Here is a 72,089-nt window from a genome sequence, read left to right on the forward strand (position 1 = left end):
TTCCTTCTTTCATCGTTAAAGTCCTTGTTAAACCATGTTCTTGAAGGGATATTCCTGGGTTTTTTTCATTTTATGGGGGCGAGTTGATTTAAGATGGAGGACATTGTTGTGTTGTAATGTGCTGTGAGTTCAGCGATAGAGAGGCCGTCCGGGGAGATGGGAAGGAGGGAGGAGATTTTTTCTTCTAGATCAGCGGTGCTGATCCGCCATAGATTCCCGGACCACTTGGGGGGTTCTCTAATGGGGGACTGGTGAGCGAACGGGTGCGTTAGGTGGAAAAGAATTAGGTGGTGATCTGACCAGTCAACTGGAACGATGTGGTCAATAGTGACTGAGTCCTGTTGGGGGACGATGGCGTCCAAGATTGCACCTTTGTTATGAGTTTCTTCTGAGCAGTGTTGGGTAAGCTTGTTGGAGTGAAGTAGGTCATTTAGTATTTGTAATGGAGCACTGTTATCATCATTCCAGCATAGATTGAGGTCACCTAAGATTAAATTGTTAGTGCTTCGGAGGGAGCAGTGAGCTATCAGGTCTGATAGGTGCTCCGTGAAGGAGGTAGTGTTGCCTGGTGGATGATACAGGAGGTTACAGTGAAGTACCGTGTTTTTGGCGGTACTAATGTTGGTGGATAGACATTCAAACGAGTTGTATTTAAAGGACTCTATTTCCGAAATCAATAAGTTGTTTTTATGGATAATAGTCACGCCACCGCCAATTTGGTCCTTCCTATCCTTGTTTATGCTAGAGTAACCTGGGGGTACAAGTAAGTCCAGAATGGGGGTCGAGCAGTCTTTTAGCCAGGTTTGGGTGATGAAGGCTAAGTCTATGTTATGGCTGAGGATCGTTTCAGCCAGCTCTGTGGCATGTTTCACGGCGGATCTGCAATTGATGAGCATACAGTTTGTGTTGGGTCTTCCTATATTCGGTTCGATGGGGATGTTGATGAGGGAGTGTGGTGGTCTGGGGGGTTTCGGGAGGATTTGGTCGTTTCTGAAGCCGGTGATTACCTGTTTTGTAGAGTGATCGTCGCTAGGAATGGGGTGTACGAGAGTTGGTCTGGGGTGGAAAGGGGGGAATTGATCGATTGTGGATCGGGCGATTACTTGGGTAGTAGATTGTTCGGGACTAGAGGTGGTGTATGAGGAGGCCAGCTTGAGCGCTTCTTCTGGGGACATGGCTTCGTTTGTTCTGCTAGGCCTCGAGGACTGGTGAGGGGGGGACAGGGTGAGAGGTCGTTGTGTGGGCGAGTTGTGTGGGTGGGTAGAGTGGGATGAAGAACAGTGGGCGAGGGGAGGTGGTTAAGGGGAGGATTATGGAGTGTCGCGAGGTTGGAGAGGATGAGATTCAGTCCCTGTATTATGAAGGCGATTTGATTTTCGATACGGTCAAGCAAACAAACCGTCATATCCTGTGAGGGAGGGGATTGCTTCTGGATGGGAACAGTGCGGCTAGTTGTCACGTGGGGGGGTGTTAACTTCTGGAGTTTATTATGTCGCTGGATGAGGGGCTAGAGTGGGTTGTATGGTGTGGAGGGTTAGGGTGAGGTCGACCTTTGGGGTGTGAGACGGTTAGAGACTGAAAAAAAATGTAAACAAAGTTTATATCATTACAAAATAAATTAAAACTGTATTAACTCCAAACTATCCAATGTAACCAAACTAAACAATATTTATGTAACTTACTTCAAGTATTTCTACTCCAAATGTAACCACTTTAGAAATAGTGTTGGACTTTGGAATAAATTCCTAAAGTACATACTTGGGTCCTGATTATGATGTAGGTCGGAAACTGAACCTCCCGACTCCTTGTCGAAATCCATTCCTACCGACTCGCCCTCTGAGGTTCCAACAGACCGATTATGACACTTTCGAACAATGTTCGGAAAGTCTCCCATTGACCTCAATGGGAGCCTGTGTTCTGACCGACAACACAGGCTCCCATCCAAAAAGGGGTGTTTTCGGAAAACCTTGCACTCTGTGGCGGGCACCCCACGGTGCCTGTCCCACTGTGCATGGTTCTACAGGGAGGGTCCCTTGGTTACCCGCGCAACCCCCAAACGGAGGCCTCGGGATGAAGGGAGGACTGCTAGTTGGTTTCCAGCAGCCTTTTCGTGTCGGACGGTCATAGTCGGAAAGCCTGTCCAAATCCTACATTGTAATATGTTGGTCGGAAACGCGATCGGAAGTATTGTAAGATTTGGCTTCGACCAACTCAAAGTTTCCAAATGCCGGTCAGAACCGATTCAGAATGACCGAACGGTTCCCTTTCCATTGTAATCAGTCAGCAGGAAATGTTTCCGACTTGGTCGGAAACATAGGTTCTGACATGGTTTAGGAAAACCGAATGCCATTCGTAGCCTTTTCGACCGACATCGTAATCAGGCCCTTGGAGTGGGATTCGGGTCAGCCCCTTACTCATGATTGGACGGTTTGCTTGTTTATTACAGATCCCAGCTTCTGATTTGTTGGCTTTCCTTCCTATCCTTGTGCTTGTCCTACCCAGCAGAGCCTTTTGGATTCACCTTCTTTAGATTTGCCACACACACAAGAACTGCCGAGGATCAGCACTCAGCCTTATAATCACCCCTTGACCATCACATCAAGTGAAATACATTGGATCACTGAATCCAAATAGTCGAGAGCTGATAACCAGGCAATTTGTTAGTAGTGTCTTGATAAACGAGCAGCACTCATTGCATCATTGATTTTTTTATTCCTTACTATTTTCCTGTTCGGAGAATAGAAGCCCTCCTCAAAACAAAAGAAAAATTCTGACTTTGCTGAAGGAACAGCATTGTTATGTATAACAAAACGTAAGTGTTCTAAAAGTTTTGAACCCTAATAAGTCGACATATGTAATTGTACAGGTTGCATAACTTGCTTTGTTCAGTTGTGCATTAGAGGTAAAAAGAAAGAATAATCAACTAAATAATTATTAAACACTCATCAGGAGTCTAAGTGGATGTTTAATGACTTTTGTAAGTACTTCAGCATACCTCAGAACAACCTATGAGTGTGCAGAAGAGGAACTGCTGGAAAGGGGTCCTCCTCTTAGTGGATCCCTGCTTTAAGATTGCCGCATTACAGTGATCCCCAAGCATGGTTCAACCGACTACACAGGAGGGAAGAGAGAAGCGGCCCTCCAAGCCTGGGCAAGTAGCCCCCCCCCCCGAAAAGAGCAACAGTCTTTGTGCTCCCCTGGGCTGGTGTGATTGGGGGATTTACCCACCAATTGCCCACCTACGAGGGCAGTAAATCCAGTAGAACTCAGGGACAGGGAAATTCAAAAAGGAAGAGATGGCTCTGGTACACCTTGGCACCGGGCCTATCCCCAACCTAAAATGTGCTAAAGAGTCTTTCTGCCCTCATTGGGGCAGATTGGGAGAGGTTGTCCCAAATCTGCCTCCCACTTGGGGGATGAAAAGTCCACTACATACCTGGGAAAAGAAAAAGAAAAAGGTAAGGGTGGGATCGGCTCATCTTGGGGGCAGATGCCCACTAGACACCGGGGAAAAAAAGAAGGGGTGGGCCAACCCCCTGGTTTCGGGCAATGAACTAGCCTGAAGAGGGCTCCAACAATCTTTCTTGAGAATCGGGGATTTACACATAATCCTCTCCTTGCTCCAGGAGGGCCAGAAAGTCCACAGGACACCAAACAAAAAAGTCCCCAAAAAAAGGCAGCCTACCCACATATCGGGCCCTGACCCCACCACGTAATGGCTTCAGCAGTCTTTCTTCACACCTCTTATATCTGGATGTGGAAAAAAGGCCACTAGATATTACAGAATAATTGTCTAAGAAAGAGGGGTAGTGATTGCACGGGCCATGCCCTGACCCCATAATGGCCCCAATAGTAATTCTGCCTACCCACAGAGGCAGATTGGGCAGTTTTCCATTTATCTGCACCCAGTGGTGCAGAAACCCCCACTCTACACAGACGTTTAAAAAAACTGGAAGGGTATGGTCCTGCCTACATTGCCCAATGTCTCCCTCCCCTTAGAAGCCCCAACAGTGTGTCTACCCCCCTGAATACTAGAGCATCCCCATTCTCATGGCAAGCAAGAGTAAATCTGGATTATTTTAGCTGTGGTTTTAACATATGGACAGCAAACAGGGACTAAATCACAATTTTCTCTCACCATGTCCTATGAATGGTTGCAGTACCTTATCAAATGTTTGGCTGGGCCAAACCTGTATTGGAAAGTGCATTTGCTTGGGTGATTACAGACAAGAGGTTCCCCTCCAAGGGAGGCTCACCAGATGTGTGTCACTAGGAAACACTGCTCCTTGTACTGGCTATCCGTTTACCAATTATTATTCCATTGCAAAGCCAGTTTGATCAATTGATGTGAACAGAGATTTCATATCCCAGAATATGTTAAAACCAACTCCTGGAGTAGTCTATCGCACTGTAAAATGGAATTATGTGGCAATCTGCTTAATTGGATCAGCACGCTGGTTTCCCCTGGTCCATAGCCCAGTTGTTATGAATGTGAGGGGTATTCACATTGTTTGAACATGGGATGCTAAAGGAGTTGCAAGGTAGTCACTGTCTAAGGCAATGGGCCTAGTTTGCTAAACCTGTGTTAGAAGGGGGCATATGATTTGATGTCACTCAGACAGCATGGCCCCAGTCCTGGGTTTTCACTTAACACACCAATGCATTTTGGGAGTTATAACCTTGGTTTACAATATAACCAACTGCGGTACAGCACCAGGAATATTAGTTTTTCTAAGAGTCAGAAGGTTCAGGGGAATAATAGATTGCTGCCTGCTGATGTGAAGCCATATAGGCACCATATCTATGAGGTAACTATTATCATTACGCATAAACAATATCTATAGTAGAAGGCTGTGGGGGCTTATATTGATGAGGAGGGGTGGCCTCAAGATAGCCCATGTTAGGTGAGACATGTCCAGTATCAAACAGATAAGTCAAGATTAGCTCTTGACAGTCTATATTTATGAAGAGAACAATTAAATGTGTGTCAAAAAGAAACTTAGAGTCATGAGGCCACGTTGTGCCCAGCCCATTGTTTTCATTTTATACATTTATTCTAGGTCTTGTAGTCTTGGCACACTTCATACCAAATCATTGGTTCACTCCGGATCTGTAAAAGGATGTTTCTTGAATGAAACTGTTATATCCTTGTAAAATGGATGTTCAAGTTCCCAGGACCCATGCATGAGCAACTCGTCCAGTCCAGGTTTCTGACATGAATTCTGGGACTTGTAGCTTTATTTTTTCCGATTATTTAATCATAAATACAAGCCCCAGAGTACAAATCACAATATTGGACTGAACGAGCAAGTAATGCATGGACCAATGGATAAGAGCTCTATATGAGTCTTGAAGTCCTGCCCTCTTCGCCAGAGACATATGATACTTGGTGGGGGGTGGGGGTGCAGCAGTAGAATTGAAAAAGGACTGCGAAGGTAGAGTATGGACAAAGAGTTCATTTTTGTCTGTGTTAGATGATATCAGTAGTTACTGCAATCCTTATTGTTGTGCAGTCTGGGACTTACCTTTTTGGTTGCCCTTTAAATAGCACAGGTCTAAAGGTGACAGAATGTAAAACCAGGATTCAATACGTTACTCATGGTAGAGCTGGTTAAATGTGCAGCTTTTAATTGAGTGAATGAGGGGACAGTTACAGCTCAGGTGAAATTCTGCTCCCCATGTGCCATTATGGCTCTGTATCTTGTTACATTTCACAGGTGTATCGAGTAAGGGTATGTTTTTTCACACTCTGATTGATCAATTTGGCAGCACCTTCTACCTTTGACCACTCCGCTGAGCCTGGCAGACTGCAATAAAAAATAATGGGTGATATATCATGCTCTGCCGGCATAATTGGAGGAATTTTGGCCACTCTGTGTTACACTAGTAACACAGAGTTCCAGCTAAATTCTGGCAACCCCTGTGGTTCGAAACAGTATTGGCATGATTAACAAAGGCAGACTTACACTTTTGTGTAAGTTTACTCTTTTTAGGTATTCACAAACTACAATTTAATAGTAACTTTACGACGGTGGGGACTACGCATTTGAAGTGTTAGAACTCTGCACCAAAAAAGATAGGACAGGCCTATCTTTAATGTGCCGAAATCTTTGCTCCAGCTGAGGAGTCTCCACAGTCATAGATTTAATATTAACTTGTAATTTGTGAATACCAACATAATCGCTAATTTACAAACAAATGTTTGTTTACCTTTGTGAATCAGCCCCTAAGTTGACCTCTATCATTTGGCTGAGAAGCATGAACCATACTTAAGGTCTGATATAACTTATGTATTTGGTACCTGTTAACCTTATTGTTAAGTATGGCTGTCACAGAGAGCCTCTATAATTTATTTCAGTTTCTGAAAGTCATAACGCCTTCCTATGATATCACAACAGTTGATAACACAGGCCAGGTGGCAGAGCTCTCTTAGATCATGTCAGCGCAGCTATGCTTGTCTACTTGGTCTGAAAGCAAAAAGGACAGCTGCAGCAAGGGGAAGGAAATTGCAAAAAACATAGTTGATGGACAGAATGTAGAACAATGTCAAACATTCACCCCAGTACAAGGATCTGGGCCTAAATCCATCGTTTTTTTGCACTCCACACCACCCTGGGTTAGACACTGGCTATATGCAAATCAGCTCTGACCCTGTGCCTCATGGGAACAGTCCAGTCCGAACTACCAAGCCATGTCTTTCCCAGACCGGAATCAAGTATCCAAGGACCGGTTTCTGGCTATCAGCCTTCATCAGCCTGGATAGCTTGACTCCAGTGGTGTGGAGAGCCTGGGACTCACGTCTGAGCATACCCAGCCCACTCGGGGTGAAAATTGCAAAAAACACAGTTGATGGACAGAATGTAGAACAATGTCATACATTCACCCCAGTACAAGGATCTGGGCCTAAATCCATCGTTTTTTTGCACTCCACACCACCCTGGGTTAGACACTGGCTATATGCAACTGTGTTTTCTGCAATTTTCACCCCGAGTGGGCTGGGTATGCTCAGACGTGAGTCCCAGGCTCTCCACACCACTGGAGTCAAGCTATCCAGGCTGATAAAGGCTGATAGCCAGAAACCGGTCCTTGGATGCTTGATTCCGGTCTGGGAAAGACATGGCTTGGTAGTTCGGACTGGACTGTTCCCATGAGGCACAGGGTCAGAGCTGATTTGCATATAGCCAGTGTCTAACCCAGGGTGGTGTGGAGTGCAAAAAAATGATGGATTTAGGCCCAGATCCTTGTACTGGGGTGAATGTATGACATTGTTCTACATTCTGTCCATCAACTGTGTTTTTTGCAATTTTCACCCCGAGTGGCCTGGGTATGCTCAGACGTGAGTCCCAGGCTCTCCACACCACTGGAGTCAAGCTATCCAGGCTGATGAAGGCTGATAGCCAGAAACCGGTCCTTGGATGCTTGATTCCGGTCTGGGAAAGACATGGCTTGGTAGTTCGGACTTGACTGTTCCCATGAGGCACAGGGTCAGAGTTGATTTGCATATAGCCAGTGTCTAACCCAGGGTGGTGTGGAGTGCAAAAAAACGATGGATTTAGGCCCAGATCCTTGTACTGGGGTGAATGTATGACATTGTTCTACATTCTGTCCATCAACTGTGTTTTTTGCAATTTTCACCCCGAGTGTGCTGGGTATGCTCAGACGTGAGTCCCAGGCTCTCCACACCACTGGAGTCAAGCTATCCAGGCTGATGAAGGCTGATAGCCAGAAACCGGTCCTTGGATGCTTGATTCCGGTCTGGGAAAGACATGGCTTGGTAGTTCGGACTGGACTGCTCCCATGAGGCACAGAGTCAGAGCTGATTTGCATATAGCCAGTGTCTAACCCAGGGTGGTGTGGACTGCAAAAAAACGATGGATTTAGGCCCAGATCCTTGTACTGGGGTGAATGTATGACATTGTTCTACATTCTGTCCATCAACTGTGTTTTTTGCAAGGGGAAGGAAGGCAGGGAAGGTAGTGGATTTTGGTTATGGATAGCAGGTAAGATATTTATCTTTCACATTTGCATCAGGGAGGAGAGGGCATGTTCTGTATAGCTCTCCCTTTATCCTCTGCCCCTGTGCAGTAGTTTATGGCAGAGGCAGATGAATTTGGGGGCCATACATAACAATAAATTATAGATGGGTAAAATGCGAATTACAGGGATGATTTTCACCTCACTGTTCGAAGTGACATCATTGACAACCCGAGCTTCACTCTTGTTGCCTATTTGACGTCACTCAGAACTCCTTGGTGAAAAACATCCCCGTAATTCATAGTTTCACATCCATAAGTCTATGTCTCCTGGCTATTAGTTGATTTTTGAATGAATAAATCTCCAACATCTTTAATGCTAGTCTTTTGCAATCTAGCTAATTTAAGAGATCAAGTCTATACAAAAGTTGACATTGTCCCGGGTGTTTCATGCATGGATCTTTGTGGTGATAAGCATCCTAAAGGAGGCACTCTGGTGCACTACTTTACAAACTCGTGCTAGACACTGAACGAATTTTGGATTTTTTTGCTCTGCATAGAAAATGTGCAGTTTGAGCTCCCAATCTCTCTTCTCATACTTTTGTCTTGGGGATTACTGTGAATGTATATAATCCCCTGTGAATATTTCCTAGTGCCAGTTGGCACAGTGTATGTTGTGTGATTATGATCTAATGTGTTTTGGATAATACAAAGGCTATTTTTTATATAACATTGTGTGGAGTTTCTTTTGTGGTGTGCCTAGTGTGTTGTTGCTGTGTGTTGCGCAAACGCTTTACACATTGTCTCTGGGATAAGCCTGACTGCTCGTGCCAAGCTCCCAAGGGGGTGAGCAGGGGTTATCTTCAGCGTATAACTCCCTTGCCCTGACTAGAGTGGTGGTTTGAGCCTGGCTAAGGCGCATGCCCTAGCCAACCAGAAATCCCATTTTTAACACCCTGCCTCAGCTCACACATACAGAACTTCACAGTAACCTATAGTGCCCCCAGACATACTAGGATCAGAGCTGGAAAGAAGGGCATTTTAAACATTTCTGTAAGGGGGAAAAACCTGGCGTTTCTTCCACTACAAAGCTATGTATATATATATATATATATATATATATATATATATATATATATATATATATATATATATATATATATATATATATATATATATATATATATATATATATTCACTGAAAAAACCATAGGTTATAGACCATATATAGTTAGGAATTAGCATTTAAAAAACCTTATTTTACTCACACAAAACCATTGAAATTCCATATATAGTTAGTTGCACTAACTATATATCGCGCACCCGCAATCCACTGCTGATCATGTCACATATTACATCATTCATGACATGGTCAGTGACATCACTGATGACATCACTTCGTATTATACCTTTTACCCTTCATGTAATTGGTCTGCTTTATTTCACTTGCCTTTTAATGATTCTAAAACAGTCACTATTATTAAAAACTTTACCAATGTATATACTACTACCATGTTTTCTTTTAAAAACCTTTATTGTGAAAATTTCATTATACAAATACGAGCCTATAACCACGTGGGCCTGCCACAGAGCAAACTGTAATCGTATATGATGAATAGACATTTACACTGTAGAGGAATGTAACGGGCGGGCCATTAGGTTGCAAGAACTAAGGTGTCTAACAGTTACGGAATCGGTGGACGTACATTTTATAATTAAAATACGACAGGGCCAGTTACAATAAAATTATCTAGATATACATTTGCGGGCAAGTACCATGGGTGACGTTAATTCGAACTTTCAACAGTACAGTAATCAATAACAGATCAGAACTTAATATCAATAGGGATGTCGAAATAGTCAATCAATTCTCGTCCCCGCCCGCCATGTGCTTCAAAACTGCATACGTATCTCGTGATTTCAAGGTTCTGCAACCAGTACACAACAAGGAGTTACGAGTCCCATTTATTCCGGCGCCATTTTGGGCGAGGACGGGCAGGTCCAGGATATAGTCAAAATGTCTCTACCAACCATCGACTATGATGATGTTCATATGCTGTATTTATTAGAGTAACACTCATCTGTCCACATGAAATTAATTTGCCACAATCTAAACATGTCATTTTAATCTTTCCAAAGTTCTTCTAAATATTTGGGACCGTTTCCCTTGCCTCTGAAGCTCTCAGTGCCACTTCTTTGATGAATGTACTAGCAGGTCAGGGGTTCTCCTCCAAATCTCTCTTTTATGCAGCACTATAATTAATTGGTGCCACCTCTCCATATGACGATGCATGGTATAGTTACCACAACTATATTTTTTTTCGGTTCCTCTGGAGAGTTCATCGTGGCAGATGAAGCGTGTAACGTACCGGGCATTTACCTTTTTTTGCATGTACAGGAAAGGAAAAAAAAATCGAGCGTCCGAGTTCTAAGGTGTCCCAGGGCCATTTTAGTGGACCAGGCCCAAATCCAAAGAACAGGCCGCCATTTTGAGAGTCCTCTTGCAGCCGCCTGTCGCTGTAGCATCAAGAGCAGCCGAAACTCAGCTGAATGGCAACTGAAACGGTAAAGGGGCGCCCCACTACAGCAGACGAGCCTCCACCTAGGAAGGCCCATTCACGCCGGCTCCCCCCCCCTTCGGGCACCCCACGCCGTTATTCGGAGCAGTATTGTAGGATGGCCACACCAGTGCGGCAACTTGCTAGACATCACCTCGGTGGTAACCGAATCTCAACGCCTTGTGGTGTCTTCTATTCAAAAAACATTGTTATGCTGCCTTCGACCTATTCGCCGCAAGTGCGCACACAACTCAACTGCATAGCTTGCTAGACACCACCTCGGTGCCATCCGGATCTTGGAATGTCAGCACCTTTTGGTGTCTTCTCTTCAGAAAATATTGTTGCGCTGCCTTTGGCCCCATTCGCACATCAGTCCGCTACTGACGCCATCTCACAGGCTAATGGGGCGCCCCACGCCGACTTTCAGCATTGTAGAATGACCACACCAGTACAGCAACTTGCTAGACATCACCTCGGTGCCATCCGGATCTCGGCGCCCCACTGCAGATGAAGTGCCTCTCAACTATGAAACCACCACGGTGACATCCGGATCTTGGCGCGTTGTGCTGCCTTCGGCCTATTCGCACATCGGTCCGCTACTGACGCCATCTCACAGGCTAATGGGGCGGCCCACGCCGAGTTTCAGCATTGTAGGATGACCACACCAGTACAGCAACTTGCTAGACATCACCTCGGTGCCATCCGAATCTTGGCATCTCAACGCCTAGTGGTATCTTCCATACAAAAAATATTGTTACGCTGCCTTTGGCCCCATTCGCACATCAGTCCGCAACTTAGACATCACCTCGGTGCCATCCGGATCTTGGCATCTCAGCGCCTTGTGGTGTCAGTCAGAAAATATTGTTGCGCTGCCTTTGGCCCCATTCGCACATCGGTCCGCTACTGACGCCATCTCACAGGCCAACGGGGCGCCCCACTCCGACTTTCAACATTGTAGGATGGCCACAGAAGTGCGACAACTTACTAGACACCACCTCGGTGCCATCCGGATCTTGGCGCGTTGTGCTGCCTTCGGCCTATTCGCACATCGGTCCGCTACTGACGCCATCTCACAGGCCAACGGGGCGCCCCACGCCGACTTTCAGCATTGTAGGATGGCCACACCAGTGCTGCAACTTGCTGGACACCACCTCGGTGTCATCCGGATCTTGGCGCGTTGTATTGCCTTCGGCCTATTCGCACATTGGTCCGCTACTGACGCCGCCTCACGTGCCAACGTATTTTCTCCGCATTTTATACCCTATGCCGCATAACAGGTCATGTGACTTGTTTATAAAACTTTTCATTGGTTCATTTTACTTTTGGTTTCCTAATGATGGAAGGCTTGATCATATGACCTAAAAACAACACTTTTCATTGGATGAAAACTTTTTTTTTTTTTCCAAACGATGAAAGCCCCACCTTGTTTCTGGATGTTTCAGACTAAACTGGCGTCAGCATGAGAGCACCACCATCTCGTAGCTCCGTCGTGGTCATTCCGCGAGCAATCATGGCAGCCGCTCCCCACCAGAAGCCTGCAGGAGTCGGGGCCCCCAAAACTTTTGATGAATTCTCAAGGCGGAGGGGACGCTTTCGAGAATGGGGTCCAAGACCTAGCAGACAAGCGTCCGATTTCCAAGGTGTCCCAGGGCCATTTCAGTGGACCAGGCCCAAAAAGGAAAGAGCCTGCCGCCATTTTGAGAGTCCTGTGACAGCCGCCTATCGCTGCACCGCAAGAGTGGGCGCAACTCAGCTGAATTGCGGCTTTTGACACAGTGGACCAAAAACGGACGGAATGGCAACTGAAACGGTAAAGGGGCGCCCCACTACAACAGATGACACTCCACCTGGAGAGGCCCGTTCACGCCGCCTCCCCCGGGGCGCCCCACGCCGTTATTCGGAGCAGCATTGTAGGATACCAAAACCAGTGCGGCAACTTACTGGACATCACCTTGGTGCCATCGTTCTGCTGCCTTGGAACTATTCGCACAACAGTTTGCTACTGATGACCCACCCCCCGCGACGCCCCACGCCGTTATTTGCTGGGTGGCAACTTACTAGACATCACTTTCGTGTCATCTAGATTTCGGCGCGTTCTGCTGCCTTGGAACTATTCGCACAACAGTTTGCTACTGATGACCCACCCCCCGCGACGCCCCACGCCGGAAATCTGGACGTTGTGCTGCGTTGGGACTATTCGCACAGCCGACCGCTACTTCGTTGTTTTTCCCTAAAAATGTTTATATGTTATTACTATTTTTGTTTTCTTGTATATATTTATAAATTATTAAAGTTTTATAATCTTACTACTTTGTCGGAGTGCTATATATTTTTAATGTGACACATAATTGTAAAAACTTTGATGTACAAAGAGTCATCCCTGGAATCTTCCGCTTCACGCTCGGTCCCCTCCCCAATCACAATACAGGATGGTTTTCAGATAATAGCAACGCTTCTGCTGTGACGGATCTCATCGAGTGTGGGCCTTGATCTACTATAACTCCTTTGAAGAGGGGTGATTCTTTACAGCTGTGGCCATAAACTACATCTGCAGGGCTAGCTGATAGCCTAGGACCGGCCTGGACAATCGGACACAGAGGAAAAGGAGTGTCAGAGGGTGCGGTAGTGAATAGGGCGAAAGCGAGGTGTCGGGCGGGCACAGGGTGTGATTCTCAGGGAAGAGCAGCGCAGATGGGGGGAGGTTTATTACCCATGCATAAGACAGAGAGCGGGGGTGACCACTGCCTGGGTGAGATGCTTGCGAGGGTGGGGAGCCATGCTAAGGATCGACAGCGTGCACAGAGTGGGTCTGGTCAAGGCATCTAAAATGGCTGCCGTGCACGACAAAAGTGTGGCATTTGAAAAAAGACAAGATGGCGCAGACAATGTTTTTCAACACTTCCTGATTTCCTTCGAATCGAACGTTAACAGACATTGGGGCATATTACCAAAGTTAAGCGATATTTATCCCTAACGATGCATTGCAAAGATTTTTTTACCGTCAGAAATTATCGCAGATAAACCTTGCTATTATCAAGGTTTATCGCAAATACGATAAAAAACGACCGCAATGCATTAATATCGCTGAAAACTCAGCGATATTCATGCATTACCGAGCTAATGCTCTTAGCCATGTTATCCACCTCCCATTGGATAACATGGCTAAGAACTGCTCAGGGCAGCTGTTACTTTTTGGAGATATTCGCGCTTATCTCGAATATTTCCAAAAGTTGATAATAGGAGATAGCGATGTTAGCGACTGTTTCCAGTCGCTAACATCTTGGCATGCCCACTTTGCATGTCATTAGTGATAAATATCACTCACATGCAAAGTGGGGCCCAAGATGGTCGCTATCTCCTACTAGCCGTCGCTAACTGGTGTTAGCAACAGCTAGGTAATACAGATATAATTTTATCTCCGCGAAGCGGAGCGCTGTTACAGATATATATCTTGTTTTTGAACGTTAATTTCTCAAAATGCACTGAAGCACATATATTGAGACCTAGCAAAGAAACATCAGGCTACCAGTCCCTAATATTTTACCAAGTTTCGTGCAAATCCATTCAGCCGTTCGATTATTATTATTATTTTTTTTTTTTGCCCCGCGGGGCCCTTTTAAAACCTCCACATCAAACCTAGGGGGTCAGCGAGGATCTACTATGCCCCCTTATGGTCATTTGCCCCTTCGCTTTGGCCTCCTCTTGTCTCTCGATCCTTCCGAGAGACAAGATGGCGGCCGCTACGTACTGTTTGGAATGTTTACAGACACCGGAGAGCCAATCAGCTTCGCTTCGCAAAGCTCCGTAACGCGAAAAGTACGCGAAGCGGTGCGCTGTTACAGATATATATCTTTTTTTGAACGTTAATTTCTCAAAATCCACTGAAGCACATATATTGAGACCTAGCAAAGGCACATCGGGCTACCAGTCCCTACAATTTTGCCAAGTTTCGTGCAAATCCATTCAGCCGTTCGATTATTATTATTATTTTTTTTTTTTGCCCCGCGGGGCCCTTTTAAAACCTCCACATCAAACCTAGGGGGTCAGCGAGGATCTACTATTCCCCCTTATGGTCATTTGCCCCTTCGCTTTGGCCTCCTCTTGTCTCTCGATCCTACCGAGAGACAAGATGGCGGCCGCTACGGACTGTTTGGAATGTTGACAGACGCCGGCGAACCAATCAGCTTCGCATCACAAAGCTCCGTTGCGCGAAAAGTACGCGTCCTGGAGCGCTGCCCGGTCCGCTGTTACAGATATATATCTTTTTTTAAACGTTAATTTCTCAAAATCCACTGTAGCACATATATTGAGACCTACAAAAGGCACATCGGGATACCAGTCCCTACAATTTTGCCAAGTTTCGTGCAAATCCATTCAGCCGTTCGGGCTAAAAGTGAGGCCAACCGCCCTATGGAAAACTCAATGTTAAAAACACGTTTTGGGACCCCCCTTTTTTCTCGACCCCCCCTGGACGAACCCCCCCCCCAATTTTTAGGGGCTGCTCAGAAACAAAATGTGCCATTTTCCTGAAAATTTCAGCCAATTCCGTCCACAAACGCCAAAGTTATTAGACATAGAATTTTCAAAAAACCCATAGAGAAAAAATCCTAACTATATATACCTACTGGCGACCGCCAGTAGGTAATATATATATATATATATATATATATATATATATATATATATATATATATATATATATATATATATGTATATATATATATATATATATATATATATATATATATATATATATATATATATATATATATATATATATATGTATATATATATATATATATATATATATATATATATATATATATATATATGAGCACAGATTCACTTTTAGTTCAATTCTGCACATGCAGAAGGACTCTCAGGGGACTGCCCTGCTGTCTGTGGCCTGCTGTGTACTCCATAGGACTGCCCTGTTACACCAAGACGACTGCCCTGCTGCCTGGAACATACCCTGTGCCTTTAAAGGAATGTTGCAAAGAGGGCCCCATTTATTGAGTGCTCTAAAATAGTTGGCCAAATATTGTTATATTAGTTAAGCTATTAAGGTGGCCATCTATTTGGAGGATATAGTAATATATGTTTTGAGGACATCGTTTAGGATTTACACCAATAGAAAATATTTATTTTCATTGATTTTAATAAATATAGTTGTATGGCAGAAGCTCAAACCAGACCCATTACACATCCTTATAAAAAAGGCATTTATTTGACAGAATGCATTAGACATTGTTGTATCTGTAAAATATTTGAGCAGTGGTAGTGGAAGGCAATAAAGTTAAGCTTAGCATTACTGAAATGTTTTTACAAATGACTAAAACATTCACAGGGTTCATGCCTGTTTGAGAAATCCTGACATTCTTTATTTTTTTTCTTAATGTTTGCTGATCACCAGCTGTCAAATTGTTCTGGGTGTGGCTGATTGAAATATGTATTCTCTATTCTTCAGAGCTAAGACCCAGATTGACTAAAATGTAATGGTGCGTGACCGGGAGAGAGCCGGAATGCACACTATTTACTAAGATATGACTCATGCCTCCTCTCTACTAACACCAACAGAGGCACCTCTGCACCATGTTGCAAGGGTGCCTGCATTACAGGCAGAATTGTTTTTGTGCAGAAAGACACACCTTCCTGCACAAAAACAATCCTCAGAGATATTTTCCTCTGTCTATGTATGCTGCAGGATGCAGCACATGTAGGAAGAGATAATACTGAGGAGAAATAAACATATTTCTACTTGTTACACCTCTGTTGGGAAGGCATACCATTTTGACTCATTCCCAGACTTATTATTCTTAGTAAATATAGTAATGTGCCAAAAATCCATGGGTGGGTGCATGGGAATGCCCACACTCCACCCATGGAATGCATTCCCAATGCAGAGCAGCACACGGCAGCGACTTGCGCTGTCTGGAGTTACTCTATATATATTAAGCCACAATAAACCATGCAAGGTGGATTTGCATGGTTTTGTAATTCTGACTTAAGGGCTTGCATTGCTTTGCGTCACCTTGTGTGATGCACGAGCAAGGCATGCCATTTGTGAATCTGGGCCTTGTTAATATTTCATGGCACCCAAAAACACAATTTCATGAAAATAGTTACCTTTCTGTATACAGAATGACCAATAGTCTAGTTATTCTACTAGTTATGTGTGAATAGTATTCGACTAACATGCTCAACTTATCTCTGTGAAGGATTCAGACACTGTTTCTCATCTGCATCAGGGTTACATTTCAATTTTTTCAAACGTTTATCAATTCTAGGTGGCCCATGCTGACACATTGCACTGTTAATATTTATAGAATGGAAACACAATTAAAGGGAAGCATTTTAAGTATGGGCTTTGTTGAAATTAAAACTAGGAATGAGTTATGTAATGGAGTTTCGCCAGCTCATATGAAAGGATCATCAAAAGTGGCTGTAGAGGAGAGGTACCAGGGAGGTTTTCCATATTGTGATGGGAATAAACATTTGCCTGCTGGCTAGTAAGATCATTACTCTGCTTCATTTGAGGACCAGTCTTGAGGCTGAACTCCACTGCTTTTGCTTCAATATGAAAACAGGTTGCATGATTTTGGCAGACAATAGAGCAGCTTGGATGGGACACGACACAACGGAAAGAAGAATGTCCTCTTTATAAAAATGGGATTATTATGTTATACATGTGTCTGTCATTGTGCTTTGTGGGAAAGAAGGACTAAGTACTACAGACAGTAATGACCTTTCTCATCTCCACTCAAACAAGCATCATTTAAATAGATCTGTAAACTCTTTAATAAGATTAGCACTTTTTGTACTTATTTATTTATTTCAATTTATATCGCGCATTATCACCCCAGGGTCTCTAAGCGCTTGTACAAAAAGAAACCAGTCCCACTAACGACAGATATCAAGACTTACAACACACCCCATGCTTCCCGGAAAAGTATTGTTTTTAACATTCGGCGGAAGAGCAAAAGATTGGGCTCCTTCCGAAGGTTAATTGGAAGCTTATTCCATGCTGTAGGAAGCAGAGTGGAAAAAGCACGTCCACCAACTGTGGACAGGCGGAAACGTGGGTTGACCGGAAGAGTGGCTTCAGAGGATCGTAATGCCCTGCCCGGGATGTATCCAGCCAGTCTGGTTTTAATATAGCTGGGCGCATTACCGTAGAGTGCCTTGTGTGAAATACACAGACCTTTGAACAGTGTCCTCTGTCTGACAGGGAGCCAATGTAACTGATGCAGGAGAGGCTAAGCACGCGTTGTCCTAGGCTTCTTAAAAATCAATCTCGCTGCATCGTTCATGACCGTCTGCAACCGTGTCAATAATCGCTGGGGAAGCCCTATGTATAGCGCATTGCCGTAGTCCAGACGTCCTAAAATCATGGCAGACACAGCGCTTCTTAAGGTGGAGAAAGACAGCAAATGAGAGATCTTGCGAATCTGTCTCAGAAGACCGACGCATGTTCCTACCACTACAGACACCTGTTTACTCATGGACAGCATGTTGTCGAGGTGGATTCCCAGGCTCTTCACCGCAGTTGCTGGTTCCGGTGTCTTGCCCAACTCCCTGGGCCAAAAACCGTCATTCCACGGGCTGCCCTGGATGGCTATGGGCAGCACCTCGGTGCTGCCAGCTACTTGAATCTGCCTGTTTTATAAGGTAATTACTATTTATGTGGCATTTACAGTGTATGAATTTAGCCAAAAGGCATAGGAGAACTATATGTCCCAACTTACTTGATGGCTAAAATTACATTCTTAAAGCTGTCAATCCGTCTAAAATGTCCTCTCTTAAAATAGTCTGTGCCAAGGTCCCTTGACACAATTTACATCAAAGAGCTAAATTCAGATTTTTTCATTACATGGTTTCTAATACTTTGCACCTGGATTTTAAGAAAGTTGTGCTGTTTGTGAAAGTCTTCTGTTTACACTTTAATAAGCATTTAAAGCGAATTGCATTGGTATAGTCTTTAATAAGATTGCTAAGAACGTACATTGTTCATTCAAACTGGCTAGGTTGTTTTAAATGTTTAGCACTTATTTGTAACTCTATATCACATCTTTTCAGTCCTTCTTCCTTGTTAACTAAAGGGTTCTGTAATATATATGCCATAATAGTATTGCCGTTAAAGGAACTGTACAGATTTTTATATTTAATGAAAGCAAAGTGTTCCCTAACAGCTTGAAAAATATTATTAAACCTGCTTGGATTATTGAAATCAGTGACAACATTGTCTCCCTCCCCACTTTTATTAGCATTTAGCAAATTCTCACATTGCTTTTCTTATATGAGCATGCTAGTGAATAACTAATCTTCTATGTAAGGCCATTCTCCCATCCTTTTCATGTCACAATTGTTTCAATGTCATCATGTACCATTCCACAAATTACATTTGTCACACTCCTTTCTAAGAGCAGGATAGTCTCCAAGATTAAGGCTGCTTCAACCTGTGCTCCTTCTTTGTCTTATACTCGCTTCTCGTCTTTCTTTTGTGAGCAGCTTTTTTCTTGCTTAGGGGGTTTATTAATATCTGTCATATTACGAGAAGCATCCACTACAACACAGTCAATAAAACGCAATACCTTTACAACGCAATTGTTATGACGCAACTGCCTTTACATCGCATGCCATTACAACACATGCATTACAATGCATGTCACTACAATACATGCCAATACAACGCATACCGTTACAATGCATGCCATTACAATGCATTTAGATGTAAGTAATGGAGATTTTTAGTTTTAAGCTGAGTATGGGTTTTGGGGTACATGGGAATAGTAATCTTTACTCCTACACTATCCAACATTTTCACTACTGTTGCACTCACTGGAGTGGGAATAGTAATTGTTACCCCTACACTATCCAACACGTACCCTACTGTTGCACCCACTGGAGTGGGAATAGTCATTTTTACTCCTACACTATCCAACACTTACCCTACTGTTGGCCTAAAAGTATTATGCATTGTAATGGTATGTGTTGTAATGGTATGCGTTGTAATGATATGCATTGTAATGGTAGTTTTAAAAAATGCATTGTAATGCCATGGGTTGTAAAATCATGCTATGTAATGGTAGTTGCGATGTAAAAACTGCATTGTAAAAGCATGCGTTGTAAATGTTTGCGTTGTAACATCATATATTCTCGTATTACTGATCACTCCTTTTGAAGCATTTTTATTGCTAACAATTTTTAGCTTTTGGAATTCTCCTTTTGAAACACTTGGTCAAACTTTCTGGCAAATTGGGCTTATCCTTATCTCAAAGTTTGTCGTGTTTGTGATTAACATTGCTCCACAAGCACATTTTGACAGTGCTACAGGTATACAATTGTCTTATATGCTTCATTAGGTAGATGTTACTGAACGTCTCCTTTGATTAAATGTGAGCCTACTCGTTATGCATGAACGTCTGCACCAGAGGAACATGTGGACTTGCAGTAGACAAATATGGAAACAGGCCTGGGAGCTCACATTTACCCTTTTGTGGCTATACCAGATAATTTTATGTTAAGAACAAAATACATGTCAATCAAATGTAGGGACTATAACAATGTTACCAGTATTTTGCTATGCAGTTTTATTGAGCTAAAACGTGAATTTATCTCATGGACCCTGGACAGTTCAAACAAATGTATTATTTAAAATGCATGTATTTCAAAGCCTGAGATAAAAACTTGCTATAAGAAATGAATTGACCACTTTTTTCACATCGCAATAAAAAATGAAACTTTTTTTTTTAGCTTTCCCTATGTACTGTTTCTATCTGTCTTCAAAATTAAGACTCAGCTGGAAAAAAATATTCCTCTTGTTCCATCCTGTGGGATATCATAGTAATAGGTGCATTGGCTGTATGTTGAGCAGTGATTATAACGATGTATGTCATTTTTCGATGCTCACTATACTCTTTCAAAATGTGTATGCACTGAACAATCATTGATTCACTTTTGTATTATCTGATTTCCTAAGATATTTTGTTGTTTTAAAGTATATTTATATGTTTTTATGCATATTTCCTCATGTAAAGATAGTAACACACATATCTGCCCTGTGATTTTTTTTCTATTAAAGTGTATATGAATAAGGATTTTTGAAAAGTTAGGAAATGTTATCTCCACGTCTGTCTAAACATCACACTATCTTTGTTTGTAAACAAGACTGCGCAGTCATTGGTATTAATATTCTTTAACTATCACAGCTTCTTTTTACTTTCTAGTGGACGATTTGTTGTTTTCAAAGGTATTAGCTAGTCAGTGGGAGGCCAATGCTTCTTCTATACCTGGAGGATTGGTCTTCAGAACTACTGGCCACTTGTTTTTCCCTCCTCATCCTTGGTTACAGTGATTGCTTCTGGTCTATCTTTCGGTTTTACTATACAGTCTTTTAAGAAATGGCTAGCCCTTCTGAAAAAAAGACATCATAAGGATCTGGTTGAGATCTACCCTCTGGTGGTTAGATTGGGTACATTAATATTTTTTTAAAGTTCATTTGACTTTTCAGAATTAATTTTAAGTTTTCAGGACACATATGATAATGAAACCTTTAGCCAATGCTTTAAATGTATCCCAAAGAAGTTGTGGAGATACAACTGGAGTATCACTAAAGAGAAATAATTCATGATCAAACAATTCAAAACTGTGGATAAAATGAATATATAGGACAAGAGAATTATTAAACCTTCATCGTTTAATGCCTTTAGTGATGGGGAGAAAATCTAAATCCATAATAAGTGGTGCATGAGAAGAGATGAAGATTGAGCCAATTTCTGAATTCAAGAGGTGTGGAGATGATGATTTTGAGACAAATAGGTGATGCATCCTGAGTTTAGAAGTGTGTACTGGATAACAGAAAATATATTCCCTCAAAGTTGGATTACAGAGCCTCCATGCATCAACCAAAGATCTATGGTCAATGGCCGACTTATATTGTTTATGTATAATAGAAGGTACAAAAGTAACCTTTGAATCACTGGCAATGAAAGGGGCCAAAATCAGATTACAATCACCTTCCTAAATGAGGAAGTCATGGCCAAAAATGTTTATCAGTGTGTGTGAGAACATACATATTAAAAGGAAAAACAGGAATGTTGTTAGTGAGGAGCTTTACAAGTATCCTTCTCCCCTCATCGCCACACTCTTGAGTAGTTAATTGAACATTCAGAGTTATCTTACATATTAAAAAGACTCCATTTGTATTAATACATCCTGGAGAAGAAAAGGCCTTGCCTATCCAACTTCATACAAGTTTGTTAACTTCAGATTGTATGAGGAGCATTCTTGCAACAATGCCACATCACAATTTAACTTACTTAAATGCGATAATTTTTTTGCTGTTTAATGGCTAAACCTAGACCTTTAACATTCCAAGAAATGATTCTTAAAGCCATGAATAAGTATTCACAATAAAGTTGATAAAACATATTCTTAACCTAATTATGATAATAAAACATCTGACTAAACATACCATAGTAGATCAGAAATTGTGTACAAGACTATAAGACACAAAAGGATGTATTTTATAACAATAGTAAATTAAACACTGTATATTTAGAATATTGGAAGAAACCATGCACACAATGATTTTCAATATTACGAAATATTGGAAGAAAAACAGAAAGAAGAAGAGCTAAGTAGAAACACAAAAATAAATGTACTACTATAATGGAATAAAAACATAAACACCTGGAGAAACAAGACATATCTATTAACAGACAAAATTCAGGGGTAATGGATCCAAAGGAGAATATGACACTTTCGGGGTGCACAATGGGTCTGAGAAGGGGAAACAAAGGACGATAAAAACAGCAGCACAACACAGAACATACCTAAGGGGAGAGAAAGAAAATAATGAAATTACTGTTGTATCATACAATACCTACAGAACATGCTACATGGGCAACAAGAATGAACAATAAGTATACATGAAAGGCATTACAACATTGTAATAAGGATTAAAGAGAACAATCATGAAGTTGAAAGACTTGATGTAATCATGTGAACTTTTCTGCAAGAATCCAAGAATTTCTATAATAAGCCAGAGTCCTCATCAGTGGCGGTTTTGTTCTTATATGTGACTTTGAACAAGCACAAATGGATAAAACTAAATCTGGGATCCATAGTTCCAAGCATAAGCTGCATTGCAAGAAATCTATTCTTTCATTTTGCAGTAGATTTAGCTCGAGCTTGAAAAAAATACAGATTATTACCAGACCAAGATATCAGACCTTTAAGTTTAGCCGCTCTGAGAGCTTGGAGTAGGCCTGTACATTCTAAAAAGAGGAGAATAACACCTTTAGGTCTTTGTGTGCAAGTTTCTCTAGGAGGGTGACCAAGGCGATGCGCTCATTGAATGTTTAATTTTGTACTATCTGGCATATCTTGTGCAATTTTGAAAACATTTAATAGAATTAGAACCTTCTGCACCTCTACCAAGCCATGAATGTGATGATAATTTCAGCAGGTACGATATTTAAGTTCTTCAGCATGTTTTTTAACATGTGCTACTTCAGCTTGAAAATTCGTTTTTTGTAAGTTATCAACTCATTGTTCCGCCTCTGTGACTCTTTTGTACATCAAAGTCCATTTATCATTAAGTCGCTAAAGTTTTTGATTTGTGTCCTACATGTAAGGTTTAGGAGCCCTAATTTCTTCCAGATGAAGCGCTCCATGGATATTGGTGAGAGCAACTTTCCTGAAGAAGATGGATCTTTTTTAACCCTTTTGTGAGTAACAACAGAGGAAGATGAACCATTTTTCAAAGCAAATTTGGTGGATGACATATTTGTAGACAAGAGATTAACACCCATTGATTCCTGAAGGGCTTGACTATTGTTTTCCATGTTATCTTAGACTTGTATTGAGGATGATGAAATCTAGATATCAAACCAGATTCGAACATAGGTGTTGCTTTGAGTCTTCAGTGCAATCCATAAGAGAGTAATGTAGCAAGGTAAGAGGGCGTCTCAGAAAAATTGTGACAATAAATGCCAAATAAATCATGAAAGGACTGTCGAGTTCGATTCATAGAAATCTCCCACAGAAATTATGGGAGAGGGGGCAATGCTGTGTTCAGAATGTCAGAAAAACTAAGGGGCCGATTAGGATGGCGGACGGATCGCCACCGCCATGCAGGCGATGGCGATCCATCCGCCATCCATGCCCGTCCGCTCTCAATTTCCCCCCCCCGCCATATTACAATGGCGGGGGGACCGCGCCGGTCAGGAACACCGTCTGCCGCTTTTCCGCCACGGTCGGCTTGCGCGTTGGCGGAAAAGCTCTAATATGGTGGCGGTGTCTATCAGACACCGCCAGCCATATTAGGATGGGCTGTGGGGTATGCCTTTCCTGGCGGCAATGCCGCCACGGAAAGGCATACGGTCTTTGCTTTGGGGGCCCGTTGCGGACCCCCAGGGTGAAGGGGGTGGGGGGTGCACATGGGGTGTACCGCGCGGTGCCTGTCATGTTGTGCTTTGAAACGCACAGCATGCCTTTTTAGCATTGCGGCGGGCGGTGCTTTTAGCACCGTCTGTCGTAATGTTAAAAATGCGGGATGCACCCGCCACTGTGACGGGTGCATCCTAATTGAGGGCATGGTTCCTCCACCCTTGTGGCAGACAGTACCTGCCCCAGACAGGATGGCGGACCAACTTTGTCCGTCCGCCATCCTAATCAACCCCCATGTTTGTAGCAAACACTACAATGCATTCTGTGCAAGCCTACTAGGTGCAGCAATTCTCTTCCTCAGCATTGCTGTCACCAAGCATGTCTTTAAAACCACGTCATTTAAAGCGATGTTTCATAGCACTTAGAAGAAATGCTGGGCTATATTCATGTGGATAAACTTATTGATATGCAGAAAATCGTGAATTCTGAGCAGGCGGGACACTGTTCTCTCCGACCACATTGTTTAGAAAATGGCGGGTGCTGCACTCTTCAGCTGCATCATTGCTGTCATGCAGGAAAACCAAAACAGGCACGACAAACCGAGCAAAGAAAATGAATTAAAAATATACAGCAAGCTGTCCCATGACTTTAACTGTAGTTTCCATTGGATGAGCTTAAAGATACCAACATTGAGGCCGCCTCACCCCTCAGCCGCCGCAGAGCTCTATCAGCGAGCGGTCATCTTCTTTGGTGCCTGGCCCCGCCCCCCCTGAAATATGAAAGTAGAGCATTGTGCATTGAAAAGTGCTATTATAGACTTTTAGAAACAGTATGCAAGGTGAAGTATGTCACCATAGAGCTCACCAGACTGGTGAGTCTTCGAGGAATGCCAAGAATGTCTGATTCTTTGTTGGCTCAAAGTATTCATAGGGAGGGAAAGGGTAACAATACACATGGGAGTGAATTAGAACATCAGATAATCTTTGCTCTTTCCTTCCAGAGTTTCTCATCATCCATAAATCTCTACCCATTTCTATCCATTGACACAGAGGGAATGGAGTGGTAAGAACTGTTGATTAATAAAGTCAAAAGTAAGGGAGGTTAGAGTCAGGGAACTAATACATGAACATTCTAACATTCCTGATTGAATCCTTTATGGCTCATCCAGCACTTGTTCCTCGAATGAGCTGATGCCCTTGATAATGCATACAACTAAGGGACCTGACCAGTCGAAGACTACGCAGAGGAAGTCTTTGTTTGTCCTCTCAGTAACATTGCTCTTTCCCTCCTAGCGATTAATGGTATCCCAAGTCACCTTTGGTATTGAATCCTGCTAATCCAGGGATGGAATTTGTAGTTACCTCAGTGAGTTCATCACAACTCCACAGGATTGCACGCCGTAAAGGTTAGTTCCCAGCAGCCTGGCAGAATAATAGGCCCCATTAACATCTTGTCTGGGCGTGATAGGTCCACAGTCTGCCGCCCTTAACGTGGGGGTTACCTCTTGACTACACTTTAGAATGATACTAGAGATATGAGACAGGCCTTACAACACTCATAAGCTAGATGCCCTTCAACCTCCATTTGCTTCTTCCGGTTCTCGTTGACACAGGCCTGGGCTAAATCCACTCCTCTGTTAAAATCTCCTACATTTGTGCATGCCAATTCTACCAACTTGGTTTCCTTGCCTAGTTCTGAGGGGGGCCTCTAGGCCACTGATACACATACTTACCCCTCCGGCAGTACCGCTTACTCCACCAAAGTGCTTCTATGGGTAATTGATCAAATTTGCAGCCTTCTTTAAGCAATGCCACCTGCATTTCATGTGCATGCTGGTTTATTTTCCTGATAACTAGTCGAAAGTGGCCTTCATGCTCCCTTACGTGCTGGGGACTGTGGCTTCATGGTTAATTCCATTATTAGAATTCAAGGACTAACTTCTTTACAATTTTGGAGCCTTTAAGGTAGAAATTAAGAAATTGTTGGCTCATCATACCTTCATGCAGTCAATGTACTACGAACCTTTGAACTTAAAACAAGGGTCCAAAGACCTGTTGATATATTTAGCCTCTTTCAATAGGTTAGTTGCAGAATCTGCATAGCCTGAACAGAAAAGAGCATGCTTATTCTATAGCGGCCTTCGTGATGACCTGAAAGACCTGCTGGCTCAAGTAGTGAACTCACCAAACATAAGAGGAGAAAATCGATCTCTTTGTTAAGTTAGTCTATCCATATCTCTGAGCCCAAAGGAGATCGAGTCAAGTTTGATTCCAAAGTTATAGTTAGTGAAAAAAGATCAGCAGGCGAACCGGTAGAGGGGTCAGAACCAATGCAAATTGGACGTCTGTGCGAACCACTGACCAAGTATAAACGACAATGGCACAGTGATCATAAGCTATTTGGAACACTTATATTATAGTTCTAAATCCAAATTCCACCTTGGCCAGTTTCTTAATGCTAAATTCCATTTTATTAAACTCTCTTTTGAAGAGGTAACCTCTAACTTACTTAAGTCTAGTGCTAAATACTCTGGTGGACAAAATAAGTGTGGCAGTCGGGGACTGCCGCACCAGTGGTCCAACCACAGTATTACAACTATGACGGTTGGACCTCCATGGCACCGCTGCAGCCGCCAGGTATCCATGATCCCTGGCGGTGGTGCGAATGTGTGAGGCCACAGTATGCTTGGCAGGGTCATTGCGGCCCGCCAAGCATATTACAAATTTCCTCACTGCCAGGTGGTGTTCAGGCCATGAAACTGCTGGTGGTGGGGAAATTAAGGGAGCCCTAAAGAGCCCCTGGTGCCACAGGCCTTTAGGCTGCATGCAGGGGGCACATGTTGGGCCCCCCTGTCTGCATGCATGCATGCCCAGTTCCTGCACAGCATGGTCTTAGTAGTCCATGCCATGCTCAAATATGCATTCGGTTCTCATGGCAGTGCCTTTTCTAAAGGCATTGCCATGCAAATGCCAAAGGACTGCCCACCAGACAACGAGGAAAATTGTAATCTAGTGGGCAGGCAGTGCTCGAGTATGGCCGCCCGCTCCTGTACCACCAAACTGGTAATCTAGCCCTTTGGCTGGTAAACACTTAGCCAATTATCTCAAGATCCAGAAAAAACACATTAGGCTGGACTCCATTTTAAAGGAGGACAATACCTCTCTTGCTGGAAACGTTGAGGTCCTGGAGAAATGTAAATCCTGTTATTCTAATTTGTATACTCTGGAATCACTCCCTTCTTATCACTCCTTTTCACAATATCTATCTTCCATTCCTAAAGAGCATGACTCTTCTATTAACTTTTCTTCTGCTGAGGAAAAAGATTACTATTCATTAAATTCTCACAACAATGAATTTATTCAAGAAAAGCAAAGCTCCAGGTCCTAGTGGTTTTTCAATTGAATTTTGTCTTCATTTTTCAAAAATGTTATTATATACATCTTGTAAGTGATTTACATTTTTTATCAATAAGTTACCAACAAAGGGGTCTTTTCAAGGAACTTTAATCTGCCTTATTCCAAAGGAGGGTAAAGAGCCCAACATTTTGCAAAAATTAAAGATCTATCTATATAGCAAATTTGGATTATAACATTTTTGCAAAGCGTATTGCTCTTCATCTTGATCCATTGTTGCTACAATTGATAGGTCGAGAACAAACAGGATCTGTTAAAGGCAGGGACTTGACAGACAACACCAGACTTTTTCTTAATATAAAAAGTAAGATCACATAAATATAAGGATTCTTTAGCAGCAATCTCTAGATGCTGAGAAAACATTTTATTGTATGAGTTGGTTCCTACTTTTCCAGACTCTTAAATTGGTTTGTTTTGGTCCCTATTTTCTTAATTTAGTATCTCTCCTATATTCCTCTCTGGTTATATTTTTGTCAATGGTCTTCTATCAAAACGTTTGCATTACACAGAGGCAGCAGGTAAGGCTGTCCTCTTTTGCCTCTGCTTTTTCTTTTGACTTTTAAACCTTTCTTCCTTAAAATTCGGCAAAACTCGAATTGCCAGGGTTTTTTGTATGCTGAGAGACAGATTAAATTAACTGTATATGCAGATGACATTTTGTTATTTATTTCTAATACAGCCTCTTCCTTGCCAGCTTTCCTAAATGAAGTAAGCCATTTCGCTATGGTTTCAGGTTATAAACTTAACACTGATAAGCGTGAAATTCTCCCTCTTAGTAAATTTAGCTTTAAACATGATTTTCCTTGTACCAACTTTGCCTGAACTCCTCAAAAAATTAAATACCAAGGACTATGTTTCTCTATCAACATTAATGATACTTTATCCCACGATTTAAATTCCATAATTTAAAAAACTACATATTTTACATCTAGCTGTATCCCTTTATTCTTATCATTGTGGGTTACATTGGATTCAATTAAAAGGATGTTTGTGCCTATTATCCTTTTTAACTTTGCTAACCTAACTGTACAAAGTCCAAGAACATGTACCCATCTTGATATTTTTTATAGAATACTTAGAAACCTAGTATGTCTCTTTACAGTCTTCAAACGCATCAAGAATTCTGGAGTCAATATTCAATTTTTTTAGTTCATCATAATGCTTTCTTTCTCAATCATTCCAGATTTTTGTTTATGGCCAACCCTATCCATCCTACTTCTTTATGGGCGGAACTCAAACTCTCCTATATTGCTTCTTTTTCATTTGAAGAATTCTTGACCTTTACTCACAGTCCTTTCTATCTTTCCCATCCTATCCTTAACACCTCATTTGGAGTAGTCCTTCCCATTATGAACATCCAGTATAATGAAAGAAACATATTCTTGGAATCCTCCCGGTGGCATAATGCATTGTTTAATATTAAGGGCAGAATTATTTTTGGGAAATACTGGAGAGATAAAGGACTCTTATGGGTTAAACAACTTGTTGGGGGAGATACTGCTCTCCCCTTTCGGCTATCGCAGTCCTGCTTTAACGTACCTAATTCTTACGCTTCAAAATATATTAAAAAAACAGAGGTCATCTCACAATTTAATATCCCTTCTTCCTACTAGCAGTTCAGAAGCTCCCCCATCGCACCTTGCTCAACTTTTCCCAATCTCGTCATCTGCTTCTATTATTTACATAGCGCTCAACGCATCCCCTACTACATGCACTAAGAGTAACACTGAACCTCAATGGGAAATTGATGTTAAGGTCTCCTGGTCAATACCTTTATAGCGTACAATTTGGATTAAAAATGTTAAAGCAGCAAATAGTATTCAGATCCTTTTTCTATATGTGCAATAATCTTCTCTTAACACCCAAGTCCCTAAGTAACAGCTTATTTCATATTCTCTTCACCTGGCATCAGACTCATTTTTGTCTGAAAGTGTGGACCCAAATTAATGCCATTTTTCATACCATTAATTAAACAAAACAAAAGCCAATCCTGGGACTTTATTCCAACAACACTAGAGTTTCTAAGACGAGCTGTTTTGATTCAAGCAAAAACAACCTATTTATATTTTAAACAAATTTATTCTTTTTTGAAAGTATCACTTTTCTTGTAAGCACCTTGTTTATCGTGCATGGAAAATACAAAATATTTTGTATTTTCCATGCACGATAAACAAGGTGCTTACAAGAAAAGTGATACTTTCAAAAAAGAATAAATTTGTTTAAAATATAAATAGGTTGTTTTTGCTTGAATCAAAACAGCTCGTCTTAGAAACTCTAGTGTTGTTGGAATAAAGTCCCAGGATTGGCTTTTGTTTTGTTTAATTAGTACAGCTGGACTCAGCCTTCCAGAGTAACGAGTCAAGGCCCTCTTTGATTTTCGTATTTTTCATACCATGGTTCCATTTCATATCAAAATATAATTTTATGCTGCTATTATCGATTTCTTATTGGCTGTTGCTTTTCAACAAAGAACAAAAAATTGGAAAGACACCTCAACTACTGCTTCTCAGGCCTGGTGGTACAGTATTTGTTATATTCATAGGCTATATAGACAATATGTTCACCCCTTAGCTTTTCCCATATGCAGAGATACTCCCTGATCACCAGTTAAAAGTTGTATAGGCTAATCTACAGCCACTGCTCTAGGTCGTCATTGTTTTCTTGATGAAGTTCTGAAGCTTCCTTGAGCGTTCCTCTAAATAAATTTAGCTTTTGAATTCTAGTTTTTCAATGCATTATCTGCATTGTATTTTATGTCAAATGTATAGTTTCCCATATATATAACTAGTATATGTACAATGCATATTGTAATTTCCTAATCTCTCTTCTTGTTTGTCTTTTCTTTCTCCCTTCATTTCTTGATGCTATTTTTAATATGTCACTATTGTCAAATTGTCATAATTTATATATTGTATTACTTAGAATTTTACTGTTATAGAGATGATTTATTAATTGCTTCTTAATCTATAATAACATTTCCTTTGAACTTAAAAGAGTTTAGAAGATGGCGGGAGAAAGGAAGATGGCGGATTGACTACACCATGGTGATTGTGTACTCAGGATCACTTCTGCATCATCCTCCACCTGCCCGACATGCTCAGCTTGATACAGCATACTCCCTCCTCTCTCATGGTGGAGCAATCGAACTCAAAATAGACATTGCAGGCGCTGGTCAAAGACGTACTGGGTGCAAAGCCTAGTCGCTTACCTGATTTGGTGCTGGCATCCCTTGACTCACATCAACAATCTCTTGCCGTTTAGAGCAGCTAGGTGGTTGACCAGCCCTAGCAGTTTCATCTTCAGCAGTTTTATTATCAGTCAGCCAGAGGTTGTCCTTGCAGTGGCCCCTCCGTGGATGGCAGCTCAACATGGAGGGTGCGGTGGACAGGTAGCAGTTACAGCAGCAGCAACTGCACTCCTGGCCAATAGGATTTCAGCATCGGCTGTGGTAGCAACCAGTGGGGGATGCCTTCAAACCTGCAAGAAAGGGATCGGGTCGGGCTCCCGGGTTGGGAGACTGATTCTTACGTTTCTTCACTCTGGGAAGGCTGCAGATCTCTGCCTCATGTCCAACGAGGAACATACTGACCCACCATCTATGATAAATGCCTTGCTGGGGGAAATTCAAGCAGCTGAGGAGTTGCCAGCACAGTCAACTCTGAGGCTGTCTTCAACATTTCTGCCGCAGATGAAAGGATTTCTGATGAGAGCAGAGCAGCGTGCAACTTAAGTGACCATCCTGCAATAGACCCAGACTCAGCCTCACAATAAGGTAACAATGCCAGTCAAAGGGCTTCCAGTCACAAGGGTAACAATGTTACAGCACCCCCCCACCCCGCTGGGCAGGTAAAAGTGGTGGCAATAGAGCAGAGAGTTTCTCTTGATTGGGAGCCTGCTGGGGTGATCTGCTGTGAAGGAGGTGCACCAGGTGGAGGGCATATTCTAATTAAAGCTTCTACTCATGAGTTGACAGATGCAGGTACAGGAGGCAGCGATTTGAAAGGAGCTTTGGTGCTTTCAATGGGGATTGATGAACCCTAGTGCAACATCTGATTCTACTACATTACCATGTGTGAGCACAACTTCTTATGCAGGTCAGGAGCAAGGGGTGAATAGACTATAAACAAGGCAGAGGTCTCCGGCAAGGAACAGTGCAAGGCAAAGCCCCTCTAAAGTGGAGGTGGATGTAAATAAAATACCAGGGGGCTATGACAGCGATCATGGCGGTAACTTGGCTATTTCAATCACAGGGGCATGTTGCACCCCTTTCCGGACGCACAACATTTTTAGTGCATAATAAAGATGCCAAGATTAATCCATTTCATCAAACAATTTTTATTCCAAATTAATCCACTTTTTTTATTTTTAGTTCTTGTTAATCTGTCACATATAAGACACTTATGAATGCATTATTTCCTTTAAACGCTATAGGAATGCATGTAGCCTTGTCCTAAAGTACAGAATGTAACATAAGTATTCCTCTAAAGATAATCAGCATCACCCAATGCATTTCGAGCCCCTCTTGGCTCTTCGTCAGGGGTTTATCTGCAAGTTTTAAAACATATATGTTAGAATATGCGTTCACAAATTGTTGCCAGTTAACTGTTATCCAAAGATCAAACAAAGATAAAACAAATGCGATTAACATATACATGCAACTTTCGTTCTTCCCACCTTCAACCTTTTTGCCCACTGAATTCAATTACCACTGAATGAATGCTGGTTCCAACTTCTCCTGACTCCCTTAATATAATCTATTTTAATTGAATTTTCTCTGCTTAAACACCCAATTCTCTGTTCACATAAATGTGAATAAACCACCTCTTTTGAACTTAAACACGAACTCGTACATTAAATAAGATGTTCTGGTTCCTGCTCTCCATCCTGTCTAGACCCGTACTATGTTCATTCCTGTCTCACTTCATTTTAAATATGTGTGCTTGTCCCAACCCTTTCATTTATGCTTCCAATTACATCCCACTGATGCATCAAACTACAGGTACCAGAATGCTTTGCAAAAAAACAGTTAGCTGATATCATATCAATGTTTTTTCACCTGTTATTCAAACTGCGTGTTTGAAGTTCCTCAAAATCATAACCACCCGCCCAGACTCGGCTATAACATGCTCAAAAGGAGTCTTCAAAGATTGCCCTCTGAGAAAATGGGTTAACAACCGGAGACAAAGTTAAAGCTATAATACCTCAGCTGTCTGGTCTTGGCACAGCCAGTCAACCTAAAATACTAGCCCCTGGTGAGGATTGGTAAATGTAAATGTAAATTGATACTTGTATAGCGCACTACTCACCCGCAAGGGTCTCAAGGCGCTTGTACGAATACCGCTGTGGAACCCATCCTGGCTTTCCCTGTGAGGTGTCCACTCCTGGGCACCCCCAAGGTGGAGGCCAGGCATCCTTAGTGTTGTGGGGACCGTTGTGGAGATTAAGCAAGCTATTGCCCAGAGTTGCAGAGTGGGACTCCATGATTGGAATAGGCACCGAGGCGAGAATGATCAGGTCCGTGGAATTTTTGAGCCCAAGACCCGCCGAGGCGGGGAATTGAACCCTGGTCCCGGACTAGACCTCTGCATCAGGGTCTGCCGCTCTAACCATTGAGCCACACTTCTCTACTTTGGCCATCAGTTTCAAACGTAAACTTTTATCTAAATGACACCACCAGTCCGGGTATGCGTGAAAGCTCAGCGGTTTCCTTTGACTCCCCAGGGAGTATGGTATGTGGGTCCCCATTAACGGTAGTTGAGTTTGATTGCACTATTTTAGATCAGATAGAAGTATCAGATACAAAAGAACTTTCTCTTTCTACTATCCTCCCATTTTTGCATCTGCAACACACAGAGGCTCAAGAATATTATGCACAAGTTAGAGCAGACAATATGGCACTACAGCAATAACTAACAGAAGTACCAGGTATAGTTGCAGTTCTCTCTTCGGAAGTAGCGGAGTTCCAGCGGCGGCTAGCTGGGGCTGAGGAAATTTGCTCAGCCACAGTGAAATCAATCAAAATGCAAGAGGGACAACTGTTGCTGGTTCAAAGCAAAGTTGAGGACCTGGAAAACAAGCAGTGGCGAAATAATCTAAGGGTCTTCGGTATACCAGAAGGTAAGGAAGGTGATGATCCCAGGGCTTTCATTGTCAGCCTTTTTCAGCAGGCATTTCCAGATCTGACAGATTGGGATCTGGACTCTCAAATCCAGCAAGCTCATAGACTACCTATCTCAATAAGGCAATTCGCTCAGTCAAAGCCCTCTCAATCTCGACCAATGCTTATATTCATAGGCAATTTTCTTCTTCGGCAGGCTATCTTCTCTAACACTCGACCTGCAGCACCCATAGCAGATGGCTCCATCTCCATTTTAGTGTGGTCTGATCTGTGAAAGGCTACTATAGACAGGTCGTGAAGCCTTTGACAGCTAATAGATCTTTTCAAGACAGTCAGAGCACTGGTCTTCCTACACGAGCCCGCACATCTCAAAGTAGTTAAAAACAGCCGCTCTCAGTTCTTCTATTCAGAGCAGGAGGCCCCACAGGCTCTTAGTCAGCGGCAATCTGCAACGCTGCATCCTTAAGAGGGCCTTATTGGTCTGGTCTATGTTGGTCATGGACTTGCAATCTTTTTTTCAAACTTGTTTTTAATTGAATATTTGCAAGCAACAGGGCTGCGATAATCTTTTTTTCAGTAGTTTTGGGCTCTGAACTATATAGATGGGGAGGAGTATTTTAGACTTCTTTCTGCAGCGACTGTGGATGGTGACAGAGGGTGAAGGGGGGTCCTGGTGGAGCGCTCCCAAAATGGCTGTCACTCCATTGACAGAGAAGGGGGTGGATGATTCCTTTCCCCAGAAACAGGGGCGGTGGAATAGGTCCAGTGGGGTTGCAGGACTAATCAGGGTGGTGATCCTCTATAAGTGTATATTTCTGTCATCAGGGGAAGTCTGGGCAGGGTGACAGAGGAGTCAGCATGATTCGGCATTAGCAGTCAAGAACTGTCAAAAATATGAGAGTGAGAGACACTTTGGGCCAGATGTAGGTAAATAGTATTTACCGATTCTAAAATACCGAATTTTACCGATTAGGTATTTTAGAATCGGTAAATGCTATGTAGCAAAAAATTCGGTAAAAATTACTGAATCTTACCGAATCGGTATTTACCGATTCAGTAATTGCCATTCATTCCTATGGGCCTGGAGGCCCATACCGATTTGGTAAAATGGGGGACACATTCAAGGGTGCCAGGGTGTCTCTTTGACACCCTGTTGCACCCCTGAATAGTGCTTGTGTGCAGATGTGGCACACATACATACATGCCCTACGGGCATGTATGTCTGCCACAGGGCACAGTTGAAAATGCACTGATTTGCATTTTCAAAGGTATTCCTTAGTTACCACCAACTTATAGTTGGTGGTAAATAACGAATCCTAAAATGGGAAAAGCACTCATTTGAGTGCTTCCTACATTGCAAAATCGGTAATTTACCAATTCTGTATTTTAAGGAATCGGTAATTTACCGATTCCTTAAAATACTGAATCGGTAAATTACCGATTTTGCAATTTAGGCCACCTACATCCCACCGACCGGTATTGGACCACCTACATCTGGCCCTTTATGTTTAGTTGGAGGAAGGGATTGGCAAAAACAGTTAAATTAAGTTAAGACTGTCTACGTTAAAATATGTGTGTTGGAACATCGCTGGATTGAATCAGGCTGGAAAATGTCAATTAGTCAAAGAAGAATTGAAAGTTTTTAAACCACAGATACTTGGAGTAACTGAAACAAATCTGGTATATTGGGGTTGGGCTTTACAGCTGGAGTATGATATTCTTGTCTGTACATCACAGTTGGTCAATTCGGGGTGTGTCCATAATAAAATCAAAAAACTTGAACGTTAATATGGTGAAGGCTTCTGCAGATTCTGAGGGAAGGTGGGCTATACCTCTGTTAATTGTTTAGGGTAGAATGTCACTGTCTGTGTTGTATGGTCCAACCAATGACATACCTGATTTATATGACTATTTAAACTCAGAATTATTAGATTATACCGGTGAATTAATAGTAATGGATGATTTTAATTGTGTAACCGATTATGACATTTACACTACAAATCGAAAAGCACATGCAAGGATGGTTAAATCCCCCGCATCAATCTTGGGATGTGTGAGTCAGCATAGGTTAGTGGATGTTTGGAGAATATCGCATCCCACGGTACCTGGGTATACTTACTATTCTTCTTCTCATAAGAAGTACTCACTGTGAGAAGCTGACCTGGTATATGATGTCCACTAATATAAGTGGGCACCCTGCACCAGTCCAGACTACCCTTATGGTGATTTAAGAGGCCTTAGACAACCCTAGAAAGCGCTCTAAGTGGTAGCTGTGGAGAGCAGCCTTCAGGCTTAGTCCAGAAGGAGAGTAAAGCAGCTTGTTTTACCGGATAGCAATCTTATATGCATAGATTAAGTGAAACAGAACCACACAAGGCATTTATAAAAATATGTATGTCTTATATAATACTCTCTAACACATACAAATATCTCCTACCCAGAGATATGCACAATGCGCACAATACTTTAAATAGAAATCAAGTAAATAGCACAAAATACACAGTGGACCCCGGGGTGGGGACCAAACCATACACTAAGAAAGTGGTATAAGAACCATGACTTGGGTCAAGACAATATTGAGAGGACGAGGAAGTGCTGGGGATCCAAGGAACCACCCAAGGTGAGTGACTAGGAACCCCACAGAGAGCGTCTGCAGTGTGGGAACATGGCCGCGTGCTCCGTACAAATCAATGTGTATGTCACAGACGGAGTTTTAAAGAAAATTGACCCTTCCCAGTGCACCCTGAAGAAACCCAGTGGAAGACAAAAGGTTGGAGAGCCATCCCACCCATGGATACCCTAGTACCCACGTTACCTACACCAGGTAAGTCGGTGCATAGCTGTGAAGTGGTGTCAAAAATTACTGTTGAACCCAATGGGGACTTCAGGAAAGTGCCGCTGCTGAAGAAGGAGAAAGTGTCCAGTGGAATACGAAAGAGGATTCTAGTTGAGAGGTACCTTTAAGCAGAGGAGACAGAGTCTATGTCACTCAGGAGTGACCAGGAGACTTGGAAGAAAAATGCCCTCCGATGTCAAGTGTTGCAGGAGAGCTGACAATGATCATGACTCTGCAGCTTTTAGGACCAGGCGACACTGAGGAAGACCAGGAGCAATGCATGATCTTCCCCACGTTGGATGTCGAGTGCAGAGGGATCGGTGTCCGGCGGAAGCACCAAGCCTTGGCAAATGCAACCAATGCAGAAGTCAAAGAAGGTGCAATGTCGGGACCAACAAGGTCAAGGGGACTCACCACCAGCAGGGGAGTCAGGGCAGGCCCAAGCAATCAGGGGAGCTCAAAATAAACAAAAGTGACCCTCAAATGGACCCACAGGCTGGAGGCATTGGAGTCATGAGAGGACCTTAAGCAGCTCACCAAAAGATGCAGGCAATGATGCAAAACTATGCTGTGTGGCTGTACATTCTGGTCACTGGAGATGCTTGAGGATGGGGCTACTTTGAGGCCAAAGATCTTCTTGGAAGGAAGCCTTTGCAACTGCAAGTTGACCCAGTGCATAAGGGTTCAGTTATTGCAGCCCCCACGAGGGATACTGGCCTGAAACTCAGTGAGAGGGCAGGGAAGGGCAGGCCTCAAGAGCTGTGGTGAACCACCACCAGTGTTGCAGAACCTTTTGGAGTCTGGAGGAGCTCAGGATCAGCAGACCGATCGACTTAGTTGCAGTGCCTGCGAGTGCAGGGAAGTGACTCCTTCACTTCAAGAGAGATTCCTCAGGTGTCTTTGATGCCACAGGCCTTGAAAGGTTCCTGTATGGTGCACAGGCACAGACAATGCAGCTGACTGGAAGGGAGATGAAGTTGAGCCCAAACAAATTCCAGCGAACTCCAGAGTGCCCAGATGGTAGAAGAAGTGGTGTCTGATCTGAATATTGTCCCACGACGAATCTAGGGACCCACCCACAGGTAAGCCCTTAAGTACCCTCAAGAAAAGGGTTGGTATCATTCAGAGAGTGTCTGGACAGGGAGGAGGTTACTCCCATGTCCTTTGTCCAGGTTCACACCTGAGCAGGAGTCAATGGCCCCCAGAGCTGGTTTGAACTGGACTATGCATGGGGACACCAAATGTGCCCCTCATGCAGACTGAGTGGCGCTGGGAAGCACACCCACCTGGCTCCAATACACTAAATCCTGTCTGGGAGGAGGTCACACCTCCCTGTGACAGGCTGCCTATTGTTCTGCCTTCCCCTCGAGAATCGTGCCTCTGTCGGCAGCAACTATTTTGTGTCCAGGTCTACAAGGCTGGCACTGGGAACACTGAGAGCCTAACTGAGGGGTCTTCTAGTGCTTGGAATCATACCTTTCACACCGTTTACGGTGTTCCAACATGTTTGATAACATACATGATAGGATTTGTTGCAGCCAATTTCGAGATGGTCATCGCGTAATTACGCAGTGACCCTCTATATTGTATATGGCTGCTTCACTTACAAACCGGGAGAATGGACTCCATGGGCTCTAATGTTTTCCTGCTCATGCAGGGGCACCTTCACACTTAGAACTAAGCACCCTGCCTTAAGGATTGATAAGGCCTGCTATAGAGGTGACTTATAGGTTTTAAGTGCAGTGACCCCAGAAATAGGAAGCCTATATCTTTAGCAAGTGGTGCTAGCACCATATTACACAGGCTGCAATGGCAGGCCTGTAGTTCCATTTTGAATGATCTCCCATGGAAGGCATAATGCATGCTTCAGCCCATTATGGACTTCTGGGGTACCTATGCCCTGAGTAACTCAGTACTATATAATAGACACTGATAAGGGTACCTAAGTACTGAACACAATAATATAAGGGAGAAAGCAGAGAGACTGGTGTCCTGATTAGCTGGATCCCAGTCAGACTAGTTAAGCTTAGCACCAGGCAAAAAGTGTGGGTAAGCATGCAGAAGGATCCTACCTTCCTCCACTCATGCATCAACATGATACTTGCTAGAGACCAATTATTAGGAAGTGCACTCATTGAGGTATGCCCCAAGATCACATCAGATCATAATCCTATTATGCTAACAGTTCAACTTACATTAGAGCACAGGGCAAAGCTATGTTCGTTTTCATTTCCTCGCCATCTTCTGGGCAACATGGAGGATTAGTCATACCTCAGAGGCTCACTGGGCGAGTTTCTACAAAACAATAAAGAGATTGCTCCAGTAGCTGTTGTATGGGATTGCATGATGGCTTATATTAGAGGGGTAACACTCCAGTTTATTTTAAATAAGAACAGATCCACTCACCTGGAAACAATTCAATGCCGGAAAGATTGGAGTTAGACATACAGCTTGTACAGGCAATTCTTTTTAGAAAACCAAATGAGCAGAAAATATACCTAAGATTAATAGGAAGACTGTTAACGCTCAATCAGTGACTGATCGAGAAGGTAGCCGCCAGCTATCAGAAGAACAAAAGATATCAAATGTGTATATGGTCAAACTCAGGCACCTTCTCACACATCAGATCTCTGATAAAAGGTCACAAGGTAATCTAAAGTGTATTAGGCGCAGCAACGAGGTGGCTTATACCGAGTCTTACTGTATAGCAGAACCGTTCATGTCCTTCTACCAGGAGGTTTATTGTAAACCGGTTGACCCCGAATACCCTATCATTATTCAATATCTTCACAAGAGTCTCTTGCCCGAACTAGATCCTCAGAAGGAATTTACGCTTTAGGGGGATATCCTTCTAGCTGAGATTGAAGCTACCATTATTTTTTTGCCAGCAGAGAAAGCTGCAGGGGAGGATACCATTCCATTAGAGTTTTATAAAGTCTTTTGTGATATTCTTATACCAGAATTCTATTATTTATTTATCTGTATGGTGGGCAGAGGAGATGCTCCGACTTCTTGGGGTTAACTTCCTCTAAAAAGACAAAGGGCCAGAGGAAAGAGGCTCATATGGACCTATATCTCTGATAAATGCGGATGCCTAGGTCTTTTCTAAGATATTGGCAACACACTTCGTGCCTCTCTTGCACACCCTGGTCTCCAAGCAGCAGCAGAGATTCGTTCCAGGTGGGGACACTATGCACATGTGAATACCACAATAGCAGCATTTGACATAGCCAGGACAATGAAAGATCAGACTAGCATGATCATGCTGGATGCCGAAAAGGCATTTGATTGGGTTACCTGGGGAGCGCTATGGCTGGTAATGGAAACATTTGGACTTGATAGCCAGTTTATTGCAGTAGTTCAGAAGCTATATAACAGTCCTGTCACAAAGGTTTTGTTGGGTGGTATCCCTTGTCCTCTATTTTCATACATAGAAGTACACATCAGGGATGTCCTTTTTCCCCGTTTTTATTTGCTCTGTATATAGAGCCATATATTAGACATCTTTCTTCGAATAAATGCATTCAGCCAGTTAAGCTGACCGAAACAGAACTTATAATAATGGCATATGCTGATTATTTTCCTGTATTTGCCACCAACTCACTGGCTTCTTTGACGACTATTTCAAAGGAGACAGAATTATTTGGCTCTTTTTCAGGTTATAAGCTTAATCTATCTAGCACATAGATGATTCTGAACTTCCAATTGCCAAATCTATCACCCGGGGCTATCAATACGGCCACTTACTTAGGTATCAGATTGAGTGACAATGCTCAAAATATTATCTCGCTCAACTATTAGCCTCTTTTGAAAGCTGTGAATGCTAAATTACGATGTTAGCATTGGCTACCAATGATATTCTGCAGAGATGCAATATCATTAAGATGAACGCAGTGCCCAAATTTCTTTATCCTTTTTGCGCTATTCTCTCTGGGTTCCGGACTCTTTCTTTAAACACTTAGAGGGCGTTTTTAGCTGGGGCTATAGGCGAGTCAGGCGAACTATAAGGTTTCTGAAACTCTCTTACAGATGGGAGGATTCAATGTACCTGATTTTAGGGACATATTATTTGGCCACGTTTGCTCGGCCAATACAGAGTGTTTTTAAGGAGAACGAGGCTGGTTCATTAATGCAAGGACAGCAACTAGCACTAAGTCCTGATATCAGATATGCACTTCACAAACTGACAGATACTAACTATTTTAAGAGGGTCTTAAATAAGGTAGTTCAAGATATAGCTCAGATATGGCAGGAGATATGCTTAAAGTATTCTTTGCTCACACTTCATATTTACACTCCCTCATGGAGCGATCCTGCTTTCACGGATATATTCCAGGATAAGCATGGCGACAGAGAGGGGTATATAATCTCGGACATCTGTTTGACTATTAGGGGGTACAGACTTTTGCGTCATTGCGGAAAGCTTATAAGCTCCTACAATATTGTTTCTTAAAATATCTACATATGAGGGATTATTTGCAATATGGCTGTAAATTGACTATGAATCAAGAAGTACCTGAAATTCTCACCAGTTAATATCTGACACTGGGCAAAATTATCGCTAGTTCGTTCTATCAAAAATAAATCTCATATGCTAAACATGACAGCTTACGGATAGCTTCAAGGTGGAGCCAACTTCTCACAACTGAAGTCACAGCCATAGAAGTTAAGGAGGCTCTCACCACACTAGATAAATCAGTAGCATCAATTAATCACAAGGTACAGCAATTTAAAGACATTTATATGCTTTACTATACTCCTGGTCGTACCTCAAAATGGGCGCAGTCCCGAGCCACTGAAAAATCACACTGTTCGAAGTGTCGTCTCTTCCCAGTTGATATATCCCACATGTTTTTCGACTGTCCAGTGTTTAACACCTTTTGGGGTGGGATGATCCAACTGTTAGCAACCCACCTGGGGGACTAACTCCAACTGAGAAAAAAAGAAATCCTTCAAGGGCATAAGGGGGGCTTAGACGGGCGCCTTGGTCCATTAATATTGATTGCAATTGTCAGTGCCCGCCCATGAATTGCTAGGGCTTCGATTAACCCTCTCCTGCCTGAAGGCTACAGAATGGTGGGCATTATCATTGATCGTGGCAAATATATGAATGTGAACAGGCAGTTGCTAAAGCGAGAGGTCCTCATTCAATCAAAACATTTCAAAAGATTTGGTCCAGATTACAGTGGGATTGATTAATATAAAGGCATAGTTTCTATCTGATTCTGGGCAGATGTATTTTTCTCTCTCTTTTTTTCCTCCTCTCCCCTCTAACTGCTCACATTTTTCCTCTTCCCAAAGTTTGGTATTATTGTTAAAGTTTGACTATTTATTTGTAACCTGCTATTTTGATTGATTTTACTGACTTCTTACTCTCAATAAAATAAAATGTAAGAATTTTTTTTTTACCTAATAGAGTTTCTGATTTTTTAGGATTGTTTGTGCAAACATCTAGCTGGTTACTAATTTTTGTCTTTTGCAGAACTATGAGGGAATTACAGCAAGCGGTGTACGGTAGAGCCCTCCCTAGAACAGTAAGTTTGGTTACAGCGCAGCGCGCTTGCGCATTACCAGATTGTTTGAACAATGGGTTGCTGTTGTTCTCTTCTCTTTTCTTTTCTTTCTTTCAGGTTTCTTACGGAACAGTCAAAGACTGCAACTCTGGGACATCGCATCCGTTAATGTTAGCTGTTGGATCTGAAGCATCGGTCTTCTTCTTCCCAGTCTTCCCTGGGAGGGATCCTGAGCTCTAATAAAGCCTGAATAAAAATGGCGATAGCTGCCTCAGTATACTTCTTTATTACCTTTTCCCAATCCAAGATGACTTCCCCATCATTTCCTGTGTTTTTTTCCTGTATAGAGAGGTCTGTCCAGACACATCCTTGCATCGCAATGCTTCATGCATTATGCCCTAATGTTTCATCACTCCTGCTTCAATTGGGTTATTTCAACCCAGCATTTCAGTCTTTAGTGTCGCAGTTATACTCCTTCCTGCTCCTTCATCCATTTGGAATGAAGGTGAGATGTTGCTGTTACTGGTCCTACAGACACAACATGAGCTGTCGGGGAGGAAATACTTGCTGTGCCTACTAATTTGTTGCATTATAAGGGGCTGTCCGAGACATTAAGGATGAAAACCTGGAAGAATACAGATACTTGTAGCTCCTCTGCATGGCATGCCATAGGCCCAATATACATCACACTGCTTGTTAAAAGTCTGCCCCCACTGGCCGCTTTGAGAGAGAGACGGGAAAAAGACCCAGGTAGAGTAGAAGACAACGACTGGGGCACAGCCTTCAGATATCCTGGGGAGGTTGCAATTTGGGCCAGATTTCGGTTGGTGCAACTGAAACTCTTTCACAGAGTTTATTATACCAGGATTATCCACTATGCATTATGCAGAATAGCCATAGATAAGTGCCTGAGAGGCTGTAATCAGAGGGGCACACTCCTACACATCATGTGGGATTGCCTTAGGGTTCAGAGGTTTTGGACAGGGGTGTAACACAGAATGTCTCAAGCTCTCGAAGAGCCACTCAAACTTACCCCCAAGAGGTCATATTGGAAATGTGGGGAGAACAAACTCTAGACAGATAGTTGCTTTTCTTCTGTAGTGTGGCACTGATGGTGGCTAGGCATGACATTATACAGCGGTGGAAGAGAGAGAGTTTCGCAACCATGGAAACTTGGGAATCCACCATGGACTGGAGCATGTGCGCAGAGGAACAAATATATAAGGTGAATGTTTGCCTGAAAGAAATTACCAAAATGTGGGACTTGTGGAAGTATGCGGATGAAGATGTGTCCTAGAATGTCATATCGTGGGATGCTCACCCCCATACCGTGGTCTGTTGATATGGATAAGCTGGTCATAGTATAACATGTTACTGTGGGACACCAATGGGGATGGTGGAGATGGGCTCGGATCATAATGGATAAGATCCATCATGTGTTTGAATCTACCTACCAATAAGGTGTTTTCCTGTAAGGGAAAATCATCCCCACATTGCACACTGTTGAAGAAGTAAACCATGTAAACCTTTTTTTCAGGCAAATATGTGTCAATATTGTCGAATGTAGCTGATCCAATCTTCATTTATTGATATCAAATCATCAATTGTATAGTGTTAATCCTTCACACTATAAAATTGTTCGTCTTCATTACATCAATATTCATAATCTTGATTTACACATCCCAATGCATTTCGGTCCTTGCCCTTCATCAAGGAAATGGTTTCTACAATGCAATAAACAACTTTTTAATTCAACCAACACAAGCAAAGAAAACCATGTAATATATTTCAACAAAGAAAATAATTAAAGGGTTAAATAGCAACCTTGGTGCAGAGAAGCATTCAGAGTGGCCGCCCACAGAGCGACATGGAAATTCAATGGGTCTAGAAAGTGATCATAAATAAAGGAAAAAGAAGGAAAGTAATAGGGTGATAATGGTTAGATGCGAAACATGCAAATATTGTAGAATAATTGTTGGTAACAATACCAAACCAATGGAAATAACGTACTGTGAATTAATAGAACAGACGCCCAGTGCCGTGAAAGTCGATAGCCGTCAAAATTGCCAAAAATATCATAACAACTACATTCCAGCAACCATGCGGATACAATGATCACAAGTGCATAAACATCAAGTGAATTGCGCACAAGGGTCACCAATGTTCTGAATATGTATATATTGCAACTCGAGTAAGCCGATGTAGACATGCTTCCTGGACGGATCCTGTTCAAGGAGTATTCGGCAAGTAAACTAAACACCAGGCTAACCGCTGTTCAATAGGAGCTAAACAGTTTGTGCGTATATAAAGAGGCTTCTTTCTTTATATACACCTTCTAGTCCCAACGATTTCCATGTCACTCTGTGGGTGGCCACACTGAATGTTTCCCTGCACCATATGACAGGGTTTTCTTTGCTTGTGTTGGTTGTGTACAGATTAACTGATTAAAAAGTACTTAATTGCATTGTAGAACCATTCCCCTGAGAAAGAGCAAATCCCGAAATGCATTGGGAAGTGTAAATCTTGGATGTTGAAAATTGATGTAATGAAGATTCTATAGTGTGAACGAATATCACTGCACATTTGATGATTTGAAATCAATAAATGAAGATTTGATCAGCTACATTTGACAATATTGTCACACATATGTGCCTGAAAAAACTTTTACAGGGTTTACTTCTTCAACAGTGTGCAATGTGGGGACGAGTTTCCCTTCCAGGAAAACACATTATTGGTATGTAAGTACGCCTTGGATCAGTAGGCGATACCCACTTGCACCCAAAACTGCATACAAAGCAGGGACCTAATGTTCAACTCTTATACACCCTCAGGAAGTGTGACAGTCTGTCTTTTTTTAATGTGTCCTACCCATGATTGCCTTACTTATAGGCTATCTGATAAGGGGTTGTACTTTGTTTACAGTCATGTTGCAAAGTGTGCAAATGTGGCTACACCCTCAGAGTTTATTGCACCATTACCTCTAGTTTATTGTGAGTCAAGAGTGGTCTTCTGGTGCTTTAAAATTATCATTGTTGAGGAACTCTATTAGGATCTATGTATATCATGGAATTAGTTTGTTGCTGTGGTGGGAGCTGTATATGTTACAGCAGATGGTGAACATTTTGGCAGTGTATTTGGCAATGTCAAACCTCTGCAGCAGCCTACGAACAATGTTTGTTGTCTCTCCTGCAGTGACAGTTGGCAGATGATAAGCAAAATCTGCCATGTGAACCCCATAATAACATTGCATAATGCTTTCGGATTATTTATGTATTTTTTTAATGTAGTTGAATATGTACTTAAATCTTTTCAGATGTTAATATGTTTTGAGTTTGAGTAAACAATCTTGCATTTTAGTAGTGCTTTTTAGCCATTATAAAAATAAAAAAAATAAAGATATTGTATTTGTCAATATTGGTTAAGTACAATTTGTTGCTCTTCAATGAATGTATTCATGCTTTATATTGTTCTCTTAATATGTAAGGTTGGGATGTGAGTTAAGTCCTGAATTATGATTTCTAGATGAACACTTATTGGGTTTATGAGTGAGTTTGTACAAGGGGAATTTTCAATATAGTTTAAAAATCAATTTGAAGAAAAATAGTTTTTCCAGCATGGTCAGCCCAGATTTTTAACCTTTTTCTACCTGAAAAGTTGGGATTGCGAAGACGTTTTGAACTTTCAATACATCTAGAGCTATCAGGGGTCCTGCTGACAAAGATGTCTTATTTTGATGACCTTCAGTGACAGCTACAGCTTCAGGCTCTCCCCATTGGTGGATTTGAGCTTCATAAAAAAGACTAAGTCAGAAGATAAAAACTTTGACTGTGACAAATTCACTTGTGGTATCCGACCCACCCTCTATCAAGGTCTGCTTGAAATTGCATCTTAGTCATGATCTACAACTTCAAATAGTCTATCATTGGTCCTTTGTGCTTTTTGGTGCTATAAAAAATCATATCTTTGGTTCCCCTTATTTAACTTTTGTCATTTTGTTTATTAAATGATTTTATTTTTTAAAACAAAAAAAACACTCTAATTCATCAGCTATTGTTTGCAGAATTAGCTACAACGTGCTTTATATCTTCGGTTACCTTATTAAACAATTGTCCTGTTAGTGTCATTTTGTTTATAAATGTTTTACGTTTAAAAACAAAAAAACACAGATATTCACCAGTTTACTAAGCTAACTATAGCTTGTGCTGTACTATGCACTGCTCATTCCCTCTCATATTAATCACTTTTGACATGTTAAACAACATCATTGATGACATTACTCATGACATATCAAATGACATTATTGAAGATATCACTGATCATGTCACTGATGACATTACCAAGCAACTGCACCTCAAATTCAAACAGTGTAGTACTGGAGACTAGTCTCATTTAGTATGGTTAAACGTATATGGTCCACACATTATTCACAAGTGAAGTTTTAAGTGCAAGCAGTACCTCTTCAAAGCAAGACAGTGCCTGAGTGCAACTTCTGTGCATTGCAGACTTACTTTTCAATAGGATGTGCCCTAATTCAAAGGATTTTTAGCAAAAATATATCAGAACAACTAATGCTTCTCGGTACATGCGCAGTTTCCAGAAATGAAGCCGGGATCGGGAAGATGCGGCGCAATAAGGTAAGTTTGCTTTAAAGTTCTATTTAGCCTTTTATTTTAATTTATTAATGCGGGCGGGAGGCGGGAGGCAGGCGGGTGGGAAGCGGGAGGCGGGCGGGCGGCGTGCGGCCTCTCGAAACGGAAATATCATGGAGAAGCACGGAGATTGCTTCAATCTCCGTGCCTCTCCGCGATAGTCCCTTCCACGACTTCCGCCCACCCGTAGATGTGACCAGTAATGTCATCAATATTATCATTTGGGATATGTGGTCATAAGAAGTGCATGCAGGGTCGCAAGTTATAATTAGCTCAGTAAACTGTAACTGGTGAATTTCAGTGTTCTTTTGCCTTTTTAACATCAATATTTATATTATCACAAGACCTATCTACAGTCCCTTTAATGTTTGTCTTTTTCATTAACGTAAGATCTTATTACCAGACCTAACTATAACAACACTTTAAGCTTTGTATTTTTAGTGAATTTCTGTTTTTTTTATCATATACACCCACCTTTCTCACTGATCATAGCTTTTGATCATGTGCAGTAGAGGGTAGGGCAAAGGCCTGTCCTTTGGGCAGGCCTTGCACCAAACCCCCATTGGCAGCCACCCCCCACTGCGCATGACCGGTGACCTGTGGTCAGGCACTGTGTCCAACCTTCCGCGCAGGTGGGCAATCCCGCATGGATCCCCACCCCACATTTTCAATTTTGTTTTAAAAACAAATTCAAGGGACTGCTGTTCTTTTTTGTTGTACGGTTGCACAAACATCACTCCAAGGAACTGCTTCACTTTTTAACGCTTGCACAGACCCGTGGTACTCAGCAGTACTCCCTCTGGACCACACAGGAGGGCTGAGCTAGGTCCCGCAGGACCTCATGGTACACCAGGAGTACTGCTGGACCGTGGCACAAGATAAATTAGTTACAGTTACTTCAGTGAACTATAACTAGTGAAGTTCATTGGATTTGTTTAATTTTAAAGGTTTTGTTTTAACTAGCTCTTTCACATAACTATATTGTGAGTCTAGCCTTTGTTTTTCTCAGTTTCTGTAAAAAAGTATTTTAAATAAATATATATTTATCTAACATTTAGACACAGTATTTATTTAGGTACCATTTATGGTAGAATTGTGTGCCTAGTGTGTTGATCTCAGTGTGTGGGACCTTAATTGCTTGCTTCTGTGTTACTTTATATAAGCTAACTGCATCAAAATGTGTGTCTGCATCATGAGCGTCCCTTATATCTGTTTACTTTGTGCTCGACAAATCTGCAAAAGTCTGCAAGCTTGAAAAACTAGTTAGGTGGGATATTACCTTCTGCCACATTGCAAACAAGTAAAAATATTTTAACACATATCACATGATAATAGCCTAGCAGTTCCCATGCTCGACTAAGGAAATCATTTGTTATTTTTATCTTTCGCTCAATTTGTGAAGTAAGTAGGGTTTTACAAACAGATTTGTTCAATATTTATTTAAGGACAGAAGTCAATTACACAAAGTAAATGTATGAAAGAACATAAATATCAGCCAGCATTTGTATGTTATATTAATTGAGAATAGGATAGTGTCTCTTTCATATGCGATTCGATAATGCTTTATTCGATTTTGTTTTAAAATCATAAAAGCATACATATAAAACAATCTTAAAATAAATGCATACATACAATAACAATATGACTACAAGTTAAAAGTACATATGTCCAACCTCAGAATTCGATAATAAGACATGTTAATCATACAGTTTATCATTATCGACTATGGTAATACATAGAGCACTCAAAAGTTGCGACAATTGTGTAATGGTTAGAATCTATTCGGAGCGGAGAAACTAATGCCACTGGATACACGAACCCCCCTTCCCAGCGGATGGTGATGCTCTACTGTTGGTCTAAGCAGGGGAATGTTTGGCGTACAAGGATAAAAGTCAAGTAGGTCCCAAGTGCATATAGGGCCATCTCCTTCTTGGGGCGGGCAAGATCTTAGGTACGGGACGATGTTCCTATTCCTGAATTTAACCAGTACCAAGTCCCCGGGAATGTTTTTAGGTAACGAGCCCAGCCAGCTCACCCTTCTAACGCTCAGGATTCCGCCATCCTGGTCCGATGGTAGGGGTCTATTTTTCCCCAGCCAGAATATGACCTTATTTAATAGGTCCTGCTGTCTTTCGGCTTTCCCGAAAGGAAGTGCTGGTACTCCTGAAAGAACGGACACATATGGCACGGCTTCTGGAGGAAGGTGTATACGTGGTGGTTTGTTTAATTCTGTTCTAACCCCTGTGAACCTTGATGGAGCAGGTTTGAAAGGGGCTTTGGGTGCAATTGGGGCTGGGATTTTGGGTGATTGTGATGTAGGTTGGGCGTTTGTACATTTAGGGGTTGGCTTAGATGTTACCAAGGTTGTAAGTGGCTGGGAACGGTTAGATGTTACCATATTATTGCTAGGTGTCAGAATGGTCGCGATTGTGTTCTCTAGACCTGAGAGCCTTTCCCCTATGGAATTGATTTTATCAACTAGTGGAGAAATGATGGCTTTGACAAGATGCTCAATCTGGGTCAATAGAGACAACTGGGGGTAGAGTATTGTATCGTCTGATTTATCTGTAGACTCCATGGTAGTAGGCAGGTTGTTGACAGGTAAAGTAGGACTTACGGATAGTTTTTTTAATTTGGAATGATTCCCTTCGGGATTGTCCTCGTAGTGCTTCCTTTTAGTGGGTAAAGGCCGGGGAAGGGCTAGATCTTGGATATTGTCTTTCATAGGTGCAAAGGAAGGATCCCGTAAACTACCGTTAGTACATGAAGAGCTGGTGCCTTTAACAGGAGAAGGTGATTCCACTACGGCGTACTTGGTGTTGCATAAGATGTTTAATTCGTCCCACAAAGACAGATTTTGCGCTCTGACTGGAGTTTGTAAGTAAGATTGCATACTGAGTAGAGAGTGGCAAGGAGAGTTGTAGTCTATCTCATGAACAGTAGGCAGTGTGCTGGTGCTATTCATGTGATGCTCTTGTAGCCCTTGGCACGGGCCCCTCTCAGAAGCAATGTTTGTGCCCCCCTTGCGTGACATTATTAAAGTAGGATAAATCAAACCACAAAGATAGTCAATTAGTAAATGTAGTCACTCTACCTCTTCTCACAGTACAGTCAAGGGAGTGGACCCGTCCCGACCCCTTCAGACCACAGAGGGCCACAGAGAGCCCGCCCTTTGCCCGGGCTTCTCCCGGCGCCGACCCACGCGCGTCCCGCGACGCGGAAGGGGCTCTGTCTATTTCTGCGCCTTCCGGGCGCGTCTGTGGGTGGGAGGGGGCGGGGCAAAGTAAGCAGAGGTTTGTGGGGGTTGTGGTCCCCCCGCTCGGCGGCCGCGTGTAGTTCCGGTCGCGGCGGGGGGGACCAGCTGCCAGTAAAGATGATTGCGCCGACTGCGCCCTGAACACCCAGCACCTCTACTCCCCCAGTGAGTTTTTCTGTTGCAGAAGACCGCCCCATATGCAAGTTGGAGTATATTAAACATAATAAACCACTCGTTTTAAAATCTCCTTACATTTATCATTCAGGCAGTAAGACAAAATGTAATAATCCTTTCATATTTTTTGTTTCATGCGTAATGACATTATCTGAAAAAGGTGAAATGGAACCTGTTTACTTAAATCATGAATGAAAATGTAATGTGTATATGTCTTTAATTGTGTTGAATTTAAAATCTCAACACTGTCAAGGGGATGCGTCGCTCACCCACATTTCAGCGGCGGTGATACTTTGGGTTGATTCGCTGATTCTGCTACATGCATACTGGGGATGAGTCGATTTTAGTGATGCTAGCACCTGAGTCCACTTCCAATGGACCAGGAACAGGAGCGGGTCGGGTCGTAAGACTTTGTTGAGTGTCAGGCAACAGGAGTCAAGTCAACAAGCCCTTAGAGTTTTCTCTGGGTTCAAGGCAGAGTCCAGCTCTCCCTAAGCAGGGTCAGAGAGCAGCAGACAGCAGGCAGCACAACAGAAAATCAGTTCTTCCAGAGCAGCAGTCCATCAGGTTGACAGTCCTTGTAGCACCACATCATTTCTTCTGTCAGAGGTTCTTTACAGATCAAGAATGTCTGATTTGGTAAGGTCAAAGACCCATTACGTATACCCAGTTGTGCCTTGGCAGTGTGGGTGACTTCAAAGAAGGGTCTTTGAAGTTCACAGAGGTCCTTCCTTCCTAGCCCTGGCTCCAGACTCACTACAGGGCTGTAATCAACCCTTTGTGTGGGGAAAGGACACTACCTATTCAGGTGTAAATGTCAGCTCCTCCCTCCCATCCTGCCCAGGATGACCCATCAGAATACAGATGGGCACTCAGACACACCTAACCTTCCTTTGTATGTGGCTGTCTAGAGGGAATGCAAAAGTCAATATGTTACCCACCCCAGATGTGTATTGGAGACAGGCTGCAGGCACACAGAGCTGTAGGAGCAGAGAAATTCCAACTTTCTAAAAGTGGCAGTTCTAAAATATGATGTATCATTACCATTCCAATAATATGAAACATGACAGAGCTACTCCTTCTCAATCATGAATTACAGTTTAAAAATGTTATAAGGAATTTCCAATGTTAAGCTATGAGAGGAGTAGGCCTAACAGTAGGTTAAAACAAATGTGGGTGTTTTTCACTACCAGGACATGAAAAACTTAAAGGTACATGTCCTACCTTTCACTCAGACAGCACCCTGACCTATGGGCTACCTAGGGCCTACCTAAGGGGTGATTTATGTGTGATAAATTTTGAGTTTAAGACTTGACAAGGGATTTTAAATGGCAAGTCGACATTTTAGTGTAGATTGCACACACAGGCTTTGGAGTGGCAGGCCTGAGACATGTTTAAAGGGATACTTGTGTGGGTGACAAAATCAGTGCTGGAGATCCACTAGTAGCATTTAATTTACAGGCTTTGGGCGCAAGTAGTGCACTCTACTAGGGACTTACAGATAAATTAAATATATTAATTGGGTAGGAACCATGTTACCATGTTTAGAGGCAGGGTCACATGGACGTTAGCACTTGTTCGAAGTAGTAAAGTGCTCAGAGTCCTAAAGGTAACCAATACAAAGTCAGAAAAAGACGAAGAGGAAGGCAAAAAGTTTGGGGTGACCCTTCAGAGAGTGCCATTTTCCAACAGCCCCTCATCAAGCATGCATGATTATCACACAAGCTGAAGAAAAAAACCAAAAAGAGAAATGTTACCTTGATTGTAACTATGTTTTATCTAAGACACCATCTATAATACCATGCTTTAATGTCAACATATGACCTATATTCTTGTATAGCAAAAGGTCTACAATTCTGTGAAAAAAAGGTTACTGAGAATAAAACATTTCATGGTAGGATTTTCCTATATGTGAATATATATGTATACATGTACATACATGCATGTATATATGATTATATATGTATAGATATCTGTATGTGCGCATACATATGTCTTTCAAGAATCTATTTTTTAATGTTGCCTAAAGATTATCAATATCATGTATGCACTTGTAATGTAATCATAGCTTTAAAATCAAATAAACTATAAATAGTTCAATAATACTTGGGATCTTGTAATCTCATTGCAAAGTGCAGAGTTTTATTTTCTTATTACAGGCATATCCTATTGTAAAAAATATGCCCATATTAAGAAAATAAGGCATTCAGTCACGTGTAATAAGCTATTGCAAGCAACGCTTGTTTACATAGTGTTTATAGGGTATAGCGACTTTCGCTTAGCTTAAAGGAAGTTGGTGCGTGGAAGCCCAAGTAGTGTGTATCTACAAGCAGGTTTTAAAATGAACTGTCACTTCAAAAAAACAGTCCTTAGAGCCACGTTCCAACTTCCCTCATTAAAGAAATGCAGGCAGTCTAAAGTAGCCTGAAGTAATGCCTAGAGCTGGTCCATCTAAGAAATATCATTCCTTTCTCAGGTGAAGGCTAAGGGAACTTGTGTGTATGCTCTTCCAACCTTCATCCATTAAAGTAATGTTTCGCTGCTTTTATTGGATGGGCCAGTGCCTCCTAAACATAGCTGCCCTACACCATTTGCCATAGCATCAGCAGTGCCTGGCTTTGTAGTCTTCAGTAAATTGCATTCTGGGAAATGTAGTTTTGTTTTGAAATTGAACATCCCAAAATGCTGTGGGATAAAAAGGCAGAAGCAAGCTAAGGTATCACAAATAGCAGATAGCCCCTTGTTGGCGATTTAATGTGTTTTCAAAAGGAGGGGAAAAGCCTATGCATTTTATGGGATAAAATAACCCCATACTATATATATCTGAGTGTTGCAAGTCACCTCGAAGTTCTGTGACCAACAAAGGCACCCAGCCTGCGGTCTTTTGTCTTTTTATGGTCACTGATTTCCTCTCTGACCTGCAATATCCTTATAATATACAGAAGGGGGTATTTTATCCCATATATATTTCCAGCGTTTTAAAACATTCCAATGTGCTCATCTAATTGAGATTTGGAATAATAGCCGGTCTATAGGAAATGAATTTTATTTATTCTTTGATATGTATTATTTGGCGTATGACATTACATAAATGAGGCAATACTATTGCATATGAATTTATTTATATGTTATGTTCTCAAAATAGTCTTATTTCCATATTAATGTTTATTTACAGTTACATCCCTAAAGAAGCACACACAGATTCACAAAGCACATGTTGAAAATTATATGGGAAATAATCTACTGGTCTTGGTTTTTCTACCTAACCATGAACATTAGAAAAAGAGTCCCATGCGGTGAAGCAATGTTCTCTCACAGTTTTGCTGAAATTATGCTTTCCACTGAGCATTTGTATGGCTTAGGATATTTGCTTTGGAGTGTCTGCAAATTTTACAGTGGGCCGAAAAAACCTTAAGCAGGGCCTGACCGGTTCACAAAATATTCAGAGTTCTCAAGCCTTACCATGTCATTGTTGAAAGGTTCATATTGTCATAATTTTGTTTCCTAACATTGCTTGTGGTTTTCTTTTCCAATTAGAAGTGCATGACTATATGAACCAAAATGCTAAGAATAGACAGGACAGGGTGTGCTTTAAAGGGTCAACTTATGTGGCGATTATGGTACATTGGTGTGTGTGATTTTAATATGGATGATCGAAGAGATCCCCCAGTGACTTTTGTGCCACATTAATCAACCACAGTGTTCAGCTAGAGCAAAGCAAAATATGAGGCACATTCTAATCTACTTCCTACACCAATTCAATTATGGGCATGGAGCTAGAAAAAATGACAGGAGTGAGAGGAAAATGCATGTCTATGGCTTGCACTCCCTGGCCGTGTTTCTTGGCAGTCCTAAAATACCTGTTTAGGAAAAAAGCTGGTCTTCAACATGTCCTGAAGGTGGCCAGTGAGGAGGAGAGCCTGATGCCCTGAGGTAAGGCATTCAAGTCAGGGGGCTATAGAGAAAAGGCTGTCGACACAATAAGGTGAGATGACAGTTTGGGTGCATAGATCACATAGACCTCAGTCACTGTAATTGAAGGTTCTTCCCTTTCTCTTTACAGCTGTTTACCAACTCTTGGAAACCCGATATGGTGTCTTCAATATTGAAATAACAATAAGAAAATAATTCAATTCATATGTATGACCAGGTAATTATTACATGAATCTTTCTTTGGTTACTGACTACAGATAAACGCTGTGGGTCCTGAAGAAGACCTCCTCTATGAAAATGCCCCCACCCCAAAGAGATCAAAACATATAAACCGGTGACATGAGGAACATTATTAACTAACTTGGATAGAAGTTCCAAGAGAAGCCACCAAAGAACTCATAAATGATGAGCTTTCAGTCTTTAAGACAGAGTCTGGTGGCTTGAGGCCCGCATTGGACAACATCTTTTACTTGGAATGACTTACTTGATTAACTTTTGAATACAGAAATGTTGAAGACGAACGAATAACTGATAGGTGTTCACGTTGTAATGCAAACTGTTTTTTAAGCATAATGTCACACTTCTATATTTGGTTGCACTTACCATGGGACTACATTAGATTTACTCATTATAAATAAAATACCTCAGAATGTGATCCCTGGGGGAATACGATTAAGTAGAAGTAAAAGACCCCACGTGAAACAAGTCAATTTGCTGACACTTAGATTTGTAGTAATCATTCGTCAATGACCATCTGAGGAAACTTTACTGCTTGCATTTACAGTTTGGGTCCAACCCTCAGAATACTTACAGGATTCTCCCCATACCTATTTGTACGCAGAAAAAAAGCAGAGCAAAATTTAAGAATAACTAAAAGTGCCTTTTCTTTACTTCACAGATTATGGTTAAAATGAAAAGACTGTGTTCTACAAGTGAGGTACTGTGGGGCCTGATGAATACAACATTTGAAATGTGGCGCTGTTTGCAAGCAAATTTGAAATACAATTGGAAGCCCTTTCAAAGTTTTGTGTGCTGGCGATACCTGTTTCTCAAACTTGTAAGTGCTCTTACTGTCTCGTGATTTTAGGGTCTTTATCATCACTGCAGCTTGGCCTCAGGCAGTCCTGAAAAAAGTATTTTGCAATAGGCTAACCAGGAGGTATTAGAAGCTCCACCTTTTGCATTATGTAAAAATGAAAGAATAAATCTACGTTTTTTGACTTTAGAAGCAGGCTGTACCGGCAGGGTAAATAGATTTGGTAGGGAATAACAGTTAATAAAGATATCCATTTCGACCAAATAAGAATAGTGCCTTTAAGGGCATGAAGTTGTAAATAATCAACTAAGTGGGTTTGCTTTGGTCAATAAAGCTTATGTTTACAAAACCCTTACAAGACCATCTCAGTGCCTTGGAGAGATAGGAATCATTGCTTGAAGTCTAAAACAATATACTCAGGACAGATCACAAAAGATATGCAATCATTTGTACGACCTATTTACCAATGATTTTGCTAAAATGGTTAGCTTGGTGATGGGTTGGATGATTCCTAATTCATTGATTGCACCCTTATGCTCTAATAAAGGCATCACTAGACCTTCTTACAGAGAATCTGGAACATGAACCTCTTAATGGAAAGATTCACCAAATGGCAAATAGTGCTGCTGAAGAGTACCTCATGCTGTTTCAGTAGCCATGGTGGGACAGGGGTCAATGAAGAAGTCAGTTAATAGGTAAGTCCAGGTAAAAAGGGATACCTTCAATCAATCCTTTAAGAGACAAGCACCACTGTCCAGAAGTCTCTTCCCAAAAGGGGAGCCAGTTTCAGGACCTCGGAGCTATGTCACCACCCGGTATTGTGTCTTGAAAGTCACACCCGAACCACCTGACCCTGGAAATGAAATGGCCACTCAGGGTCCAGAATTGACATCATGATTCTCCGAGCCGGAAAATGATGGCATCCCAGGGCTGCCCCTAAAGTCCCCCATTGGAGATGATGGATCCATCAAGTACTCTGTCCTAGAATAGGTATCCTAAACCAGCTGACTGTGGAAGGCATTCCCCTAGGGGACTGAGTCCCAGAGGTGGCGTGCACACACCCACAAAACTAGACATGACATCATCCCAGCCTATGACCTGCAAAGGGCACTGACCCTTGTGCAGGGAATTACGTTGCAGGTGATGAATGCCCTGTCTGTGGACCACGGCAGATATAAGAAGCTCCTCACACACACTCTGCCAGAACTTGGCAGTCACTACGTTTAGGAGATCCTACCTTCAGAAACGCAAAAAAGCTGGTCGTCCAGCCACTTAGAACCTCGAGGGTGGACTACGGAAATGCCCTATATTTAGGACTTCCTGACTACCTGATCAATAGACTACAGGTTGTCCAGAATACAGCGGATCACATTCTCCTTGGCCCCTCCTCTGTGAAAGCACACATCCAAGCACCTGCGGGCTCTCCACTGGCTCCCAATAAAGAAGAGAATCTAATTTAAAACACTTGTTTTGGTCCATAAGGCACTTCACCGCAAAGGTGCAGGCTACCTCAGCACAAAAATTAGCTTATACACCCCCCCCCCCCCCACCCGAGAAACCTGCAATCAGCCAACAGCTTCCTAGCCAGAATCACTAAGATTTTCCATACCAGACCTGGGTGATGGGCCTTCTCCTTTCTAGGGCCTTCTGCATGGACCAAGCTCCCCCTGGAGATACGTTTAATTGATGCAATCTCACGGTTTAACAAGAAATCTAAAACCTGGCTCTTTAAGCACTCTGTAATTGTGCCCTGTGAGCAGGGTGCTGGTTTGCTCCTTGGAGAAACTGTGCATTATACAAATGGACGTGGCCTCTCAGCAGAAAGTCTCTAAAGATGCTGGTCAAAATGTTACGTTCTGATGAAGAACTCTATTAAATATGAGCCTTAATGATTTGGAAGACCATTGGTATTGGTTCCTTTAATGCACAACCAGAGCTTGGTACTTTACTCCTCCCAGATTTCGTAAAAATAAATATCAAACTGAGTCATAAAAATAGCTGAAAACCACTGAACACACACAACACTTATACGCTTGATGTCTCAGGCACCCCTACAATCCGTGGATCCCATCACCAGCAACACAAAAAAAGATGTAGACAAGGATGAGACGTGAATCAAACAGCGAAGCAGTGCTGAATACCTGACAGGAACAAATCACGGAACATAGAAAAGTACGTACGTCGCAAATAGAAAGTAGTTAACCCAATAACGCAAACAAACAGCGCTGTCTCAAGCATACACACTATGCAACAAGCACTATGATACAGAAGTACCCAGCACCCCCTCACAACAAAAGAAAAGCAGACTATAACTGGGATACACTCACCCACCAAAACAACAGAAAAATGTACTGAGATAAACTCAACCAGCTAAAAACAGAATAAAATGTACTGGGATGCACTCACCCACTAAAACAGCAGAAAAATGTACTGGGATACACTCACCCACCAAAACAGCAGAAAATGTGTTGGGAGCCACTCATCCACGAAAACAGAATAAAAAGTGCTGGGATACACTCACCCAAGAAATAGAAAAAGAAACTGCACTAACCCAAGGATGCAAACACAAAGAAAACTAAAGCAAATGAGCCTAAAGCTGAACTAAGTCACACACACACACACTAATGAAAGACATGACTAGTGATGCACTGAGGGGGCGGGGCCTCCAGCGCAATGCTGTTTTTTTTTTAGAAGGGAGCTGTATTTTTTGGGCCCTGGGGACCCCACCCCCAGGGCTTGACCCCTATTTATTTATTTTTTTATAATACGGGAAAGGGGACGAGTGGCCACCCTCCCAAGGCTATTTTCGGCCCCGGGGACCCCATCCCCCTGGGCACGGTCAGTATTTAAAAAAAAATTTTTTATATTTGGAGGGGGCTGCATGGCCCCCTCCTCAGGCCATTTATGGCCACGGGGACCCTATCCCCTGGGGCTGGCCTTTCCTTTTTTTAAAAACATTTTTCTTCGGGGGGAGGGGACCATGTGGCCCCTCTTTAGGGCCCCTTCTAGCCCAGGGATCCCATCCCCCGAGGCCTTGTCACTCCGTTGGGGACTGTGGGGGGAGCTCCAATGCCCCCACGGTCCCGTCGGCTCCCCGCCTACTCTGGGAGTTGGCATTGCTAACATGCAGCTCCCCTTGTGTAAAAGTAATCTGCTTTGGATTTTGGAATTGAGAGCAGGAAACCTGCTCTCGCTTCCAAAATCCAAACCAGTGTTTGCTATGACAGAGCGGGAGCCACAAGGCTCCCAACCTGCCGTAGCAAACAGCAATGTCCCGGGGTTGGGCACCCCGGGAAACTGCAGTAGCTGGTCCTGGGGGGTGGCGGTCCACAGGGTCATCAAGGGATCCAGGAGGGGGGCCGCACGGCCCTCCTCCCTACCAGTGCAAATCCCCGGGAAGGTGGTGGTCTCCGGGGCTCGGGGGTCCATAACGGACCTCCGCATTTCCATATTTAGTGCCATGGGGAGGTGGTGGTCTCCGGGGGGTGTGGGAGGGATTTGGACCCCCCACGCATTTTTTTCACAGCCCCGGGGAGGTGGCGGTCCCCCGCCAACTAATTAATTATTTGGCAGTGCCCCCGGGACCTGGCCCACCCAGTGGCTTTTTGAAAACGAAACGGGAGGCCACACTTTTTAAAAATAATTTTGGTGGGATTTGCGACCCCATCGCGATTTACGCCAAAATAATTTTTAAAATGCTTATTTTGGCCGTGGGGCCCCCTGAGCAGGCCTAAGGGGTCAGGGTGTTTCTACCCTGCCCCTTTTTATTGTTTTTAACCTCTTTTTTCTGTTTTCTTGTGAGTTGGTTCTACTGAGTCACAAGATGGGACCCCTTTTTTATATGCCCCCGCTTGACGAATCACCCCAAAACTTCCAAGATAGGAGCTGACCAGAGCGGGCCATTTGTATGAAAATTTCACAAAGATTCACCAAACGACACAAAAGATATTGTGAAAAGAAAAAACGCTATTTGAATAGAAAGAGATCCTAACTATAACTACCTACCTTTATATATATATATATATATATATATATATATATATATATATATATATATATATATATATATATATATATATATATATATATATATATATATATATATATATAAATATATATATATATATATATGAATGTACATATGGATATATATGTTTACAGAGAGAGAAAGAATACTTTTTATAGCGATGTGTTGCAGCTGCACTTTTAAACTGCAGGCCAGCAATAGAACAGTTGCATCCCTGGACATATATTTTTGCCACATATGTGAGCGGTGTAAATATACAGTGCATCCCATTGATGATATTTAAACCTCGAGGCAAAATGTGCATTTTATATACCATCTACAGTGGAGTTATAGTTAAGTTAAATCAGTCAATTGAGGAGTTCCAATGCAGAGCAGGTGGAAGGGCAAAGCACAGGTGCTTTACTAATGTTTAGCAGCAGTATGGTGAGCATAGTACTGAAACCAGCGAAATCAGACTCGGAAAATAGGGTAATCCACCACAAAAAGGTTATTCCTTGCATTGTATATATACAAGGAGGGAAAGCACCCTTTCCTTGAATCTCATAACAGAATGAGTAATAACTATGACCTATTGACAAGCCTCAGCTGCTTCAGAGGTTAAATACTATGGGCCAGATGTATCAACATTGTTTTTGCGAGTCCTAAATAGCGAATTTTACCGATTCGTTATTATGGACTCGCAAAATGCAATGTATGTAGGTATCGCAAATAAAATTGCGATTCCTACGCATTCCTTATTTGTGACTCGCAAATTGCGAGTTGCAAATAAGGAATAGCTTTCCATTCATTCCTGCATACACAATTTGTGAGTACCGAATAGGTACTCGCAATTTGCGCATGTAATTTGAAAGGTGCAAAGTTACGAAATGAACACCCTGTTGCACCCCTGAAATATGCATGTGTGCACATGTGGCGCACATACCTGCTCTAAGGGCATGTATGTACGCCACATGGCACCTAGAAAAATGTAAAAATTTGCATTTTTCTTGGAATTTGCAAAATTATCACTAATCTAAAGTTGGTGGTAATTTGTGATTCCTCAAAGCCAGGTTGCAATTTTTTTTTGCTTTCTGCATTGCATTTAAGGAATAACAAATTGCGATTCCTTAAATGCATTCACAAAATATGTAATCGCAAAAATTGCAATTCCCTATTTTGCGAATGCCTTTTGAGATGATACATCCCAATAGGCTTTTGTTGAGGATCTGCTGTGCTCCACCACCTAGCGCTTCCTTGTCAAGTATGTCCCTGTATGAAGCTTCGTTTTAAAATAAAACAAATGTTCCTCTGTAAAAATATTGACGCTAGTGCCTCCATGTGTTAGGATTAACAGATGGCTTTTATGGGACAGATTGTGTTTTGCACTGGTGTCGTCCAATTTTCCATTGACACCAACAAATGTTGCACAGTGTTGGACACATTTTCGGTGAAAACGGCACCAAGGACCAGTGCAAAAAATGACATTTGCACTGCGGATAAGGCAAACCATGTTGTACCGCATGATGAGTCAAAATATTGGGTCAAAACTAGCATTAGTTCTGAGCACCATTACTGGCGCAATTCAAGTGACCCGTGCCCAAGTCTTGTGGGAGTCCTGGACTTTCATTTAACAAACCAATGCATGAGCAGTGACCCTGCTTTCCCTCACTTGTCCATTTGAACATAGGTGCTGATTTCAATGTCGGTCGGAGACTTTCTGACCGACATAGTAGGTTTGAACTCCGACAGCCATGTTTCAATGACGCAGTCGGAGTCCAAACCTGCCGGGGAATCCGATTCGGTTCCGACATGCTCAAGGGGCCCGATGGCCATTCGGAAGGGCCACAAAAACCCTAACAGATGGCGTTTCCGCTGTTGAGATTATGATGGCACTTTCTGACAGCAGTTCCATATCAGCCTTTCCTACATTGAACTTCTCTCAGAAAGTGTCTTTGGGGGCCCATAGCAGGTCCCGCATCCCTCCACGGCCTTGTTGAGGGCCCATCTTGTCTGATTTTAGGAATTGTCCCACCTAGTTCTTCTCTTCCTTATTTGGCCAGCTCTTAGCAACAATACTTTGCAAAAGTGAAACTCCCATCTATCTCAACTTCATCCTGCTTGTTAATTCTCTTTGTCTGGTGGTCCAGGATCCCATGTCTGAAATATATGTAGAGTCCCTGAAGCCCCATCTAATGCAGCAGTCAGGCCTATTTGGTGCTGTGTAACTGTAGGGAAGTTGTGGTTACCTAAGGTCCTGACATGAGGTGTGAGACTGTCACCCACAACACCTGCTCCGCCTTGTTTCTGCACATGCAATTACAGTATAGAGTCTAGTGTCATAGGCTGTTACAATACATCTGTCCCTTTCAGACTTTCATAGTTTCTCAGAACCCCTCATGAATTTATTCTCCAGACAGCTTTGGCTAGACAAGTAGCACAGGCCATAACACCCCTGTATACAGCTTCAAAGGTGCATTTGTGACTGACTCTGATTGAGTATCTGTTGCACCAACTATGACAAAAACCGCAGTGCTGCCACTACAAGTCAAAATACAGCTTGCCTGACAACCCTGTTATCAGACCCTATTTGTAGGACTACGGAGGCAGGCAGGGGCTACCAGTCTTCAGGAGTGGCCCGTGCAGGTAAGAGCGGTGTGGCGGTGGTGGAGGGATTCAACAGACGGCCACGAGGGAAAATTAAATAAATAAATAGTTTTCCCTTGTTGTCATCTGTCAAGCTCCCCCCCGACATACCACCCGGCACCACTGCTCTTACCTGCACAGGCCACTCCTTTCTGCCTTCTGCCATGGGGGTTGAGGTCATTTGCCACTGATATGCCAGGGCCCATACTACAATAGCTCTGCAAACTTGGCCAAGTACAATCCTTCCACATTTAACTCTAAGGGTAGCAATGGTTATTAGTCACAGGATTCTCAGGGAGGCAGCTCAACACTCAACAATAAAGGAACAGACCCCATAAAGTTGATGTTCAACTGAGTGCTTATCTTTACAAGAATAAATGTTGTTTCATCACACAGTTGTACTGAATACCAGTGGCGGTTCGCAGTGGGAGTGCTGTGGGATGGGGCAGGGGAGGGGCAGGGTGGGGGCGTAGTGGACTCGGACATTCGACATCCATGAGTAAAGTAAGTAAATAAATAAATACAACTATTTACCTTGCGCTCGCTGCATTGCGGAGTTGGCGATGCAACGAGCACAAGGTAAATAGTTTTATTTATTTATTTACTTATTTTTCCCGGGAACTTCGTATGTCTGACTCCACTACGACCCCACCCTGCCCCACCCCGCACCACTGCCCCACCGCCCCGCAGCACTCCCAGTGCGAGCCGCCACTTATGAATACTACACATTGCACTATGTGTGTGAACCAGGGACCCATCACTTGTAGGCACTCCCTCTCTGTCCCCTCAACCTCTGGTGTTCTCCCTGGTCCTGTGTAGAGTAATCAGGAGTAGAATGAATCAGTCTCAGGCGCAGCGACTTGGTACTACAGTTCAAATATGCTTAATCTTGCATGAACTGTTTTGTTCAGTCATAGGCCTTTGCATAGAAGCTTAGATTAGTGTCATTCCAGGGCCGTAATGGCCGTAATAATAAGGCCATATACCATCCGTATACCATATATTCATGTATTTGGGTACTCCAGACAGGGGAACACATGTGTACCATTCAAGGAACATACCTGTCCCAATAAAATATCTAGGTTGTCACCAAAATGTCAGAGTGGAAACTAATGCATTCCCATCACTCTGGCAAATTATCTAGCAGGCACGGCAGTAATTGTTTCAAGTCAGCCCGCCACTATCTTGCCTGTCACAACTCCGACTACCATTCCCAGACGAAGTATTTTTTATATTCAATTTCTTTGCTTCACCCCACTTTTCCGTATATGTTGCACTTTCATGCATGACAATGGGATCTAGCTTACTGTCCCTTGTTCTTGAGCTCAGGGTTGCAGGTTTTGCACGTTTATAACAATTTAATTATATTGACATTTTCTGACAACCTCTCCTTGGTCAGTCCTCTCCAGGATCCTGCTACCTTCCAAGCTTGATGTGTGTATGGGAGTTGCAAGTGAGGCTATATGCCTGAGGGAGCCCCTCTGCTGTAACACCAACCTTGACCTGGCCAACTCTAGCTATCTCCACCAGAGCAGAAACAATGAATACCCCGTTGGTGATGATGATGCACAATGCAGCACAAGGTGTTGCACTATTTGACACAGAGCTGGTATAGACATCATGCAGTACCCATTAGATTTTTCAAATTCTTGAATGTGCCCCTTTTCTATCCGTTATTATTTTTTTTTTAGGTTTGATGTCTATTGGGGGGTGAAGAGAGCCAGATGTTTTTGTCTAACTCATCTTCACTAGCTGACGGTGAAATGATCACTTAACTTAATGTTTCCCATGCTATTTGCCATGGGTTTTAAAAAATTGCGTAACATAGTCAAATGTTTTCTGTTGCTTTCTCTCTAAGAAACATAGGGTAGATTTTAGTAGGAGTAATGCACTTGACACTGTGCTCAAGGGCATCAATTTATAAATTACCAAGGATATTATTCACAACCCAACACAAACATACCTAGAGGCAATCACATACAGAGCACAGTGAAGAAACATTGCAATATAAAAAAGAAACCAAATAGTAAATTGGAAGTGAGGTTTGGCATTCTCCTCAGATGTGTCAGACCTTTTGTCCTGAATTTTTGTCTTTGAATTAGACCCTTTGAATTTTTACTGTGTTGTCAAAAATGTGCCTCCATAGCAGGTGGTCACCCTATGCCCCAATGTGGTCAGTATTATATGTATGTCTTGTAAATTATGCCTACAAGCACTATCATTGACTCATATTACCGTATTTAGGGGCATATTTATCATTGTTGTTGCGTCGCCCTTGCACCACGCAATGGGGCCAAAGGGCAACTGTTAGAAATGGGGGGTCTCGTGTTGGCAATGGTTTGCACCTTTGTGCAAGTAGGGACCCTTCTTCCTAGTCAGGGTAAGGGATATAAACTGCTAAAATAACCGCTGCTCACCCCTTCGTAGCTTGGCACGAGCAGACAGGCTTATCTTAGGGGCAGTTTGTAAAGCATTTGTGCACACATACAGTACCATAGTGAAAACACTACAAATGGACACCCCACCAGTTTAGAAAAATAAGTAATCTTTATTTAAATCAAACAAGATCAAAGAGACAAAATCCACATTACAGTTATCAAATTGTGATTCTTAGAAGGTAAAAACAGTTTGGTCCACAGCAAACTATAGATGTGACACTTTCAACACAAAGTCCCTTGGATGTGTCACAATCATAAACAAAAAACAGCTGCAGGGAAGGTGATGCATTGGTTCCTTACTCCCAGAGAAGGTGATGCGTTGGTTCTGTACTCCAGGAGAGGTGATACGATGGTTCCTTACTGTTACGCAGGGGAGGTGATGCGGCAGTTACTTAGTGCTACGCAGGGGAGGTGATGCGTTGGTTCCTTACTGAAGGGGAGCTGATGCTTCGGTTTCTTACTGAAGGGGAGGTGATGCGTCGGTTACTTACTGTGACTGCGGTGTTCTTGTAGACTTGGAGCCCCGATGCGATGCATGGGGATCGGGGATGCATCAGTTCTCGAGGCGGCAATGGCGCTGCATTGGTCTCTCCAGCCGCGATCCCACAATGCAATGGTTCTTGCATCTGCACAGCAGGGCCTGCTCCGGAATTGGTGCAGTGATCTTGGACTTCCAAGATCGGTGCACAGGATTTTGCATGCGCCAATTTCTCCAACCACGGACAGGTGCTATGTCGGTTTCTTCAGCGGCATAGAGGTGATGTGCCAGAAACCAGTACGGATGTGTTGCGCTTCTCTTAGTTGCGTCTCTTTTCCAGCTCCCAACAGCATGAACAACCTCCAGTTGCCCAGCACAGCAACAGGCACCTCTTGGCAGGCCAGAACAGGAGGCAAGCTCTACTTCAAGCCATTGTGATTCTTCTTCAAGTAGGATACACAGCACACAGCAAATCATCCTCTCCTTGGCAGAAACAACCACTGCAGGCCAGCCCTAGACAGCACACAGCAAAGGGGCAGTTCTTCTCCTAAAGCTTTCCCAACTCTTCTCCTTGGCAGAGGTTCCTCTCAAATCCAGATGTATTCTAAAGTTCTGGGTTCTGGGCTCCAATATTTATATTCCATTTCTCTTTCTTCTCTTGTGGCAGAGAGGCTCTGTCCTCAGTCACAACCAGATATGTCCTCTCTTGTCCTGCTTCCCGGCAGGAGGGGTAGACAGCATTGTGTAAGGCAGACCAGGCCCATTTAGGTGAAAGGAAATCTCCCCCTACTCTAAATGCAGCCCAGGTCTATTCAGCCCAGCCCTGACTCATCCAGAGAGGGCAGGACATACCTCACCCCCCCCCAGTGGGGTTCTACAGTGAATGAACATCTCCAGCCCCTGTCACTCCAAAGCCAGACAGTCAATCCACAGCAGAGGCACACAGGCTGACTAAGCAAGAACATACCCACTTTCTAAAAGTGGTATTTTCAAACACACAATATAAAAATCATCACTACTAAACAAATGAATTTTTATATTCTGAGTTCAGGCATACTAAACTCCATCTTTCTATCTTTTTCAATTGGGAAGTTATACTTATAAGATGTTATAAATAAACTCCAATTGTATCCTTTGGGACAGATAGCCTTTCAATAGTAAAAACACTAAATTAACTGTAGTTCACTAACAGGACATGTAACACACATCAGGACATGTCTTACCTTTCACATTCACTGCACCAATAGAGGCTCCTGGAAGGAGTGCTGCTTGGTGGTGGGGCGGGGAGGGGCGGTGGAGGGGCATGGTGGGGGTAGTAAACTCCGGCATATGGCCAATCGGAGTTAGGTAAAGAAATAAAGAAATAAAATGAAATAAATTGTGTGCGCTGCAATACCAAATGCGTTGCAGCAAGAACAATTTAATTTGTATTATTTCTTTATTTCTTTACCTAACTCCAATCGGCCGTATGCCGGAATTTACTACCACCCACCCTGCCGCTCCCCTGCCCCGCCTCAACGCCCTGCAGCACTCCCTCCATGAGCCGCTACTGCACTGCACCCTGCCCACGGAGGTGCCTTGGGCCTACCTTAGGGGTGACTCACATGGAGTAAAAGAGAAGTTTAGGGTCTGGTAAGTAGCTGCACTTGCCAGGTCAACATGGCAGTACCAGGCTGCGCACAGACACTGCAGTGGGAGGCCTGAGAACGTTTTGCAAGGCTGCATGTGTGGGTGGCACAACCAGTGCTGCAGGCCCACTAGCAGTATTTGACTTACAGGCCCTGGGCACACACAGTGCGCTGGACTAGGGACTTAGAAGTAAATCAAATAAGCCAATCATGGAAACACTAATCCACATAAAAATGTACACAGAGAGTATATGCACTTTAGCACTGATCAGCAGTGGTAAAGTGACCAGCGCTCCTTTCAGGCAGCGCAGCAAGGTACCCTTGCGGCATTGCGTGAATTCTTGATAAATTCGCCCCATAATCTTTACTAGCGAACTGATAAATTGCCCGGACGCAAAATGATGCCCCCCTCGGTGCTTGACATGGGGCTCCTAAAAATTCCTCACAAAGTCCTTGGGCTGAGTAGAAGCTGCTGGACCTGAGCTACCTGCCAGCAATAGCGTCAAGTAACCACGCAGGTCTTTCTTGCTTTGTGTGTTTTCAGCCCAAGGAACGCCCGGTGCCGACAGCGCCTCTTCCAGATACGTCGAAAGCACAAAGTGAAGGCTGGCCGCAGGGCTGCTGAGATCAGGGCTATTCCCGGACTGACCAGTTATGCGCTGCTGATAGGGGAGGATTAATGCGCCGGGTCCGATTCATCCTTTGCAATTAGAAATAAAGCTTAACCCATCCCCGCGCTATTCCTATGCGGAGAGCTGGGGCGGCTTATCAGGCCGGCCACTTACGGAGCGGCCTCTAATCAAGGCCGCGTTAAATATAGAGGATCACCTGGACAGCTCCAGGCCCGCGCCGCTTTTAGAGGGCGAGATGCCGCGCGCTATTTGTTAACACGTGTCCGGCTATAAAAAGGGGATTAGCGTGATATAGGAACAGGTTTTTCGTTTCAGTTAATTGAAGCTAAAAAAGCGGCAGTGTCGGAGACCATATGAGGCGCGAGGACGGAGCGGAGAGTGACTTCACCAGGCTCGAAAACAGTCAGCACTCACTTTAGAATGATTATCTGTTCTGAGGTCTCCAAAAGCAGGGAATGACAGGGAGTGAGGGGCAGGTTCTGCCCCAAATTCATAAGAGAGCTTCACTGTGGTTCATCCAGGTAAGATGAATCAGTCACTGTCGGTGTCATTTCATATATAAAGCGCACAGCTGTCTCGTCTAGTGTGGCCTCGTGTCGCTATTAATTTTTTACCGGGGAATTACGTGAGTAAGAGTGGGATACATGGTGGCTGGTGACACCTGTGAGCAGATAGATGCTTGATGCGCGTGAGGTCTAAAGATGTCGCAGTGGCCTTCATGTGGCATGAGAGTTCCAAGCGGGACACACGGAGCAAGGAGGGTCTTGTATTTGCATGTGAGAAGGAGGCGCTAAGCGCTTTATCTTGCAGTGTGTGTCTGCGTTTGTGCAAGCGAGTCCAGGTGCCGTGATTTAGTGAAGGCCGGCGATGCGGCCCAGTGACGTCACTGACCCTTTAATCACACCTGAGAAGGTTTGAGCTGAGTGTCTAGCAGGGCTTGCACATAAACTTTCATTTGATCCATTGAAGCATTAAAGTGGGAGAGAGAGGAGCTAGATGACAGTTGTGCTCTGATTGTGGTGCAGGGAGCCAGTCTCAAATGGCACCGATCGAGTGCGTGAGATAAACTCTGTGGAAGATGGGGTTTTCTGTCCCCCACCACCCCGGAGGTAATTCGGAAAAAAAATGTCATCAAAGAATTTTCAAGGAATGCGTCCAAAAAGGTAAAGGCTTTCCAGGAAAATGTGCATGGACACTACTGAGTCAGTTAGATTCAACAAGGGCTTCAAACCGTGACTGACTTTCTAGAGACGTTGAAGAGAAGAGGTCACTCGCTCCTTCGAAAGATTTTACTTTTTTTTTTAAATGGAACTATATTGTGCGTTTTATACAAATTTCGAATAAACTGACCGAAAAATCTATTCGTTTTATACAAAGATGCAAAGAGGCAATCAAGCGCAAGACCAGTTTTATCCAGTCCTGGAATATCCGGGGTGTCCCATAGTTCCTACTTTCCATTTTCCTCTTATATTTTTCTAAATATGCCTTTCTTAATTCCCATTTTCTGTCTTTCTTTTCTTTAATTTATTCCATCTTTCTTTCCCTTTTTCCATTTTTTATCTGCATTTCCATCTTTTGCTTTATACATCCTTTCTGTCCATATTTCTGTACTAGTTTCCATTTTTCAAAATTTAATTGCACCTTAATGCAAATAAATCTTTTTGTTTTTAATTTTGTTCGTTCCAGCTTTTTATTTTTTCCATCCTTTTCTATTTTTCTTCTTTCCATCTATCTTTTCACTCTTTTATATCTCAATTAATGTCATCCATCCTGTTTCCAGTTTATGTTCATCCTTTACTTCTTTAATTCCTTGTTTCTTTTCATTGATTTCTGTTCTTTCCATCTTTCTCTTTTTTTTTATATCCTTTCTCCTCTTCTCGTGGATTTTTCATCTCTTTCCATCTGTCCTTCTGGCCTCTTTTCACTTTATTCATTCTTTCAATATTTCTTCCTCATTTTCTCCCTACCTTAATGTAAAGAAGTGCCTCTTTTTGCCTGATCACCCCCAAAGTTTTGGACTGCTGCTAGTGGTTTATCGTTTCTGAGAGTGTCCTGAGCCCTGTCAAACAGGTCTCAGTGCCAGAGCTCTGTCCCTTAAAACGTGCATGTCTGATTTGCTCACCAATAACTGAAATAAGCGTACATACTTATACGTCTCTAGTGTATGGTATATGGGGTACCCAGGGTCTGTAAGTTAAAGTGTCCCTGGTTGACTGGAGCACTTATTGTGCCACCACAAGTGTGACAAAGCAAAGCAAGACTCCCATCTTGTCATTGGGGGTTGGCAGAGCAGTTTTCAAACTGCGAACTCGACTTTGCTATTTAAACGAATTACAAAGTCCAGACCACCCTTTTTAATATGTATATCACCCCCAAGGCAGGCCTATCAAGCCCTAAAGCAGGGCGCTGTATATTAATATTAAAAAGTGGGGCTTATGTTTTTACATATCCTAACTACAAAAAACCCAAACTGTTATTTTTGCTGCAGAATAGCTAGTTGCCCCATTGGAGAATACATGGTTACAAGCTTACAACTCATTTGTATTAACTTCTGAATGGGACAACTAAAGTTGGCACTTCAAGGTATCAAATGGATTGTTACATTAAACCCGACTTGATTCCCAAGTCAAATTTAATGTAGCTTTAACGAAAATAACTTAAAATAGTTGCCACTCTGTTGCCAAGGGTTTCTGTGGCGTTTACAGTTGCTGGTCATGAAACAGCCTTCTGCCCTCCTGGGAGGAGGTGTGAATGGCTCTCAGGAAGGAATACAAAGGGCCTGTCATTGGAAGAGGTGTTATCTCCTCCTGGCAGGATGGCCAAATGGGATATGAGCCCAAAATATGATCTTCAAAGGGGAAGTCGCCTTTGAAGGACAAATGGGGGCCACTCGTTTGTTCTTGTAGATAGGTTGATGTCGAGACATAGAGTGGGAAACAGTTGCCAAACCTATTTTTCCGTCGGTGTATAGCCATTAGGTTGCCACATCTCTAGGGTGGGCTACCGAGCTCCGCACACTAAGGGAAGGGTTCTGCCATCATGGCAGTGGGCAGGATATTGCATTTTGCTAGATGCCACACTTGACAGAAAGTTATCATCAGGCAGAAGAGGACCTGATAGTCCACTAACTAGTAGCCACTGTATCTCCCGAGGATAAATTCTGGGCATAAAAGTGGTACCCTTGGCACCCAGACCTCAAATCACGTCTGCGTTGGAGAAAGAACTAAAGAAGGACTACCCTGCTGTTCCCTGGACCCGGCAACGAGAGAGGCTGCACTAAAGACTGGACTGCATCTGCTGATCCATGGGCTAGCAAAGAGGGGACTGTGCCTGTAGTGCCCCACATGAAGAAAAGTTGTCCTAGAGCTCCAGACAGAAGTGACTCTAAGACTCAGTTCACTGACTTTCTCAATCAATCAATCATTTGTGAAGCGCACTACATACCCGCAAGGGTCTCAAGGCGCTGGGGGTGGGGGCGCTACTGATCGAACAGCCAGGTCTTGAGTATCCTCCTGAAGGTCAGCAGGTCTTGGGTCTGTCGTAGGCTCAGTGGGAGGGTGTTCCATGTCTTGGCAGCGAGGTGGGAGAATGATCTCACACCGGTGGTTGTTCTTCGGATGCGCGGACGGTGGCAAGTAAGAGGTCGGCGGAGCATAGCTGGCGGTTGGGGATGTAGAAGGAGAGCCGTCTGTTGAGGTAGGCTGGACCGGTCTTGTGGAGTGCCTTGTGTGCGTGGGTGAGGAGCTTGAAGGATATCCTCTTGTTGACGGGGAGCCAGTGCAGGTTTCTCAGGTGGGGGGTGATGTGGCCGTGGCGTGGTAAGTCGAGGATCACTCATGCTGAGGTGTTTTGGATGCGTTGTAGGAGTTTGATGAGCTTGGTCAGGGCTCCTGTGTTGAGTCTGCTGCTGACAAGGACCTGGGAGACTGTCGTTCTTGTATCTGTCGGGATCCATCTGTAGATCTTGCAGAGCATGCGGAGGGTGTTGAAGCAGGAGGAGGAGACGGCGTTGACTTGCTTGGTCATTGAAAGCATTGAGTCGAGGATGATTCCCAGGTTGTGGGTCCTTGGTGAGAGAGAAGATCAGCTGAGTGTCGTCGGCATAGGAGATTATGTTGAGGTTGTGCTGTCGGGTTACGTGTGCGAGCGGGGCCACGTAAATGTTGTACAGCGTCTGGCTGAGGGAGGATCCCTGGGGTACGCCGCAGATGATCTCGGAGGCTTTGGAACAGAATGGGGGGAGGCGGACACTCTGGGTCCTGCCGGAGAGGAAGGAGGTGGTCCAGTCCAGAGCCTTGTCTCGGATCCCTGCGGCGTGGAGGCGTGCGCGTAGTGTGCGGTGGCAGATGGTGTCAAAGGCGGCAGAGAGGTCTAGGAGGATGAGTGCTGTGGTCTCGCCGTTGTCTAGCAGAGTCCTGATGTCGTCGGTGGCGGTGATGAGGGCAGTCTCAGTGCTGTGGTTGCTGCGTAACCCTGACTGGGAAGGGTCCAGGATTCTGTTTTCTTTGAGGTATCGGGTTAGCTGTCTGTTGACGGTTTTCTCAATGACCTTGGCTGGGGAGGGGAGCAGAGAGATGGGCCGGGACGTTCTTGAGGTCTCTTGGGTAAGCCTTTGGTTTTTTGAGTAGGGCGTTGATCTCGGCGTGTTTCCAGATCTCTGGGAAGGTCACAGTCTCGAGGGAGAAATTGATGACATTGCGCAGGTGGGGTGCGATGAAGCTGCTTGCTCTGTTGAAGACGTGGTGCGAGAATGGGTCAGACTGAGAGCCGGAGTGGATTGTGCGCATGGTCTTGATGGTGTCATCGATGCTCACTCTGGCCCAAGCTAGCAGGGGGTCGTGGTCGATAGTGTGCGGAGGGTCTGTTGTATTGCTGTCTGTTGGGGCTGTCTTGGAGTTAAAGCTGTCGTGGATGTCTGCTATCTTGCGGTGGAAGAAGGTGGCGAGGGAGTCACACAGGGCTTGCAAAGGCGGGATGTAGTTGGTGTTGGAGCTGGGGTTGGAGAGTTCCTTCATGATGTTGAAGAGCTCCTTGCTATTGTGTGCATTGTTGTCGAGGCGGTCTTTGAAGGAGGTCCTCTTGGCCGCCCTGATGAGGTGGTGGTGGAAAGAAATTTATCCCTTGGCTCACTGGCATCCAAGCATGTAAAAGTACAAGTGGCAAAGAATGAAAGGGATTGAAGTGAAGGCTCTGGGGGATACAGATGCCAGCATACTCATGTTCATGGCTAAACTGGTTTCCCCAGACCAGATAATTCTAAATGAGGTGCACCAAATAGTCAACTATGACAATAATACAATGTCACATCCCTTGGTTGTGGTGGACTTTGATTATTGAGGGGCTCCAGGCCTAAACAAGGTGCCCATGTCCCCTGCCATCTCAGTGGACTGCCTGCTGGAAATTGACCTGGTAA

Source organism: Lissotriton helveticus, chromosome 6 (assembly GCF_964261635.1).
Source record: "Lissotriton helveticus chromosome 6, aLisHel1.1, whole genome shotgun sequence".
Lineage (NCBI taxonomy): Eukaryota > Metazoa > Chordata > Amphibia > Caudata > Salamandridae > Lissotriton > Lissotriton helveticus.